General features: G+C 43.8%; 1 protein-coding gene across 1 annotated transcript; it reads left to right on the forward strand.

Moving 5' to 3' along the window:
* Positions 1 to 6,709: 6,709 nt before the first annotated feature.
* On the forward strand, positions 6,710 to 12,835 carry DMRTA1 (DMRT like family A1). Its single transcript, XM_081845314.1, has 2 exons — positions 6,710 to 7,698; positions 9,695 to 12,835. The coding sequence occupies exons 1-2, from the start codon at positions 7,095 to 7,097 to the stop codon at positions 10,549 to 10,551; spliced, it is 1,461 nt and encodes a 486-aa protein (XP_081701440.1). The 5' UTR covers positions 6,710 to 7,094; the 3' UTR covers positions 10,552 to 12,835.
* The last annotated feature ends 59,254 nt before the right edge of the window (positions 12,836 to 72,089 follow it).

The raw sequence follows: 72,089 nt of genomic DNA on the forward strand, positions 1-72,089 counted from the left end.
TTAGACCACAGTGCCACCCATGTACACCGCCTCCTCTCCGTGAGCAGCACCAGCACCTTCAATGGGCAAGTGTTAAACGGACTAATGTAAAAACTGGTAATGTAAATGCCACTAAAATACTGTATGGTGAATCACTGGGAAAGAATTCATTCTTTACAACACAAGGGACTCAGGTACTGCTGCCTGCGGAATGGGCCGGGTTGTAGCAAATGTTGGTGCTCATGTGTTTATCAGGCTCCATCTATTCAAACTTCAACAGGCTCATCTTTCAGTCATGCGCCCATCAGTTGCACTGAGGCGATGATGCCTGGAAGGGGACCGTCTTATTCTGAAAGGTGAGCAAACAGCAGAGGCGCCTCTCATTCTCGTGTCTCCTGTGACTTGATATTGATGCCCAGGCGAAGATTTCACTTACCATTTTGGTTAAAAAGAGCTTTCAACTCCTCATTGGAGGCACCCAAAAGTCCTAGCCTGTGTGTGCACCTCCTTGCAGCCCCGTCAACTTTCACGTCAAGATGTTTAAGGGTGTGGCTTTGCAATAATGAGTTTCTTTTTCCTTCTGTGGGTTTGCAAACTTCTATGAGAGTAAATGGACATTTTCCCTAATTGGGGAAATGGCAGCTTGAGGGAAAGTGGTGGTTGTGGTGATGATATCAGGAAAATAGTAAAAGGTAAAAGGTAAAGGTAAAGGACCCTTGTACTCTTTAAGTCCAGTCAAAGGTGACTATGGGGTTGTGGCGCTCATCTCGCTTTCAGGCTGAGGGAGCCGGAGTTTGTCCACAGACAGCTTTCCGGGTCGTGGCCAGCAGGACTAAACCACTTCTGGTGCACAGAGGACCGTGACAAGTGCTAGAGTGCACAGAAATGCTGTTTAGCTTCCTGCCACAGTGGTACCTATTTATCTACTTGCATTGGCATGCTTTCGAACTGCTAGGTTGGCAGGAGCAGGGACAGAGCAACGGGAGCTCACTCCGTTGTGGGGATTCGAACTGCCAACCATCCGATCGGCAAGCCCAAGGGGCTCAGAGATTTAGACCACAGTGCCACCTGTGTCCCTAGGAAAATAGTATAAGGGGTTGGGTTAAACCCCTCTCTTCAAGCACTATAATCCTTATTCAAATCCTCCTTCTCTCTTTATTTTTATTTATTAAATTTGTATACCACCCTATACTGGCAGCTCTCTCTCTCTCTCTCATATCAACCCCCCCCCCCCAATTCTGTCTGAGCTCTGAACCTCACACCAGCAAAAAGTGGTGACAGAAACCTGAGTTTCTAGACTGTAACACTCCAATCTGCTATGGGTAAGTGTGGCATTCTGAATGCATTAAAAAAAATAAAATCATTCCTGCTAGTTGTTGTTTTTTTTATTAAAGATTTTCTTGTTTTATCATTCCTGCTAGTGAAAATATAATAAGCCTACTCAGCCTCTAGCAGATCAGGAAAAAAGTTTCCAACCTGGCCCACACCTTGACGGGCTAGTTTTCTGCTTATATGGTGGTTCTTAACAACAACAAAGATTTTGGGAAAGATTGAGTGCACAAGGAGAAGGGGACGACAGAGGACGAGATGGTTGGACAGTGTTCTCGCAGCTACCAACATGAGTTTGACCAAACTGCGGGAGGCAGTGGAAGACAGGAGTGCCTGGTGTGCTCTGGTCCATGGGGTCACGAAGAGTCGGAAACGACTAAACAACAACAACAAAACAAAAATCCATGGGAAGATTCAAAACCGATTTCCTTCCTGAAGTATGCAATCCATTCTACCATATTGTGTTGTATGTGTAGACCAAGCTGGGCATGAATACACACATTATGACTCTCAAGAAATCAGAACGCTTTCTCCCAACCATAGAAGAAAACTGGAGAGGCTTGTCTTGATAAAAAAGAGAGGCAGCTGAGCCTCTCTTAGCTTTCGATCTGTTTTCCCCTCTAACTAGCCCACTCAGCTAATCTCTCCTGCTTGTCAACTGTTAGGGGAGATTAGCTGCCTGATATAACTGGGGATAAAAGTCTGCTGTTAGCAGCATCCCTTTCCTGCTTAGTGTGACTTCAAAGCAAACAGCTCCAGTTCTCCTGCACCATCAACAAGTCAGGAGGGGTCCTCCAGTAACCTCAGTGATCAGATCTTGCTTCCTCACGAGAGGAAAATAATGAATAGCTATGCTATTAAGATACTGCACCCAAAATAGACTGGAGTTGTGTGGAGTGATTAAACAGGCTGGAGTGATCTGTTTCAGAGCTGTGACGGCGATTAACTCAGGTGGAACTTGCATACTTTAAATGCCAAAAAAATTATGTTGTGAGTGAGGAATGTGGTCCTCCAGCTCATCTGAGCTTGATGTCTCTGTTGCAGAGGTGTTTACATCAACCACAGTCTATATTTCACTGCACACACATACAAATTTGTATAGAGGGTGTTTTTGTTTTTTGTTTTTAAAAGGGCAAATCTACTGCCAGCTTTCATGTTCTTCTGTACCAAGCGGTGATTTGTGCCTCTTCCAAAGGATTTACAAGGCACTATCATTAAAAGATGCCTGCTTCTTGGGAGAAAAGCAATGACAAACCTAGATAGCATCCTAAAAAAGACATCACCTTGCCAACAAAGGCCCGTATAGTTAAAGCTATGGTTTTCCCAGTAGTGATGTATGGAAGTGAGAGCTGGAACATAAAGAAGGCAGATCACTGAAGAATTGATGCTTTTGAATTATGGTCTGGAGGAGACTTTTGAGAGCCCCATGGACTGCAAGAAGATCAAACCAATCCATTCTTAAGGAAATCAGCCCTGAGTGCTCACTGGAAGCTGAGGCTCCAAGACTTTGGCCACCTCATGAGAAGAGAAGACTCCCTGGGAAAGACCCTGATGTTGGGAAAGATGGAGGGCACAAGGAGAAGGGGACGACACAGGATGAGATGGTTGGACAGTGTTCTCGAAGCTACCAGCATGAGTTTGACCAAACTGCAGGAGGCAGTGGAAGACAGGAGTGCCTGGCATGCTCTGGTCCATGGGGTCACGAAGAGTCGGACACGACTAAACCACAACAACAACATCCTTCTAGCATTAGGACAATGTTGTACCAAATAAGAGGGAGTTAGAGGTCTTTGAGCGGATCCTGTTCGCATCTAAAGGTACCACTGTAGTTATATTGGTACTCTCTTTCTTCAGGGACCTCTGGGAAGTGCGGCCCAGGACGCCGATTAAATACCTTGACGCTGAAGAGAATTCTCAGCATTATTAGGTTGTTTTTGTTTTGATTTTGATTACGTATTTTGTGTTTTTAAATTGTGGTTTTGTGTTGTAACCGCCCTGAAACCTGTGAGTATAGAGTAGTATAATACTACTACTACTACTAATAAACGCAAATGACAGTTTCCAGGAGTCTGCTTTGGGGTGTGGTAGACGGGTATAAAACTATCTCTCTCTCTCTCTATATATATATGATATGCCTCCTCTAAGCTTAATGGAAACTAATTTTCATGAAAGTGTGTTTAGGGCTGTAGCCTAAATATTGAAGTAGTGGTAATAAAAACTAGGACATGCTTCTGAATCTGAACTTTGTAACTCCATTCTTTCCCCCCTTTTCTTAATCTGCCTTTAAGCAAGAAATGCCCTTTTTTCAACCCATTTCCCCTCAGCCATCAGACAGGGGAATCTGTCTTGTAAGTATATATTGGATGTTTGAAGAAAGCTAAACCACCAGCACTCAACTGCCGGTGATGTTTTGAGATTGGTGTGCAAACATCCAAGGTGGTCTTCTGAGAAAGTAAGAGGAATGTGTCAAGTTCCCTTTCTGGTCCTGCAAGCTCTCCCATCAGGCATCTCTGAACGCTTGAGTGAAAAGTTACAAAGAAGCTGAGAGTGGATGGAGCAGTCACTGGAAATGAAGCTGATGTTTACTCAAGGTGTGCTTTTATGTTGCCTGTTGATCTGTCACGTTGTGAGAAGCTGGGATGGAATCATGCCAGAACTAAAATGTTACGGAGCAGAAACAGTGACAATGGCCTTAAAGTGATTATTCTGTAGCCTATTTCAATGCAACAAGGAAGCAACACTTTTTGATCTCCATCAGATAAGCAGAGAGGACTGCAGAAGAAAGTTCAGTGAGAGTTTTAGGTACAGTGGTACCTTGGGTTAAGTACTTAATTCATTCTGGAGGTCCGTACTTAACCTGAAACTGTTCTTAAGCTGAAGCACCACTTTAGCTAATGGGGCCTCCTGCTGCCGCCGCGCCGCCAGAGCACGATTTCTGTTCTCATCCTGAAGCAAAGTTCTTAACCTGAAGAACTATTTCTGGGTTAGCGGAGTCTGTATCCTGGGGTGCATTTTGTGTACCATCTATTTTGGCTCTGAGATTACAAATTTAGGGCTTAACACACTGAAATGACCAAGCCGTTTAAAGAGACACGCAACATCTTAGATAATGTTATCCTTTACTCACCTATGCTTATAGATTTTAAAGAAACTTATTTCAGGAACCACGTAGATTTAAGCATATTAATTATGAAATATATTAAAATTGCCCATTTCCTGCCACATGCAGCTATACTATACGATTTAGATGTACAGGCTTTGCTTTATTTAGCTTTCTAAAATGCTTTGCTTGGTGCTATAACCCAACCCTTGACTTTGAAGTCATTCATCAAAAAAACCTGCCGTCATTCATCATGTACAATAAATCTGCCAGAGGTCTGGCAACCCGCTCTTGAAAACGATCTTATACTCACAAAAGAACAAGTTAAAAGGGGGACATGAAACCAAAAGATGTGTCCCATCAGGTAACTATGGAGCAAGTGGCTTTGCCTTTTCATCAAAGCCCTCCTTATGAAAGGCTAACCGCTTTTCCAATCAAGCAGATCCTTTAATTGGGGGGGGGGAACAGCTAATGAAGACACCCTAAGCGTCTCCCACAGAAGGAATACTGGCCAATTCCTGAAGACAAAGCGACAGGGACACTCTGTTTTCCACAGCAGATGTGGAACAGCCCATGGATGCTTAACAAGGAGTACGAAAGGAAGCCAAATTCCGAAGTTATTCTCCTGCGATTTCACTTATGGAAGCCTTCCAAAATAACAGAAGTTGGTTGGCTTCAGATTTGCACGGCCTGCTGACTTTCTTCTTCTTCACTAAGATCTCTGTCCTCAATTAACACAACTTTGAATTAAGACAACAGCCAACTTACACATCCAGGATCTTTTCGCAGTAACCAACCTGCATTTGCAAAGGGAAGCTGTCCAGCTTGTGGCAGCAAAGCCAACATTTGTGGTGGCCCTTTGTGGAGAACGTCCCACTGAAGTAAGACATGCTTCTGAGTAGATATGCACAGAGTTGTTTTCTTAAAGATTAACATTTATTATTATAGCAATAGTTTTTTTTAACGGACTAAAGTCAATTTGACAGACTTGGATCAAGTTCACTCATTACGTTGAATTAAATAGATGAGTTTTGAATAAACGTGCAATTAATTGCTACTGCTTTGGATTTTATTGTTGTTGCCTTCCCCACTGGGTCCTGCAAACCGCTATTCTGAATATTGTTTTTTTAATAGTGTGACCACTTTATGGAACCAACGGGGAACTGGCCCAAAAAAGTTGGAGAACCACTGGTCTATAGGTTCAAGAAACATTAGTAGTGATTTCAGGGAAGAGCTTTGCTTGCTTTTCCACACACCAGCCCTGACCATTTGGCTCTACTGCCCTGGGGCTGAGGAGAGTAATAACGGGAGCTGGGGCACGTCCAACGAAGCGCTGTGATTGCGCCTGCAAATCACAGGTACTCATTTGGCGCTGGACAAGGGGTAAGCCCAAGATAAACAGAGAACCTCAGAAAGTGTTCAACAGAGCTTTGCAAACTTTTCATGGTGGTGACACACTTTTTAGACACGCGTCCTTTCGTGACACAGTAATTCAGTTTTAATAGGAAACTGGAGGTCAAGCTAAGCCCTTTCCAATCCCGGGAGGAGTGCGGGGAGCAGCGGTGTAGTTAGTCACTTGGGCACCTGAGGCGGCTGGGGCAGGGCAAGCCGGGGCAAAGGTTAAAAAAGGTAAAGGACCCCAGTCAAAAGCGACTATGGGGTTGTGGTGGTCATCTCACTTCAAGCCAAGGGAGCTGGCATTTGTCCACAGACAGCTTTCCAGGTCATGTGGTCAGCATGACTCAACTGCTTCTGGCACAACGGGACACAATGACAGAAACCAGAGTGCACGGAAACACCGTTTACCTTCCTGTAACAGTGGTACCTATTTATCTACTTGCACTGGCATGCTTTCGAACTGCTAGGTTGGCAGGAGCTGGGACTGAGCAACAGGAGCTCACTCCGTCGCAGGGATTCGAACCGCCAACCTTCTGTTCAGCAAGCCCAAGCGGCTCGTTGGTTTAGACCACCACGCCACCTGCGTCCCAGCAAGCCAGGACAGGGCAAGCTGTAGGGTGGTATCCTGAGAGGGAGGCGGTGGGCCGATGCAAGCAGCACACTGTCCTTTTGGGCAGGTGCCTCAGCCACAGCATCACTCCCAGGAGAGATGTGTGGCTCGGGCATGCTGCAGGCCCCGGGGTAAGTGCCACCCCCCCGCAGTGTGGTGCCCAGTGTCCCTCGTCCCCTTAGCTATGCCTCTGGTGAGGAGTGTTTGCGCAACACACCTACACACTGCAGCCGACACACAAAGTCGTGGGCGGCACACAGTTTGGAAAGCTCTGGTCTATAAGTTGAAGAAACATTCCTAGCATGGGCATAGCCATGTTGGGAGGCAGGGAGCGGCTGCTGCCCCCCAAAATCAATAAAAATACATAGCAAACTGAGGTTCTGCCCCCATCCCTATCAAGAGACCTTCCCATCCCCAACAAAAATCCTGATTCCTAGTCATTTCTGCTAAAGGCTTCCCTTGCCTTTCAATCCGCCCGCCCGCCCGTCGAGGGCGTCTCTTTCTCTCTCGTCTCGGGGGCGTTTCCCCGCGCGCCAATGGGCGTGGCAACTAGAAGGCGACGCCCACACGGTGTAGACCCCGCACGACGGGCACAGGAGAGGTTTCGACTCTGGCCGTCGGGTCCCTCCAGTCTCAGACGTGCGCCTGGCGCGCAAGGACACGCGTCTCGCCTGCTCCATGGCGACGGGCAACTCTCCCCTGCTGCCTCAGCCGGCGCTGTCTGCCTCGTCGCCCAGGGCGCCCCCTTCTTCTCCGGCGCTGCCCGTGCCGTCGGGGGTGCCCATGCCGCCTTCTTTCCTCCGCCCGCCGAGCCTCTTCGTGCGCGCGGCGGCGGCTGCCGTGGCGGCGGCTGCCGCTGCTGCTGCCAGCGCCGGCCCGTCGCCGTCGGGGGACAGCGGCGGCGGCGGCTGCCGCTCCTTCTCGCGGGCGTCGGGGCTGGAGCGCGGTGGCGGCTACCCTCGCACGCCCAAGTGCGCACGCTGCCGCAACCACGGCGTGGTGTCGGCGCTCAAGGGCCACAAGCGCTTCTGCCGCTGGCGGGACTGTGCGTGCGCCAAGTGCGCGCTCATCGCCGAGCGGCAGCGGGTCATGGCCGCGCAGGTGGCGCTGCGGAGGCAGCAGGCGCACGAGGAGAGCGAGGCCCGCGCCGGGAGCCAGACGTCGCCGCCGCTGCCGACGGCCGCTGCCCTTCGACGGAGCGCCGACAGACCGGGGAGCGCGAGCGCAGGAGGGGAGCCCGTGCGCCACGGCCACTGCCCGGAGGTACCGCGCGGAGGAAGAGGTGCGACTGCGGGGGTGATGGACGGCGACGGGGTCGGGTGGGGACAGGGATTGATGCTGGGCGGGGGGGGGGCAGGATTAATGTGGGTTGGGGGAGGCAGGGCACCATCCTGTCATCATCCTCTGGCTCTGTCTAGCAGATTCAGAACGAAATGTCTCAATAATAATACATCTACGGTGTTCCCATGACACTCCCAAATACATAGCATCATATGCATAGCATCATACTGTGGTAACCTCGGGTTACATACGCTTCAGGTTACAGACTCCGCTAATCCAGAAATAGTGCTTCAGGTTAAGAACTTTGCTTCAGGATGAGAACAGAAATCGTGCTCTGGCGGCGCGGTGGCAGCAGGAGGCCCCATTAGCTAAAGCGTTGCTTCAGGTTAAGAACAGTTTCGGGTTAAGAACGGACCTCCAGAACGAATTAAGTACTTAACTCGAGGTACCACTGTATATTGAAGTTGGATTCCTAAACATGTTGAAGTTTGGGCCATTAGCCTATCATTAGGAAAGCTATAATACCTAGCACAGTATGTAGTATTACTGAAAACAATGTGTAGTATATTCATTATGGCATGGTGCCAGAAGTTGCTATTCTCTATCAGTGATGTAAATTACTGACATTCAACTGAATATTGTTTAGGCCAAGTAAGTTGGATCTATAGGGTTGCCATATTTCAAGAAGTAAAAAATCCGGACCACAAAATTGTTGAGTTTTTATTTATTTATTACAAACCCTACTATATGTCCCTCGTACAGGAAATCGTAGCGGCTAAAGGTGCAAACCACCAGGAATTTCTCTAGTAGGAACTACATAAAAATAAAGTGGGAATGCTATTGTCTTCTTTTGCAGGCAATGGGGGCTGGTATTAATAATTTTTATTATTTGCAAGGCAGATTCTCTTCCTTGGTTTAGTTTTTTAAAACTGGCAAAACCACGAGTCGTTACTTGTGTAGATCTCAGTGGGTATTTCATGTTTCAGGTTTATACTTCCAGCTGCAGTAAGAACACAGGTTTCATGGCTGCACTTGTATGCGTGGGAAGCCCTGCTTGGGTGTCTTGCCATATGTGCAGAATAAATGGATACAGTGCTGGGCCAATAAATGGTAGTTGTGTAGAAAATCCAACATGTGTAAGTTCAGGGCAGATTTGAGGGTAAACCATACACAGCACGGGTCTGTCCTTGTGGCTCGTTGGAAGTTGAAACTGCTTCACCATGTATTATTACGTTGTCGTTTTTATGAGGATATACGTTTGACTTTTATTACACCTGTTTTGCAAAAGTCTAGGAAAGAATTGGAATATCATAGTTTAAAACTACTGCTAGAGGACAAGAATCCCAAGACTACATTAAATGTAGCTAAATTTTGTGCGTCTGCAATCAATCGCAGGAAGCAAGTGGTAGCCCGTAATGACCAAACCCCCAAATGTTAATTACAGGGGGAACGATAACAATTAATTTTTAATTTTTATATTTAAATCCTTGTTATATTCATATTGTCCCTTGTATATTTGATATTTTTTTATGATCTGTGATATTGTGTATGTTGACGCTGGTCTGTGACCGTATTAATAAATTCATTCATTCAACATGTGTAAGTGTGGCTGTGCTCCTAGTGCTATTAGCTTAATTCTTAAGTATGTTAACTCATGAATAGAATTTCCAAAGGGATTGCATTGCATATATAATGCCAGTAAAAAGAGAGAGAGATGTGTGTTCACTTTAATTCCTCTGTATCGGGGGTGCCCCAACTTTTTTTCAAAGGAACATGCATGAGGGCCAACTGAAGTTGTTGTCCTTTTTTTAGGATTTGAGTTGTTTTTCGGATTTTACCCCAGGAGATAAACTGCCGGATTAGGCCCCTGAGACAGGCTTGGGACATGCCTGTTCTATATGATGCACAGCTGTGAGAGAGAAGGAGGGAGACATGGATATTGGATGTGCCTTATAAGCTCATGAGTATTTGATTCCATGTCTAATTTTCTTTTGCAGAAGAGAAGATTCAGAAGTACGGCTTTTCCTACAGTGAACCAAGAAGCTCTGCAGCCTACTTGCATATACCTTCCTTGAAGTCTTCCCCTGAAGCTACTGGAGACCATAAAGAGAACTCTTCTGGTCCACAGATTTCAGGTAAAGAGATGACCATTTGTCCTTCAGGGGCCGACGACTCATTAAAAGGCACCGATAGTTCAGCATCTTTGTCTTCGTCAGACATGGAATCGGGGAATGAAAGCGAGCGTCTCAAGGACTTTGTTGCTTCCACTTCCAGCATCCCTTCTCCTCCTCCTCCTCCTCCTCCAACTTCTAGCACTTCAAGACGCAGAGACCCGCTTGATATCCTTACCAAGGTCTTTCCAGACCACAAGCAAAGCAGATTAGAGAGAGTCCTGCATTTCTGCAGAGGAGACATAGTCCAAGCTATAGAGCAGATACTGAACGTGAATGAACAGAAGCAAGAACTTGCAACCTCACCATTGCCAGGATGCAGCGTCCTCCAGCGAGCCTCTGATTTTAGCCTCCTAGGAATCGATGTCAGGGCACTTGGCAATAAATCAGCCTTTTCTCCTCTACAAAGCAGTCCAGCTTCCTTTGGGAATGAGGCGAATCTTTATGGTCTAAGCCCTAGACTGGGGATTGGACCTTTGAGAGTGGCATATTCCCCACCTGGGAGAGCCTTACCTGGAATGATGCCATCCTACCTTAGGACAGGACTGTTTCCTGCCTTGCCTTTCCACCCAGCAATGGACTATTCCTTTTCAGGAATGATCAAAGATGCATCTTACTTCCCCAATAAAGACACAGTTGTCAGTAGCAAGATCTACACTAGACTGAATGAAGAACACAAATAGTGTATGCATTAAGTCTTGATTTTTTTTTTTTGGTAGTACTTATTTAAGTGGGTTGTCATTGCTTTTGGACCTTGTGGCTTGTATCCACTGCAGCTCTCAAGTAGCTGCCGCATCGGCACAAGGTTTTCAAGGGATGCAGGTGGCGCTGTGGTCTAAACCACCAAGCCTCTTGGGCTTGCCGATCAGAAGGTTGGCAGTTCGAATCCGCACAATGGGGTGAGCTCCTGTTGCTCTGTCCCAGCTCCTGCCTACCTAGCAGTTTGAAAGCACATCAGTGCAAGTAGATAAATAGGTACCGCTCCGGCAGGAAGGTAAACACTGTTTCCATGCACTCTGGTTTCCGTCACGGTGTTCTGTTGCACCAGAAGCAGTTTAGTTCTGCTGGCCACATGACCTGGAAAGCTGTCTGTGGTCAAATGCTGGCTCCTTCGGCCTGAAAGCGAGATGAGTGCCGTAACCCCATAGTCGCCTTTGACTGGACTTAACCGTGCGGGGTCCTTTACCTTTACCTTTTTACAAGGTTTTCACTCCCCCGCCCCTTCTACTCCTTCCCAGCACACCATTTAAATCTATTCTGGGTTTCCCCGCAACACTCCAGAGCAGATTTGGGGATGGCACAGGGGGAGCAGAAAGGAAGAAAGTCCCGTTGCACAAATGGAAATCCTTTTGCTATTTGATGGTTATTTAGTGCTGCTCTGGATACAAGCCCAAGTTCCAAGAAGTGCCTTCTGTTAATGAAGAGCGAATAAACAAAAAAGAACAAAGAATCTTGTGGCAACTTAAACTAGCAAAGTCCCTTTAGTCTTTTTTGCTGCAACAGACTAACACTGTTACCCCTCTAGCTAATCAGTAGTTTCTAATGCTTTATTATTATTTTTTTTAAGAAGGATTTAATGGGATTCGTTATTTTGACACAAAACAGATTGAAAGCTGAGAAAAATCCAGAATACCAGCTGTTAAGAGATAATTTAAAATCAGCACTGATTTTAAAGATGAGCTTTTGTATACATATTTTCCATGTTTATACTTTTGGGGAAGAAAAAAAATAAATAAAGTGACATTTAAGAGGTTGTGAGTGAAGATCCAAGTTGAAATGTGGAAGAAATCCAATGCATATTTGCTGTTGAACTCCCTGTTGTCCTTTCCCTAGATATTTGATGTGTTCAGTGTTTTTAAATTGGAATATTTCCCCCCAAATACAGACACTTGATTCAAAAAAAGGATCTTAAATGTATGGTTATTGGGAGCAGTGCATAAGCACTCTTTTACGTTGTGGGTTTTGGTTCCCCAACATGAAAAAAAATACAAGAATGGCCTGGTTTGGATGCAATGCTCAGTTTAGGTTTAGCATTGTGTGAATCAGCCTCATGTTTTGGTCCTCTTTCACTTCAGTTTTAACTAACTTCAGTTTAGGTATGAGACTGAACCCTCAGCTGGTTAATCTTCCAGTTGGTTTCTTCAAACAAGACAACATCATAGACCATGGTCTGCATTTGACATGTTTTAGCAAACCATTGTTAGGACTAACCATCATTTGTTTAGGTGTGTACATAACACTAAACTGCATCTAGTTAAAAACAAAACTTAAGTCTTCCGATCTCCTTTTCTCAGTTGTGCCAGAGGAGAGAGGGTAGGAGAGAACTAATGAGGCCATATCATATTTCATCCAAATGCAGCAAGTGTGCTAAGCACTATTTATACATTGTCAGAACAGGATCTGAAGGTACATGAAGAATTTCTGCTTCCGAAGCTTAGCATGTGTAGCCCAGTAAGCTGCCTGGATAGAAACCATGTCTGCTCAGAGTTGCTTTCAGATAAGTGTGCCATGCCTTAAATGGTTGATGAACGCAATGATAGGGGGATTTGAAATGGGTAAAAGTGACTGCTCTGATTGTGCGGGATAGGGTGCAGTTAAAAAAAATGGTTTCTGCTTGCATAATTGTGTAGGGTGGGGAGTTATTTGAGCATTTGGCAGAAACGTCTATATACCGTAAATGCCTAGGTCCAAAATTATGACTTTACAGAAGTGAATATTGTCAATGACTGTTGACTATACAGAGAATATACTGTACTTGCAGAGTATTCATGTTCAGGGCTGGATTTCAGTTTGATGAGGCCCTAAGCTACTGAAGGTAATGGGGACCTTTATATGTCCAGCTGTCCTTTGCCAACAACAAATTGTCACTGGTTTTTGTGTTGAATATATGCTATATGGTAATTTATGGACCTCATAGGTATCTAAAACCATTTGCACATAACAAAATAGGACCCTACACAACACAAAACACTGTGCTGTATGTTTTATTTGTTTTTTATCTTATATTTTGGAAATGTACATCCAGGTTTTTTCCTTTAAATATTTTGGGGCCCCCCAAGGGAGTAGGGCCCTAAGCTATAGCTTGTTTAATTTATACATAAATCCAGCACTGTTCATGTTAAGGGATTGTCAGGACTCTTTGATGAAAGCAATCAGTTTTCTGCATTTTTGGCGTTCACTCTGTCATCCATACAGAGAGATAAAGAGATAGCAAGGCCTGCAAAAGTTACCTGAAAGTAAAATATATGCACATAAGGAATTTAACCCATCTCCAGAGTAGGATGAAAGCCATCTCTCCATCTATGGTGATTTCCCAGGGTGTGATGAAAAAAAGAGGTTTTATGAAACAGACTAAGCATTTTTGTTTACAATGCGTTTTGAAAAAACAAATCTCTTTATCGTGTTACGTGTACCACATCTTACATAAGCTTTTGAGACAAAGATTAGGGATACATCTTATATGTTCTGTGTCTCTTAAAGAGCTTGAAAAAGTCAGTGGAATAGTTTGTGCAGGGGTATTCATGAAGCTTGCTTATTTCCCCATCTTTTCTGTCTATTGAAAAACTAAAATAAAAATAAAAATAAAAATAGCCCACTGGTGATCTACAGGCTAGAGCTTTCTTATGTTTGAGCAGAACGTGGTTTTGGAAACTTTCACTTAGTGGTGGTGATGTATTAGCAATATTTTGTTCATCTGTCTCTCCCTCCCTTATAAAATCATTTGCAGACAAACTGCTTCTGGGACTGAATTTCATGTGGAGCAGAATAGCTACCATGCTGTCATCTTAAAGTCAGGCCTCCTGGGGGGGTGGTAAACAAATCCAGAATATGGTGTTTCTCTTACCCACAGGGCACTTCATGTTTACGGAGAACCCAGGGTTAAATCTGTTTATATTCCTACGTTTATATCCCTATTCACAAGTTTTGCTCTGACTTTTTGGGCCAGTTGAAAAATGTGGGTTATTAACCTGAATATTCGTTCCTGGTGTACAGCTGTTGTGATACATTTATTAAACTTCCTCATGAATGTCCAGATTCGCCCTTACACTGTGGACTTCTTCATTTCATAGCTCTGTGGAAATCTTTCTTTAACCGAATTAGCTTCTAAAGCCAGCGATCTCCATCTTGTGGCTGCTCACGTTCATTGCAATTTAAGAAACCAATGAAAGGAGGTGTGTGTTTTTTGTTTGACAAGCAAACCCAAACCAATAAGAGCTGGGATTATATTTTTTGATCCAGTTAAAATTAACCACAGACAAGAGTTGCCAGCCATTAGTTCAGCATTTTATCCAGAAGGGTAAACCTTAGCCTGGTTGAATATTACATGCAAAGGGTTGGAACGAGAGTCCATTAAATGCAAAGCTCTTTGAGAAATTATAGCAACCTTTATTCTCACAAAACTATCTTAGGCTGCTGATTAGTGGTGAATTTTGTAAATATTAGGAAAAATAACTTGGTGAACTCCAACAGGATCGATCCATCTATATTATGAACATATTTAGACAATGGCTTATCCTGAAAAAATAGTCTGAAAGCATTCTTAGGAAGGGAAAATCCCAAATTGAATGAGTTTGATAAAAAGAAAAAGCACATAATTGAAGGCCTCTTCCTTCTCCCCACATTGCTGTCGCTTTCGGTTAAAACTGAGAGTTTATAAACAGTACCATGGTCAGCGCCATCGTCTGGCTGAAACCTGCCTCTTATTTCTCTGCAAGCGCTTTCTGCTAACATAAGTGGGAGAAGGAAGTGAGCAGAGAGTTGCAGTGAGGATAGTTTAAGTCTCTGCATGTATGAAACAAATGCAACACAACAGTCTCCGCTCTCTTAAATTGCTTAAACGTGAACCAACATTTCAGGCATTGACTGTTATATATAGCATAAGCCCTCTTTTACAGATGAAGCAGAGAAATCTGCAGAGGAATCCAAGAGCAGGGTCCCGAAAAACCCAATTGGGTGTCCCACGTGTTAGGTTTTGTGTTTGATTTCCAGATCAAGTAAGAGATGGCCTTGCTGTCTACTGTGAGGAAAGGGGTCGTTTTCCTCCATGGCACAGTCTACCTTTGAACAGCTCTCTTCCAACTGGTTCTAACTATTGTGTTCTTAAAAAGTATAGACATCACCTTGCCAACAAAGGTCCGTACAGTAAAAGCTATGGTTTTCCCATAGTGATGTATGGAAGTGAAAGCTGGACCATAATGAAGGCTGATCGCCGAAGAATTGATGCTTTTGAATTATGGTGCTGGAGGAGACTCTTGAGAGTCCCATGGACTGCAAGAAGATCAAACCTATCCATTCTTAAGGAAATCAACCCTGAGTGCTCACTGGAAGGACAGATCGTGAAGCTGAGGCTCCAATACTTTGGCCACCTCATGAGAAGAGAAGACTCCCTGGAAAAGACCCTGATGTTGGGAAAGATGGAGGGCACAAGGAGAAGGAGACGACAGAGGATGAGATGGCTGGACAGTGTTCTCGAAGCTACCAGCATAAGTTTGACCAAACTGTGGGAGGCAGTGGAAGACAGGAGTGCCTAGTGTGCTCTGGTCTATGGGGTCCCGAAACTTGGACATGACTAAACGACTAAACAACAGCAACATAGTGTTCAAAACTGGAGCAATGGTTCACACCAAGCTGGTGCAGGAAATGCTACAGCCTGCTTCATTTATTCTTCATTTGTCTGCACAGTTAATTTTTTCCAGGAGGTGTGAGTTGGCTGAGTTGAAGCCAAGACAAGCTGCCAGTCAGCTCACACTGCCAACTTCTCCTTCCCCGGGGAGAAAGAGTATGATGTATGCAGTTGCTCTTTTAGAAGAGCTGGAGTTTTGTCTCGCCATTTTATTAGAAGCCCTGTCTTTTCTTTGCAATGTGCCACACATTATCTGTACCTGACTGTCAGCCCCACACTGCTCACTTTGATACTGAAATGTGTGTCGGTTTCATTCATAATTTTCTTCCCTAGCTACATCAGATTAACGAATTGCTTAAGATAGATAGGAAAAATGGCTTTGCGGAACAAAAGTATCAGCTTACCAAAGACCTATTATATACAAATGTAAAGGTATTATCAAAAATGTACAAACTGCTCTTGGAATGGGAAACTAAACAGGAATTTGTGAAATCAGGCACAAGATGTGGGTCACAAGATTGATTATGAATTATGGGGAAAGTTGTGGAAGATGAATATGAATTTCATGGCATGTTTTGCGATGAAAGAAAATGGCCCACAGATGGTATTTAACAACCCAACAGATTGGTGAAAATGTCCAAAAAAGAAAAAGGCAAATGTTGGAAGTTTAATGAAAATGATCCCCCCGCCCCTTCATGTGGTGGTCCTGTAAAATAATTAAGGAATGTTGGGAAACTATATACAATGAATTAAAAAAAAAATACTTAAAAATACTTTCCCCCAAACACCTGAGTTTTTCATTTTGGGGATGATAACAACGGAGGTCCCCCCAAAACAAGAGTTTATTACTGTATGCCACCACTGCAGCAATAATCTTATTGGAGAACAAGTCTAGTACCTACTAAGGAAGAACGGCATTGTAAAATATTCGAGTTTTCTGAACTGACTGGTCTGATGAACAGGATAAGAGAAAACGAAGATAAGGAATATAAGGCGGGGTGGACAATGTTTATTGAATATTTTAAGAACCAGTATAGACAAACACATAGCTTAGCAGGTCTCAAGTGAATCCGGCAGAGTTGAAATAGATAAGAGTTTTTAATAGATAACAAATTGGAGGATTAAAAAGATGTGGATTACGTGGAGTAGAAGAAAAGCAAAGGAACCAGGAAAAGGGTGGAAGGGAAGAGATATAACAACAACAACAACAACAACAACAACAACAACAACAACAACAATTTTTATTTATACCCCGCCCTCCCCAGCCAAGGCCGGGCTCAGGGGGGCTAACAAGAAATAATAAAAACAAGTTGAATGAATACAACTTAAAAACAAGATTAAAATACAATATTAAAATATTGAAACATTAAAATATTAAAATGCAGCCTCATCACAGGAGGAGAAAGGAAAAAGAAAAAAGAAAGAGGGGGAGGGAATGAAATTGGCTCCAAGCCAAAGGCCAGGCGGAACAACTCTGTCTTACAGGCCCTGCGGAAAGAAATCAGATCCTGCAGGGCCCTGGTCTCATGAGGCAGAGTGTTCCATCAGGCCGGAGCCAGTGTTGAAAAGGCCCTGGCTCTGGCTGAAGCCAATCTAACTAGGGTGTTGCTATTTATGGACCTTGAGGCTCTCCGTGGGGCATACCGGGAGAGGCGGTCCCATAGGTACGAGGGTCCTAGACTGTGAAGGGCTTTAAAGGTCAAAACCAGCACCTTAAATCTGACCCTGTACTCCACCGGGAGCCAGTGCAGCTGGAAAAGCACTGGGTGAATATGCTCCCATGGCAGAGACCCCGTGAGGAGCCTCGCTGCAGCATTCTGTACCCGCTGGAGTTTCTGGGATAGCTTCAAGGGCTGGTATATGTATACACGCTGCATTTGGTACGAAGTTGCAAGTGAGGGAGGGGGAGGGGGTTAAAGATGCTCTCTGTTCCTGTTCTTGAAAATGCAAATAAAAAAATAAATGAATAATAATAATAATAGTTTTCTTCCACAAGCTGCCCGTCACTGCTGTAGCACATGGACAACCTTAACAGACTGCAGTGCCCGGGATTCTTTGGAAGAAGCCGTGACTGTTTAAAGTCGCATGAATCCTCTTTGAGTGCATAGCGCAGAAAGGTCGTCATGATGGCTGTTAGCCACGACACCTGGATGGAAACCAGGGGCAGAAATGCCTCTGAATACCAGGTGCAAACAAGAAGGGCTGTTGCTTACACACCCTGCTTGTGAATATTGCAGAAGTTACTTGGCTGGCCACCACGGGAAGCAGTGGATCGGGGAAGATGGAACCTTTATCTCATGCAGGGAGGCTCTTCCTGCAATCTTAAGCCAATCAGGTTTCAGGAGTGGGAGATTCTTCAACGCTCCACACAACCTGCCCACTGGCATCTTAAATATGCAGCAAAAGTCCTGTGTTCAGAATCACGGTTGTAAGCAAGAACACACAATATTCAGTAGTGGCGCCCGCCTTGTGGAACGCTCTCCCGCCAGATGTCAAGGAAATAAACAACTGCCTGACTTTTAGAAGACACCTGAAGGCAGCCCTGTTTAGGGAAGTTTTTAATGTTTGATGTTTTATTTTGTTTTTAATTTTCTGTCGGGAGCTGCCCAGAGTGGCTGGGGAAACTCACTCAGATGGGCGGGGTATAAATATTAAATAACAATAGTTGTTGTTGTTATTATTATTATTATTATTATTATTATTATTATTATTATTATGGCTGATGTGTTTGATGTTTCACACTGTATCACGGTGTGGTATGCTGGTTTGACATCATCTGATAGGAAGTGCCTACAGAGGGTGGTGAATACAGCACAAGATATTATGGGTTGTCCCGTGAATCTGCTGGATGAAATAGTGGAAGAACGTTGCCTCAGGAGAGTGAGGAAAATTCTCAGGAATGATTCACACCCTGGCTGGCACTTTCTTGATCTCCTGCCCCAGTGTGGGGGGTTCAGGGGGGGCCGGCCGCACCGGGCGCAACATCTGGGGGTGGGGCACTGAGGGTAAGGGTTTCTTTAACTAATCTAGTGGAAGAGACTCGAGTGCTAAAATCCACGGGTTAGGGGGCGCAAATTACTTGCCTTGCCCCGGGTGCTGACAACCCACGCTACGCCTCTGTCCTGCCCTCGGGCAGAAGATATAGAAGCATGATTAGTCACACCAACAGGGTAAAGAACAGCTTCTATCCGTGGGCTGTTAGGCTGCTGAATGAAAAGAAAACAACAGGGCAACTGACTTTTGGGTTTGGTGGGGGTGTGCATCAGTAAACGAGGGGAATTAAGACTAAGAGAGCTGAGTGGGGGGTGCTCGTGTTATCTCACTGTATACAAGTTGTACAAGTGGCAATAAAGTATTTCAATTTCAATTAAGGACAAGAGGACTAAGAGGACTTGAACTTCCTTCCAGAAAGGGCCAATGCAAGGCCTCTTGTACTACTTTATCCCCCCCATTTTTTTTATTGGTTTTCACAATATTATAAACAAACAAACAAACAAACAAACAAACAAACACACAAGACAAACAAACATAACAAACATAAATCATAGCCTTATTGAAAATTACAGTTATTAACTTTGTTAAGTGACTTCCTCGCTTCCACTTGGTTGAATTTCATTGCATGTCCTTTTAGCGGTTTTCCAAATCCAATTTTTTATGAAATTTAACTTAAACGTTAACATCCTTAAATCTTCACCTTATATAATTAAACATATTTATTCATCACTTAACATACATAAAATCCTAAGCCTATTAAGTATCTGCAAGCTATTTTCGGTTAATTTAACTTAACAAATTTAACTAAATAATCATTAAATTTATTCCATTCTTCCTGATATTCCTCCTCCTTCTGGTCGCGGACTCTTCCGGTTAGGTCGGCTAGCTCCGAAAACTCCATCATCTTCATCTGCCATTCTTCTACTGTTGGTAATTCTTGGGTTTTCCACTTTTTAGCTAACAAAATACGAGCAGCAGTTGTGGCATACAAAAATAATTTAACATCTTTCTTGGGCAATTCCAAACCTGTTATTCTAAGAAGAAAGGCCTCTGGTTTCTTTATAAATGTATATTTCAACATTTTTTTTTCAATTCATTATAAATCTTTTCCCAGAAGTCTTTCACCTTGGGACAGGTCCACCACATATGATAAAAAGTTCCTTCCTTTTCTTTACATTTCCAACACATATTGTCACAATTATGATATATCTTTGCTAATTTCACAGGAGTCAAATACCATCTATACATCATTTTCATTATATTTTCCTTTAGCAAAGTACATGCAGTGAACTTGACCCCTCTTGTACTACTTTAAACAGTCATGGAGAATTCTAAGAAATGTCGTTCGTCCAGGTCACTGGGAATTGTACCTCTGTGAGGTCAGCACCCACCCTGAGCAAACTACAGTTCTCAGAATTCTTGGGTTGCACACTAATGCTTTTGACATAATGGTGTGGGCGCACTTGAAAATGCAATTATGTATATACAGATGATAAGGTTGCTGAAGGGTTTAGCATTTTCCCAATTAAACCATTAGCACTTATCAACTATAGTTTTCCCTGTGGCTGTGAGCTAAAGGGAATACTGGAAAGTTCTTAAGAGTACGCTTGCTTTGCTAAAACTGCAGGAACGTTTAAAAAAAAAAAAAGTTTTCCAATGGGGCATTTTGCTTGGTTTTAAATTATTGCTTGAGTGTTGATTATTTTAATTGCTCATTAGGAGGCTTATCTGCTAAACAAACTAAATGATTGTCTTTGAGGCTGGTATCCTGGGTCCCCCAATTAAAAGTAATCAGAGCGGAGGACCCCTGCTGAGGCAGAACAAATGGGGAGGGACAGCAGCGTCTTCACAAGCGTACTGCGTAATGAAACCTAACCAGCTGTTTTCACTGCTCTTGGACATCAACATTTTAACAGTGTCTGGAAAAAAAATATATCATTCAGTCAAGAAAACAGGTGACTGCTACATTTTTCTTATTTCTTTACAATATCTCTATTCATTAGGCTAAAGTTTTCATAAGGTATCTCACAGATAGATTAAAAAACGTAACAAGAAAACAACATGTGACTCCAGGAAAATGCTTCTGAAGAAAACATCTTACGCCATAAATGTTCAGCCTGGTGTAAAGCACAATCCCGGAGAATTTAGGCTGCAATCTTTTACCTGCTTGTTGTTGTTTAGTTGTTTAGTCATGTCTGACTCTTCGTGACCCCACTGACCAGAGCACGCCAGGCACTCCTGTCTTCCACTGCCTCCCGCAGTTTGGTCAAACTCATGCTGGTAGCTTCGAGAACACTGTCCAACCATCTCGTCCTCTGCAGTCCACTTCTCTTGTGCCCTCCATCTTTCCCAACATCAGGGTCTTTTCCGGGGAGTCTTCTCTTCTCCTGAGGTGGCCAAAGTATTGGAGCCTCAGCTTCAGGATCTGTCCTTCCAGTGAGCACTCAGGGCTGATTTCCTTAAGAATGGATAGGTTTGATCTTCTTGCAGTCCATGGGACTCTCAAGAGTCTCCTCCAGCTTTACCTGCTTACCCAAGAGTAAGCCTGCTTCTGAGTAGTCATGCCCTCTTGAGAATTTTCAAGCCCCACTGAAGCTATAGGAGATATTTAGGCAAGGGGTTTAGGGTGCAATCTTGTACACACTGGGAGTAAGTCTAGGGTCATTTTGGACTCACAGCTGTCCATGGAGGCGCAGGTCAGTTCTGTGTCCAGGGCAGCTGTTTACCAGCTCCATCTGGTACGCAAGCTGAGACCCTGCCTGCCTGCAGACTGTCTCGCCAGAGTGGTGCATGCTCTAGTTAACTCCCACTTGGACTACTGCAATGCGCTGTATGTGGGGCTACCTTTGAAGGTAACCTGCACCCCCTTTCCTCCGCCTCTGGCAGAGGGTCCCCACCTCCTGTGTTCTAAAAGCAATGGAGCAAATAACAATGTTTTTTTCTTTTTCAAATGATGCACCTTTAAAAAAATGTGATTTGCTGATGGTTTTTGAAAGCTATATAGTCGCCGAAACTTCCAGCCTTAGCATGGGATGCCTGACTAGATAGAGGACCTCCAATTCAGAGATTTGTCATGGAGATCTAGCGAGGTAAGTAACCTGACTTCTTTCCTTGATTCAGAAAATCCTCGAATCGATAAATCCAATTGTCACAGGCCATCAATTATTGGCTTCTGCCCCAACAGTAGCAACAGGGATAGGGATACCTGTGTGCCAGGAAGGGCCTGAGACCATCAAGTCATTTCACAGGTATTAGCTGGCATTTGATTCCAAAATTTTCTCAATCGCTACCAAACAGGATTAAATTAGAAACAGGGAGCTGGATGTAAAACCCACAGCCCATTGCGAATCCTTTACGTCAGCTACCCATTTACTTCCCAAGGCACTTGAATGTAATTTAATTTGCAACATCTTTGGCCTCGCCTTTCTGACAAAACTAATATCGTCCCCGTGTTTCTGGGCTTCCCTTGCAAAGCTTTCATGGAGAAAATAGCCACTTGCCTATTCAGTTACCCTGAATAACACATTGATTTTTTTTATTTTTTAAAAAAGGACAGAAAGCACTCTGTATTGTTAAAAGGACTTCGAACCAAAAGTTCATTTTCTGAGGACACTGAAGCCAACAAGATTATATAGATAGAGGAGGAATTCACTCAGATGATTTATGCACTGAATTCAGCAGTGCTGATCCAATTAAAACCCATTTTGATGTTTCCCCCCTACAATCAAGCAGTATATTTATGACATAAATATATTAAGCTTCGACTTAATCTTAAGACTGCCTCTTAAGTCTGAGTTGCTTGTGCATAGTGAGTGTTTATTTTTTAAAAAGCCTAGCTAATTATATGCAAAATTATTTGCAAAACATTGCATTTATTATATATGTAATGCCATAGAATCATAGAACCATGCAGTACTTTATTTCTGCTGCATAATATTGTAAGTATTTATTTTTATTTTTATTTTTATTTTTATTTTATTTATTTATTGAATTTACATGCCACCCTATAACCATAGATCTCAGGGCAGTTCAGAGAATAAAATCAGAATATAAAACCACAAATGTGCTCGTTTCTTAAGGAAATCTGGAGCATTTATATTTATTCATTTATTAAATTTGTGTAGCACCCTTCATCCAAAGGTCTTGGGGCAGTTCACAGCATAAAAATACAAAACAAAAACACAAAATACATAATAAAATGTTGATGCATACAGTACTATGTGTGCAATGTGTGATGATTGTATTTTTTAACGGAGCTGGAAAAAATAATCATAACTTGCTTCTCTTCATGATCAAGAAGTGAGACAGAGATTAAAAGAAAAGAAAATCATCATCATCATCAAATCTTTATTGGCATCACTTACAAACATTCAGAATAAATAGGCATGGTGCGATCTCATCGCCATTTCAACAGTACAGTCATTTGCATGGCAAGACTCTCAAGCCGACCCTTAATTAGGGTAAATAAATTCACACAGACACAGATATTTTGTTTAAGGTTTGGGGGCAAAAATTTGGCCACAACTTTATTGATTACAGGAATGAGAGCGGTATTGGCTTAGGCATTGGCAAGACTATATCTGACTTCTGCCCCCTTTGCAGGAAGTCTGTAAGGGTAAACCACCCAAAGGGAAATTGCTTTGGAGGAACCCGCCTGCATCTCCCCTGGTGTTCCCAGAGGCCTGGCATGGCCCTCACCCTTCAAGTGGACTTCGGACAGGAACCAGGCCCTGGATTCCTTTAACAGAATACCCTTGAAACTGAAGGAGCAGGTGATGGCCGACCTCCCCTCCCCCATTCATCATAAGCCAATGCCTAACTGCCAAACCTTACAAAGTTGTAACGATTGCTAAGAGGTAGGCAAAAACCAAGTGGCCTGTGCCAATTTCCCAAATGGAAAAAATTCCTACCTGGCCCCTGACTCAAGCTGGGCAACCAAACAAAGTCCAAAGCAAGGCCAAAGGATCTAAATTAAAGTGAGGGTGGGCGGGTGTTCAGCAGCGCGAAGCAGGGGCCAAGCACACGCCAAACTGCCGCTTTCCCCCACTATCACCCAATGACATGATTGGGCAATAGCCCTGGGTGATTGTGGTGCCACCAAGGCGTGAGGGTGATAGCTCCACCCGTGCCAGGGTGGGAGGAACCAGGTTGAGAGGCTGCCTGCGACCAGGACCATCTATTAAGATGATTCATTTGCCAAAGGGAGGAAGAGGTGAGCAATCTCTTTCACCTCTGTGGGTCTCCAGCAAGGGCAGGATCCCATAGCGTACTTTGGAGACAAAAAAAATCAAATAGAGACACTTAGCTACTGTCTTGGTGATCTCCTGGTCTCTCCCCTGTAATAAGAAGCGTATAACCTCCATCTCTGGTTTCCATATTGGGATACATAGTTGGTCTAAGAATTGTTGGCGGAGATCATCATACATTATACATTTAAGGACCATGTGAGCTAGAGTTTCTACCAGGTGGGCATCACATGGGCAGATCCTATCTCCTTCTGCCATCCCCGCGAACCTACCCCAAAGGAGGTTAGAAGGATTAGAATTGAACCTAGCCAGCGAAAAAGCCCTTGTTTCCTGCGGGTTAAACAAAAATTGTAGATAATTGAGGTTAAATTCCTGCGCCCAAGAGAGTCATAAATAAAGAGGGGAACATGTTTTTTCTGCAGCTGAAATTAGTTCCTGGCGATCTATGTCCCACAGCCTAGTTTTTAACATGGCCTTGGCTACTGGAAAAGCCACAGCATCCAGGAAATCCACTGAAAGCCCAAGTTGCTGTATCTTTGTGTAAAACAGTTGTAGCTCTGGGGAAGGGAAGGAGTCTGATAGATCTTCGCTAAGTAAAGTAAAGTAATCAGATGCTGATCCTGATTAGTGATTTCCAAGATAATTTTCTGCATTTCCCAGGATTTTAGGGGGCAGTGAAGCCATGATAGTTGGTATAAAACCAATATGTTTATAGTGCAAATATTTCTTCAATCCTTCTTCTAGAATTTCAGCCTGCTAGCCTCCTTGTTCACCCTAGAAAAAGTGAAATGATAGCCAAGTACTAATTAAATAGATATTCTATTTACCAAGTGCTTTCAGACATCTAAATAAAGGTCAAGAATAGCCCCTGTTAAGCAACGGATTTGGGTGTGTTTTAATGGTTCTGAGGCCATAGCATAAATGACTGCTATAGATTGTCTGTCTGGTGCTGTTTTTCTGATTTGTGCTGTCTGGTGCTGTTTTTCTGATAGGGTTCCAGACCTATTCATTGATACGTTGATGATTATTAATGATCTAAAAGTTATTGGCTGGTATTCAATCAAGCATGGCTCTTATTTAATTTAAGTAGCATAAAGATGAAAGATTTATTTATACTAATCTTTTCGCATGTCAATAATCATGTGTCTATCTGAGAAGGATCTATCATGTAACTTAGTTCAACCAACTGCTTTTCTTAATTAATAGATCTGAATATAAATTAATCCGAGTAGACAGAACCTATGATTGATTCACATCTTTACTTTGTGAATGCGAAGTCTCCATCGGTTAATTGCACAACTGGTCAGCTGCATTTAAAACCCAGTTCTTGTTTATTTTGCCAAAAATACTTGCTGTCAGGAGTGTGTGCAGGAGCCGGGCCCTGTGACCAGTAGGACTTTGCAGGACTGGGGCCTTCCTAAGTTTGTTCTGAGGAGGCAAGGCGCAGCCACACAGGTGAGGCCGATTGGTAACTCACAGCGCCTGGTGGCAAGAGCCGGGAAGGGATATAAGGTCAGCATTTCCCTTCGGCTCTTTGCCACAGCAACATGTTTCCTGCCTTGCTGTGTTTTGTTCCTTGACTCCTTGCTTCTTGATCCTCAGACCCTTGACTTCATGGTTCCTTGCTTCCTGACCCTCGGACTCTTGGCTTCCTGACTCTTGGCTTCTGGACTCCCGTTCCTGCTCCCACCCCGCCATCTTGCCCCCAGTCCCGACATCCCGTGAAACTTGCCCAGGAGGTGGGTGTGTTTGTGTGTAGCAAGAGATAAGGAGAGAGAAGAAACAACAACAACAACAATGTGTGTGTGTGTGTGTATGTCTAGAAAAAAGAGAGAATAATAATGAGCCTCTTCTGGAAATATTTAGAGTGTGGAATTGCCTTCCACTAGCTATGCCTGGTTAATGGCCACCCTAGCAAGCCACAGGATAGATCTGGTTCCTGAAAACCGGGCTAAAACATACAAGCCATGGTTCCGAAAGATCCTTTGGGTTCAGAATCGGGGTCAGTAAGATTCAGGTAGGTAGCCGTATTGGTCTGACTCAGTTGAAATAAATAAAAATAAAAAATTGTCCAGCAGCACCTTAGAGACCAACGAAGTTTGTTTTGGGTATAAGCTTTACCAGTAAGGTAAAATAAAGGTAAAAGGTAAAGGACCCCTGGACTGTTAAGTCCATTCATTTTTTTTTTTATAAATATTTATTAAGGTTTTTAAATATAAATGCACACATAATAAACAATCTTATTTCTGTCATAACAATTTCATCACTTCTTTGGACTCCCTCACGTCTCCTGTTAAGTCCATTCAAAGGCGACTATGGGGCTGTGGCGCTCATCTCGCTTTCAGGCCAAGGGAGCCAGCATTTGTCCACAGACAGCTTTTCCAGGTCATGTGGCCAGCATGGTTAAACTGCTTCTGGTGCAATGGAACACCGTGATGGAAACCAGAGCACACGGAAACGCCGTCTACCTTCCCGCCGCAGTGGTGCCTATTTATCTACTTGCACTGGTGTGCTTTCAAACTGCTAGGTTGGCAGGAGCTGGGACTGAGCAACGGGAGCTCACCATAGCAGCTGGCAAGGTAGGGGTGCTCACCTAACCTCCTGTCAGCAGCAGCGTAGTGGCGAATGGGGAGGGGGAGGAGGACCCCCTCCTTCCTGGTATGCCACAGCCCTGTCAACTGCTACTTTTTGGGATCACTTCATTATGTTTGTAGGCATATACTAAGATAGAATCACAGGGCAGGAAGGGACTCGAATGTCAACTAGTCCAACCTTCTGCCAATGCTCACTGCTGCACCAGCATTCCTGATAGATGGCCAACCAGCCTCTAATTAAAAACCTCCCACAAGAGTCAGCCTTCCACTTCCTGAGGCAGTCTGTTCCACTGGTGAACAGCTTGTACCACCAGAAGTTTTGAAGTATGCACTTAAAAGTGTAGGTTATGATGATGATACTTTTATTATTTATAACCCAACCATCTGACTGGGTTGCCCCAGTTACTCTGGGTGGCTCCCAACATCTATAAAAACATAATAAAACATCAAACATTAAAAACTTCCCAGTACAGGGCTGCCTTCACTTTTCTTCTAAAAGTTGTGTAGTTCCTTATGTCCTTGGCATCTGATGGGAGAGCATTGCACAGGGCGGGCGCCACCAATGAGAAGGCCCTCTGTCTGGTTCCCTGTAGCTTCACTTCCTGCAGGTAGGGAACAGCCTTATTATTATTATTATTATTATTATTATTATTAATAATAATTAATTTACTACTTATACCCCACCCATCTGGCTGGGTTTCCCCAACCACTCTTGGCGGCTTCCAACAAGAGATTAAAAATACATTAAAACATCAGTCATTAAAAACTTCCCTAAACAGGGCTGCCTTCAGATGTCTTCTAAACGTCAGATAGTTGTTTATTTCTTTGACATCTGATGTAAAAATGGCGTCCTTCCCCCAGTCTGCTGACTTGCCTACAAAGTTAAATACACACAGGCCTGGCTGTTATTAATTTCTGAAGCAATTTCAAGAACTGCTGATTTTAATGTCAGAGTTAATCACACAAATCTCTCCCCTTGGAATCAAGGGAATCGGAAAGGACTAGATTTTGGGAGGATTATAGCCAAGCCTTGCGTACGTGTGCCCAAGGTGGATTACAAATGCAAAGATCCATGCCTACTATGGCATAATGCTCACCCATTTCAATATTGTGACACTTGATCACAGGGATGGCTAACATGTGACCATCTGTTGCTGAACTCCAGCTCCCATCTGTTTCAACCAGGGAAGATAGTAAAAGTCCTGGTCCAGCAACTTCGGGGCCAAAGGTTAGCTGCTCCTTTTAAAAATTACTTTATTTATGACCACAAGCTTTATGTGGCTTTTATTTTTATTTTACTATGATATTGTTGTACCATTGCCATATTGCAATTGTTATTATTGCTTTAAAACAAAAGATGCTTTGATTTTATCTGTACAGTGGTACCTCGGGTTAAGTACTTAATTCGTTCCAGAGGTCCGTACTTAGCCTGAAACTGTTCTTAACCTAAAGCACCACTTTAGCTAATGGGCCCTCCTGCTGCTGCCGTGCCGCCGGAGCCCGATTTCTGTTCTCATCCTGAAGCAAAGTTCTTAACCTGAAGCACTATTTCTGGGTTAGCGGAGTCTGTAACCTGAAGCGTATGTAACCTGAAGCGTATGTAACTCAAGGTACCACTGTATGTTAAATATGTATAAAAGTTGAATTTCAACAATAAAAATGCTGATCCAGTGACCGAAAAGCCATTTAATTAAAAAGGTTTTATTTAGGGCACTTCTGGCAGTGTCTTTACAGGATGCTTTGAGATGGTTTTTCCATAAAAATTCCCAAGGTGGCCCAAAATTGGTAAAATTCAGAATAAAAAGGTAACATCACGAACAGTACAAAGCCATCTTAAAATCAAATAAGAGGATCTAAAAATAGCATGGTAGGATCCTGCCACACAGATGCTATTCCAGGAATTCAGTTAGCTGTATGTAAATCTTGAAGCCTGGGATGCTCAAATTTATCCTGCTACCCTCTTTGCGGGCTGATAGCTCAGAAGGTGCTACAAAAATTATTTCTTTTAGAACATGCATTCTTTGTCCATTGGACTCAGCTTTACATTAGTATTATAAGCCTAATTGCCCCTCTCCTAACGATTTTCCTCTTCCCCTCTTCTTCTGTTTGCACCCATGAGAATTGATGCCAATTCAGATTTGACTCCAAGCAAGTTCCTCCAGCTGAGGTTTTTGCTGTAACATGCTTTTTCCACAGAGAGGCATTGGTGCATCTTTGTTTCCTTGTCTGTCAGCCACCAGTGCACAAAAGAGGGAAGAAAGAATAATAATAAAAAATCTGTTAGAAATTAATTTCTCCTGTAAAACTGTGGCATGCCATGGCCTCTGTCTAATAAGATATGAAGGTAGGATTTTCTTAAAAACAAACCAACCCACCCTTCACAGGAATTACTTTTTAGAACAGTAATTTTAATAGCCATTGCCAGTTGCACTTTGAGCATTATCTTTAATACCATACCCTCCAACACTTCTCTGATGAAAATATCCCATTCCATAATAATTTTACTATTTATACCCCACACATCTTACTGGATTGCCCCAGCCACTTCAACATGTATAAAAACATAATAAAACACTAAATATCTTTTTAAAAAGCCTTCCCTATGGTTGCCTTCAGACGGCTCGGGGGTTGGATAACTCCAAACCCTCCAACATTTCTCCAATGAAAATAGGGACGTCCTGAGGAAAAGGGGGGCATTCTGTGATCAAATCAGAAACCGGGAAACCGGAACAGAGACTTTGCAATGGACATGCGCTATATGCTGACATTGGAACCAAGGAAGGGACTAGGGGGAAGTCAATTTGTTTTGTTTTGATTCTATATTGTTTTACTTTTGTTTCTGTTGGAAAATTAATAAAATGTTATATTAAAAAAGACAAAAGAAAAGCATAAAACCAGTTGTAGAATAGCAATATTCTAAAAACAGGCATAGGTCCTACCCTTCATAGAATTAAATATAATGCTTCAGATATTTTCCTGTTATCTGTAGATACTGGTGGAGCGAGGAGATGGAGGGAGAAATAGTATCCTGAGCAGTGCTGTTTTTCTAAAATAAAAGAGTTGCTGGAACTCACAATGAACACCTCCCTTGTTCTCTTGTAATGGCAGTTATAATGGAGTTCTGGTGAGTTTGGGCTAAAAAAAGCCCTGGTTGGTCTGAGACAGAGGCAGATTTAGGGCAGAATGGCTGGTTCTGCTGTACTGGGTGCTGAGCCTAGTGGTGCTACAGGGCGCCACAACTATGACATAGTGAATTGAGCAGAACAGAAGGAGAGAGGCAAGGGAGGCGCCAAATTTTTGCCTCGCAAAGGGCGGCACAGGAATTTGAAAGGCTAAAGTCTACCCCTGCCTGAGTTATAACACAAAAATAAAACAGAGTGGGTTTACCTTGACGGAAATTCAAGTCCAAAGCGTATAGCTAACACACACACACACACACACACACACACACACACACTGCATGCATAAAAAGAGGATGCTGCAATATTTCTAGCGCAAGGCGTCCAAGGATATATTTTCCTTGTGAAGCTACGTGACGCTATTAAGAAGCTGAACTCCAGATCTTCATTCTTGGCTCCAGCAAAATGTCAGTCTCTTGCCCGTTTCGACCTTATTCATCAAATCCAAGTAATGATCCCATTTGAAAAATAAACCCAATCTTTGTAGATTCAATATTACCTTAACTAAATATCCTCTTGGGTCAGAAAGCATTTTTCTCCCTAGCAAGCAGTTTTCCATAGATGGGAAGTTGCTGCTGCTGCTGCTGCCTTTAAAAAAAGTAAAATAAAAAATACAGGGAGCATTCAGTCATGCAATCGGGTGCTTGCAGTCTCCAATATTGCCATCTAGGAAATTACTACATGGTCAACTGTTTATCCAGAGAGCTTCTCACTTGTCCATCATATATAGCCTATGCATCTGAATTCAGTGCACGGGTGTCAACGGGATTATTATTTTTGGGGGAGGGCGATTGCAAAGCATAGACTCCAAATAAAGAGGTTTGCAGTGGCAAAGTGGCAATGGGCACACAAATGAGGTGAAGGCTATAGATTTTATGAAATGGCCAAAGAAAGATACAAAGCATTTTCCTTGTCTAATGCCTATTTGGTCTTTGACTGCAATGGGCATGACCCCAGGAAATGGAGCTATGACCAGCACACAGCACATTTCTGAGTGCCTTTGTGGGAGAACTACCGATTCCTGTCCCTGCCCTGTGCTGGGACATCTGCCAGTTTCTGCCTCTTCACTATCCCTCAAACTCCCTTCCTCCAGTAGTTCCTAGCTTGTCTGCCGTCTCTGGGGTGCAGGGGCAAAGGAAGGCGTTGTGACACCCAGGACGTTTCCTGGAAAAAGAGGACACATGGCAATCCTACAGAGTCCCTGTAAGCTTTTCATATCAGCATCCATCACTAGCTGAACACAGTGGAACCTCGGATAATGTACCGTCCTCCTTATAAACACTTCTGTTTATGAGCTCCACTAACCCGGAAGTACAGTGGTACCTCTGGTTACGAACTTAATTCCTTCCAGAGGTCCATTTTTATCCTGTAACTTCTTAACATGAGGCGCCATTAGCGAAAGAGCGCCTCCCGCGTGCGATTTCCGCTCACATCCTGGGGCAAGCAAAGTTCGAATCTGGGAGCAACTACTTCCGGGTTAGCGCAGCTCGTAACCCGGCGCATGAGCAACCAGAAGCGTTCGTATCCAGAGGACCACTGTAGATGTTCCTGGTTGCGAACTTTGCCCTGGGATGCGAGCGGAAGTTGTGCGGCGACGGCACAGTGGCAGTGGGAGGCCCCATTAGCGAAAGCACGCCTCATGTTAAGAACGGTTTCGGGTTAAGAACGGACCTCCAGAACGAATTAAGTTTGTAACCGGAGGTACCACTGTATATGGTATTACTGAATGACCACATTTCTGCTTTTGTTACTCTGTTTACTTTTTAAAATTACAGTGATCTCCCCCCCCCCCCACCCCAGTGGAGTACACTAAAGTTCATGAGCAGCTTGTTCCCAATTGGGAGGAAATTCAGAAGCAATGCTACAAGGTGCTTTTTCCATTAGAAAGGGAAGTCCGGGGGTTCAGGGAACCCCATAAATGGATTACGGTTTTAATGTAAACGTGTGTGTGTAAAAAATAGTTTTGTTTGAAAATTTGAAAATAAAAACGTAAAAAAAAGGAAGGAAAGGAAAGCCACAGACCCTTTGAGGGAGCTGGGTAATATACATATATTTTTGGTTAATTATTGTATATAAGAAGTGGCACATGGCCTAAGTTCTTTTTCTACATAGTGTCTGAAATTCAGCAAAACCACAGCACTTTCTCTTGTTGTCTTCTCCTGACATGGATTCAGCTCACTTTAAGCTCTTTCTTTGTCCCCACCCATCAGCTACTGGGTGCTGTCCTTTCAAGCACCGCTGGGTATTGTATTTCAAAAGCTGGTGAGCGATTCACAATCATCAGGGGGACATTTGTCATCACCTCCTATTGGGGGAAAAAATCTTCAATCCTGGACTATTAGCAACCAATATCCCTAACAGTGGACATGCTGGTATGTGTCTAGAGTTGTTATTTTGCTTTGTGGTGTTCATACTGGCTCCTAGGAAACCATTTTGTTGTTGCAAGTGCTGCTATTGTTTTTACATTGGTACCATCATTAGCTGTTGCCCGTGGTTACTTATATCTTCGAGCAGAGATTTGCTTGCTTCTGAAAAGGCATTTCTGGATTTCCTGAAACGAATTGTCACCAGGGCCCAGTAGCCGCCGCAAAAGAATGAGGCATTCTATTTTTGACCATGCACTGCTTCCATAGTTCCCTTAATGAGACAGAAGTCTCCGAAAAATATTTTTTGAACCAACTTTTGGTTCTTCATCTTGGCTGTGGACTTTCTGCCTTTGTGAATTGTGGTTCTGTGCATTAAAAAAAACCCCCAAACCCATGAGTTCATAAGATGGTGACTTTACAGCACAATCCTATACAGTGGTACCTCAAAAGTCGAACAAAATCCATTCCGGGAGTCTGTTTGACTTCCAAAATGTTTGGAAACTAAGGCGTGGCTTCTGATTGGCTGCAGGAAGCTCCTGCAGCCAATCAGAAGCCACAGAAGCCATGTTGGATGTTTGGGTCCCAAAGAATGTTCAAAAACAGGAACAATCACTTCCGGTTTTTGATCGTTCAGGAGCCAAAACGTTCGACTCCCAAGACGTTTGAAAACCAAGGTACGACTGTATATATGTCTACTCTGAGGTATCTCCTATTGATTTCAGTTGAACTCTCCAACCTGCCATTCACATTGTTGGTTCTCCTTGCCTTGAACACAATCAGCATCCGTTCTACACACTACAGAGAAGGGCTTCTGTAGATGTTGGTCCCTGAGAAAAAGAACAAGGAAAGAGGATGAAACACATTGATTTTGTAAAGGAGTCCCCACGATCAGTCACTTGGACGTCCTAAACATTTTAGCAGAGTTTAATTAAATGAGACACCCATAATTAAGTTATATCTCTGTATGCATAAATTATGCCCGATAAAAGCTTGAGTGGCAGCATGTTCTGATTGAAAATGAGCAAAAGCAGAGGTGGCTTGACTTGCAAGGATCAATAGTCAGGAAGCTATTTTTATCTTAATTGATTTTTTTAAAAAGAAAAAAAAGAAAAAAAGCTTACTGAGTGAGTTAAAAGGAAGGCAGTTGAGGCAGATGCTGGATTAAATTATTTCTGGAGAAAGACATACTCAAAGAGATGGAAGGAAAGAAAGAGGTTTCATAAAAGGAGCACTCCAGCGCCAGGACTTGTGGCTAGGCTCTTTTTGTTGTGCGTGGATCTTAGCTTCAGAAATCCCTTTAGATGCAGCCTAGGTTGTGTGTGATAGATCAAATCCTTCCCTCCTTGTGTGTTTTGCAAAGTCAACTGGGTCAGGCTGAATCTGCAGTGTTGTACAGCAACGCGATGGGTAGCTGTGCCGTTAAAAATGGATTTTTGTTAATTTATGCTAGAATTCTGTTCAGCGTCGGGATTAGACATCCACAACTGGGACATGCAACAAAATGTTTCAGTGTGGCGTTCCCAGGGTTCTGGCCAACCAGCCAGCTGTCCCCTTTTCTGGATACTCCATTCCCTTATACGTCTTGCCTGAGTTCCCACTCCCTCAACAGATTCTAAGAATTCCACACCGATGGAATAGGCTGGTCTGTTTTAGAGTTTCCCCCTAAAGAGTCTCTATGTATTACTGCAAGTTCTTGTGTTCCTCTAAGGCTCCAGAAGTCTCCCTCTCATGTGTTTATGGTGTTTTGGCCTATATAAGGATGAGGACTTGGAGAATGAGTTTGCCGTTAGCCAATGCAGCAGAAGACAGAATCAGAACTCAAAAAGACCTTAACAGATTGGAGAACTGGGCCCGGACTAACAAAATGAATTCCAATAGGGGCAAATGTCAGGTTCTGCACTTACAGTAGACAGGAGGAACCAGATGCACAAATATAGGATGGGGAAACACTGGGCTTACTAGCAGTACATGCGAAAAGGACCTAGGGGTCTTGGTGCTTTAAAAGGTGAGATCTGTGCTTTAAGATGTGTGCTGAGTACACAGCCTTTCTCACAATGCAAATACAGTGGTAAAGGTAAAGGGACCCCTGATCATTAGGTCCAGTCGTGACTGACTCTGGGGTTGCAGCGCTCATCTTGCTTTATTGGCCGAGGGAGCCGGTGTACAGCTTCCGGGTTATGTGGCCAGCATGACTAAGCTGCTTCTGGTGAACCAGAGCAGTGCACGGAAACGCCGTTTACTTCCCGCCGGAACGGTACCTATTCATCTACTTGCACTTTGACGTGCTTTCGAACTTCTAGGTGGGCAGGAGCTAGGACCGAGCAACGGGAGCTCACCCCTTCGTGGGGATTCGAACCACCGACCTTCTGATCAGCAAATCCTAGGCTCTGTGGTTTAACCCACAGCGCTCAGGTTAAATACTTAATTCGTTTCGGAGGTCCGTACTTAACCTGAAGCACCACTTTAGCTAATGGGGCCTCCTGCTGCTGCCGCCGTGCCGCCGGAGCACAATTTCTGTTATCATCGTGAAGCAAAGTTCTTAACCTGAAGCACTATTTCTGGGTTAGCGGAGTCTGTAACCTGAAGTGTATGTAACCTGAAGTGTATGTAACCCGAGGTACCACTGTATCAGCTTTGGAGGGGTGGTTTTTCCTCTGGCAGGCAGGTGGAAATGGTACAAGTTCCGCCCCCCCCCCCGCCTTTTGTGATCCTGGTAATTATCTGCCTGTTTGGTTGCTATGAAAAACCTGCATAATAAATGCAAAGACATGTTTGCTATCATGGCTGGTTTGGCCCCTTAGCTGGTTGAAATGGATTCTTCATCATTCATAACTTCCCTCAGAAGTACAAAATGCTCTGGGTTTTTCCTCTCTCTCTCTCTTTAAAAAATTCTGCTTCTAATTAGCTGCATGACAAAACAGTCGAGTCTGCAAAGTTCTCTTTGTCAGCTGCGTTTGGTGCCAAGCTGAAAACAGCCTATCGCTATCTGAATGAGCTCTCCAGCTCCCATCTCAGGAGCTGGTTTTGTCAGTACAGGGATGCAAGGGCACAGGCAGAATCGCCACTGAAAGAAGAACAGAGGCATTTGTGTGAGGGAGCGCCGGGGTGGAGGAGCACTCACTTGTTGCTTTAAATTTGCGATCTGAACATTATGATGACTAAACTGGCCCATACTTGCAAAGCTCTTGCATGATCACGATGGGAGCTGCAGTCCGGGGTCTGGAGGGTCACAGGTTAAAAAGATTATCTGGTATCACACCAGTAGGAAAGCTCTCTCTCTCTCTCTCTCTGACAAGGTGGAGTGTTGCTGCCCGAATGAGAAGACAATAAGGTGCTGGATAGACAAATAGTTTGACAGCCTTCTGGGTTTTTTTTGGGGGGGGGTTATTAGATTTTCCACAATGATAACAAAAACCACAAAGCAGAATGATAACAAAAACAGAAAAAAAGAAGAGTACATCAATGAACGGAAAAAGAAAAAAAGAACAATAAACAAATAAACAATAACAACAAACTTAATTCTTTACAAATCCAACCTTTTAAACATCTTGGTTGACTTCCTCTAGTCCCTCCCTTCTGAGTTTCCTTGTAGTTGAAGGCAACAGCTTTCCAATATCATTATTAAACAATTTCCAGTTATAGTCCATCTTATTAACATTTCTTAATATTCTAAATCCCATTTATTTAATTATAACTTAGTTTAATCCTAGGCCTATTTGTTTCTTTCAAGTAATTTGTAATTTTTTATATTACAATATTTGTTCAAATAGTCCTTGAATTTCCTCCAGTCCTCTTGAAACTCCTCTTCTTTCTGGTCACGGATTCTTCCAGTCAGGTCAACTAGCTCCGAAAAGTCCATCATCTTCATCTGCCAATCTTTCACTGTTGGTAGTTCTTGTGTTTTCCAAATTTTAGCAAGTAATATTCGGGCGGCCGTTGTGGCATACAAAAATAATTCAACATCTTTCTTGGGCAGTTCCAAACCTGTTATTCCAAGCAGAAAGGCTTCTGGTTTCTTAATAAATGTATATTTCAACATTTTTTTCAGTTCATTATAAATCTTCTCCCAAAAGTCTTTCACCTTGGGACAAGTCCACCACATATGGAAAAAAGTACCTTCTTTTTCTTTACATTTCCAACAAAGGTTATCACTATTGTGATAAATCTTTGCTAGTTTTACAGGGTTTAAGTACCATCTATACATCATCTTCATAATATTTTCCTTTAACATCGTACATGCAGTGAACTTAACCCTTTTCTTCCATAGCTTCTCCCAATCCTCCATCATTATATTATGTCCCACATCTCTTGCCCAATCAATCATATCCGATTTAACTTGTTCATCCTTTGTATGCCACTCCAACAACAAATTATACATTTTAGACATATTCTTAACTTTAGTATCTAACAACTCCGTTTCCAATTTGGTTTTTTCTGTTGCAAAACCATTTCTCCTATCCATCTTATATAATTCATTAATTTGATAATATTGCAACCAATTCACTTTATCTTTAATTTGTTCAAATGGTTTTAATTTACAGCCTTCCTGATCCTTTAACAACAGATCTGAGTACCTCAACCATTGGGCACTGGAATTGCCCAAGAAAGATCTTAGATTGTTTTTGTATGCCACAACTGCTGCTAGGATTTTGCTGGCCAAAAATTGGAAAACACAAGAAGTACCAACAGTGGAGGAATGGCAGATGAAGATGATGGACTTTTGGGAGCTAGCTGACCTTACCGGAAGAGTCCACGACCAGAAGGAGGAGGAGTACCAGGAGGAATGGATGAAATTTAAAGACTATTTAGCTAAATATGCTAAGATAACTTAAATAGAAATACTTGCAAATACCAGATTGGCTTAGGATTTAAATATGTGATGTTATAGAATCATAAGTCCAAAGTTAATATGAAAAGAAAGAAAGATGTTAATTGACTAAGTAAATTTTATGAGACATTAGTTTTGGAAAACTGTTACAATGATATACATTGAAACTCAGCCAGGGGGATTTGAGGAAGTCACCTAACAATGTTAACAAAAGTGGAACTATTATAATTAGGATTTATGTTTGTTTGTTTGTTTATGTTTGTTATAAATTTGGAAAATCAAAAAAAGAAAAGAAAAAAAAGAAAATAAATTAGTTCTCTATATTCCTCGCCTGCCCATTTTTCCCTTTTAGCTATTTAAAAAAGGCTCACTATCTTTTCAAAAACCCTTTTGCCGTGGGTGAGGATTTTCATGCAAACCAGGTCCCTTGTTGACAAACTCACTTCCAAATTGTGAATGAGAACTTGACAGATCAGCCTTTAATTTTTCTGCACTTTCAATTCCCAACGGAGGAGGTAATTTTTCTCGTGATGAAGCAAATACTCAGAGTAAAGTTCAAGTTGTTTGTGCTCAACTGTACTGACCCAAAGCAAAAGCTGCCTGGATTTGAAATGTTTGTTTATTAAAGTTCACAGAAGCAGATGTTCAGTGCGTTTTGGGTTCGTGATTCATTTAATATTATTTTATGTCATTTCTTTCATCCCATTTGATTGTACACTTCATTATTTGGTGGACCTCTCGGAATCCCATTAAAAAGAGTTAGGCCTCACCATATGATGATAGTTTAATTAAATGATAAATAACATTTTTAAAAATGGTGACGAGCTCAGTTGTCAAATGTAACCAAGATGATGCCAGAAAGAACATTTCGGCTACAATCCTGTTACTTGGGAGTAAGCCCCATTGACCTCAACAGAGTTTACTTCTGAGTTAACATGCCTGAGCTGTTTGTCCAACATAGGGCTGTCATTCAGTTAAAAAAATGTTAGGTGATTGGTTGCAAGAGTTCTGATTGATGAATCAATTGATTAAGGCTGCAGTCCAAAATGAGCCCCATCGAACACTGCTGCATAAACATGCATAGGATTGTGCTGCAAATTTGCATGCAAAGGAAGCAACTGTGATGGAGGGAATTATTTATTTGCATTTATATCACACACACACACTTCATAGCAGGCAAAAGGGTTGGCCGAAGTCATTTTGCTGCCGGAAGTGAGGTACAAAAGTTTCCAGACGTTTTGTTCATGCACTGAATTTGTTAGATCCACCCACCTTTTGGAGCAAAGCATCCTGAGGTGCTTCCTAATAAAGCATTTTTTTTAAAAAATGTTTCAATATGTTGCATCAGAAGTGGGCAACCTAGAGCCCAAGGCCCACAGGCACCTTTTGGCCTGATTTCTTTTCTTTATTTGTGGAAAGGAGGAGAAATAAGTGAGGGGAATAACACATGCAGAGAGAAGGGCTTTCACCTTTCCCTCTGACTCCGTTCCCTCAACTTAAATCCCCCTCCTCCTGGAGCTGCTACCAATAACAACAACAACAACAACAACAACAACAACAACAACAACAACAACAACAACTTATTATTTCTACCCCGCCCATCTGGCTGGGTTTCCCCAGCCACTCTGGGCGGCTTCCACAGAGACCAAAAATACACTAAAATGTCACACATTAAAAACTTCCCTGAACAGGGCTGCCTTCAGATGTCTTCTGAATGTCAGGTAGTTGTTTATTTCCTTGACATCTGATGGGAGGGTGTTCCACAGGGCGGGCGCCACTACCGAAAAGGCCCTCTGCCTGGTTCCAGTGAGGGAACCGCCAGAAGGCCCTCGGTACTGGACCTCAGCATCCGGGCAGAACGATGGAGGTGGAGACACTCTTTCAAGTATACTGGGCCAAGGCCGTTTAGGGCTTTAAAGGTCAGCAGCAACACTTTGAATTGTGAACAATGGTGCTGTAGGAGGAAAAAAGAGACAAGGATTTGTATTTCACCAGTGGTTCCCCCCCCTTCTTGTTAGAATGCTCTGGAGCGCAGTTCCGACACCTCTCAGGTGAGCGCCATTGTGGGCCAGCGCTCTCCCTGCCCACTTCTTGCCTTCTGAGATGCCCAAAATGAACATTTCAAGTCAAAATGGAAGCTGGCCAGTGTGTGCAGGTCTACGCTTTTCTTTTAGATCTATGACTCCATCTAGTTTAGGGGTTGGCAACGTGTGGCCCATGGGCTGGATGCGGCCCACGAAGACTGTTTTACCGGCCCACGAGCCGCCCCTGAATCAAGTTGCCCACTTGGCGAGTCCTTCACATGCTGCGCTAAACTGGCACAGCGCGGCACAGGGACTTGCTGAGCGGCGCCGAAAATTGCGTCTGTGCACGCACAGATACTGGAAACTGCACCTGCGCATGTCCAGATGCCGAAAATTGCTTCTGCGCAGGCACAATTTTTGGCGTCTGGGCATGCGCAGAAGCAATTTCCGGCGCTGCAGACATGCGCAGATGTGATTTCCGGCGTCGCGCTGCACCAGTCCAGCCCACGGATGATCTCTGTGGGAGTGATCCGGCCCAAATCTTGCCGACTCCTGATCTAGCTCTTAGCCACTCCTAGCCATGATCGGTCAAGCTAGGGGATGGGGCCAGTTCATATTTCCTTTTCTCCAATCTGTCTCCCCTGTAGCGATGGTGGGCTTTAAGCTTTCAGTAATAATAATAATAATAATTAATAATAATTTATACCCTGCCCATCTGGCTGGGTTTCCCCAGCCACTCTGGGCAGCTCCCAACAGAATATTAAAACCCGATAAAACATCAAACATTAAAAACTTCCCTAAACAGGGCTGCCTTCAGATGTCTTCTAAAAGTCAGATTGTTGTTTATTTCCTTGACATCTGATGGGAGGGCGTTCCACAGGGCAGGCGCCACTACCGAGAAGGCCCTACTGTTGAACATGTGCACATTTGCGTGAGGGCCCTTCTGAGCTGCCTTAGCCAACCACCTGAATCTAAGGGAGGCAGGGGTGCATTTAATCGATGCGCACCAGAACCAGAGGTCTGTTCAGGACTGCCCTGAGTTGCCCGGCGACTTACTGTAACAATTTCATGGTGAGTTCCGGCAGCTATTCTTCTTGGGGAAAAAGCACCATGAAAAAGCACTGGTTAAATTTTCTTCTAGCACACAGCTAGCATCTCCTATTCTGGTCAGTGTAGCTAGATATGGTTCATGCATTACCTAATCTAGCACCGTTTTAGCAGATACTATTTAAAAACTATGCTTTAAAGAAGTCGTCATATGATAAGAATTTATTATGGGACGTTTCTCCCATAATTTAAGTCGAGACTAATGATATGGACCTACTTTTTGTTTATTTATCTAGCACAAATATTAGCTTCTGTAAATTGCTACATTCATCTGGGTGTAGAAACGCACATTTCATTTCCTTGTTTGTGTGTGTGTGGGTTTTTTAAAAAAATAGATATATATATATAAATGGATTCAGCTTTAAACCCACAAGATTCATGTACAACACAATGGAAGCAACTGGATGTATTTCCTAATTATGCGCTGCTCGGAGATGTGGCGCTGGATGCAAAATGGGGGAGAAAAACTCACAGATGCGAAACTTTGGTTCAGCTCCTAGCTCAGACAGAAAAGCAGATGGGAGGTCAAGGATTTTAATGCAGAGTATCTCCAAACCCAAGACTCTGGTGGAGTGTAGAGTGACAGGCAGCACTAGAGAAATGGCTAGATTGATAGGCTGAAAGCTTACAACAGCATAAGAGTTGACATGACAACACACACACACACACACACACACACACACACACACACACACACACAGAGCCGTCCATGACAGAGACCATGATAGATGGCTTCACTTCCCTCTTTAAATTATGTTACATCTCTTCAGACCCCCCACCCCCACCCTTGGGCACTCATATATGTCACTGAATGGTCTGCAAATTGTTTCCCATCTGTTGTGCTCCAAATGTGCACAGATAGGCCTAAATCAGTTGTAGAGGAACCCACAAACTGTAGCTCTTAGGAAGGAACAGGAAACAGAAAAGCAATTTGCTGGTCTGCATTTCCTGGGCAGCATGACCATGGAGAGATCTTTCATAGCAACCAGTGTCCCTCTTGTGCCCACCCGCTTTTGTGCGAAGATCAACAGAGCAGGCTCTCTTGACTGAGCTGCAGCTCTTTCGAGACTGGCTATCTTGTCACATGGGGGAGGGCCTTCTCCGTGGTGGCACCCCGCTTGTGAAATGCCTCTGGTCTTCTGAGACATGGCTGGTGTTGACCAAACAGCTGATGGCCTGTTCAGTCACACAGGCATTTTTCAAGATATACGGTAAGTGCAGACCCTCCCAGTGTACCTATTTTCCAGGGACAGCCCTGGATTTACAGAAGCTGACCCAGTGCTGGATTTACATATAAGCTAAACAAACTATAGCTTAGGGCCTCACTCTCTTAGCCCCCCCCCCCCAAATTTAAAGGAAAAGAAAACTGGAAGTATATTTCCAATTGTATTTCAGTTCAACAATTACTTTGATAAAATACACATTTTTTATGTGCAAATGGCTTAAGATACCTATTAGGTCCATAAATTACCATATAGCATGTATTCAACACAAAAAAGTGACAATTTGTTGTTGACAAAGGACAGCTGGACATATAAAGGGTCCCATTACCTTAGCTTAGGGCCTCATCAAACCTAAATCAGGCCCTGAGCTGATCTCATCCCGGAATGCCCCGCTTTTCCTTAGGATGTCTCTATTTTCATCAGAGAAATGTTGGAGGGTATAGAGTTATGCGACCCCTGAGCCAAGGAGGTAAGTAACTCTACAACTCTACAACAGGAAGACACCTGAAGGCATCCCTGTATAGGGTAGTATTTTTTAAAAATGTTTGTGGCACTCACACAGGGTCCCCGGACGTTTAACGGTCTATTGATCCCTGTGCCACCACTGTGCTCGCTTCCCCGCTGCCGCCAACCAATTACTCTCTGGTAAAACACTGAGTCCAGACAGTTGTTAAAAGTGAACCACAAAAACCAAGTTTATTTTACAAACATTAACAAGTTTATGGTTCCTCTGATAATATTCCTGTCAGTACCTTAACTTTAGTTTCTTTACCAGCCCATACCTTCCTAATACCTTCTGACTGATTATCTCACTGTTTGACTGACTCCTCTTAACAAATTCTCTCACATCAGACTAGCCCAACCCACAGACTTATCTTCTCTGTCTAACTCCAGACTGTCTTCTCCACCCTAACTCTAACTCCCCCCCAAAACCCTCTGTGCTTAAGCCTTATACTCAGTTAACTCTGCCTCCTGGGTTCCCATTGGTTAGTCATTTTACAATTAGTTAACCCTTTCCCTATGAACCCAGTATGATGTCACACACCTAGGACAGCAAACGCCACAATGTTCAATGTTTTATTATGTTTTTATATATGTTGGAAGCTGCCCAGAGTGTCTGGGGCTACCCAGTCAGATGGACAGGGCATAAATAAAACAACAACAATGTCATCAACATTATCATTAAATAGGATGTCTCTAATTTCTTGGGAGAAATGTTGGAGGGTATGATGCTAACCCTACCTCTGTATGGACTAGTGCTTGTGACAGAACCCAAGCTATGTGGCATGGGTGGCTGAGGCTACCCAGTCAGGTGGCTGGGGTATAAATAATGACATCATCATCATCAAATAGGATGTCTCTATTATAGAAGTTATGACGCTGGAAGATGAGCCCCTCAGGTAGGAAGGTGTCCAAACCTGGAATGTAAGAACCATGAACCTGGGTAAGTTGGATGTGGTCAAAAATGAGATGGCAAGTGAATTATGGTGCTGGAGGAGACTCTTGAGAGTCCCATGGACTGCAAGAAGATCAAAGCTATCAATTCTTAAGGAAATCAGCCCTGAGAGCTCACTGGAAGGACAGATCGTGAAGCTGAGGCTCCACTATTTTGGCCACCTCATGAGAAGAGAAGACTCCCCGGAAAAGACCTGATGTTGGGAAAGATGGAGGGCACAAGGAGAAGGGGACGACAGAGGACGAGATGGTTGGATAGTGTTCTTGAAGCTACCAGCATGAGTCTGACCAAACTGCGGGAGGCAGTGGAAGACAGGAGTGCCTGGCGTGCTCTGGTCCATGGGGTCACGAAGAGTTGGACACGACTAAATGACTAAACAACAACAACAACAATGTGTAAGTGCTAAGGACGGCTTATTATATGTGGGTAGCATCAGGTTTGACAAACTACAAGGCAAAAAAAAAAAAAAATTGTATCAGAGGGATTTGGGGCTTATCAGTGGCAAATTTGAGATCTTTGTATGCGAAAACTAATGTTCCCACACCTGTTGATACCACACTGCGGAGTAAATTCATGGAGGATAAGGCTTTCAGTGGCTACTAGTCATGGTAGCTATATATTACTTCCAGGAGCAAGGGAAGTTGCAGGAGAATACAAGCAGGAGAGGGCTATGGACCCATGCCCAACTTGTGTGCTTTCCAAATGCTGGACTAGATGAGACTTTGGTTTGTTCCAGCAGGACTCTTCTAATGCTGAAGAAGGAAGTGAGCAAAGCCTTGTTAAGAAAGAGGTTCCAAGGCTTGTCCCAACTCAGTGCTTTGAGTGTCACCTGGAATGACTTACTTTTTTGTTTATTTATCTACTCTACCTTTTGAGCCCCATATTTTGATCTTGATGGGTTTATTTGATAGAACATAAGACCAATAAAACAGCTAGTTAAGAACATCAAAATGTTAAGCAAAATTGTTAAGCAATAGGTTGAAATTTATGGAATTTGGGAATACAACTCTCCCATTGATTTCAAGGTGGGGTTCCTTAAAGAACATCGCTTTTGATGCAGACGACAATAATCTATCCTGGGATCAATATGATGAAGACTCCTGGAAAGCACTCAGGATCTTAAAATAGCTGCTGCACATCTAACATGTCCCTCCCCATCTGAATAATTACTAAAGAACCAAGGCATACAGGTTGCAGGTTAATTGCCAATTAGCGCTCAATTAAGGTAATTATGGAAGACCAGGCCTTTGACCTGTGGAGCCCTAAGGTGGAATCCCCAAGTGATGACATCTGCCACTCACTAACTTCCATTCTTGTGTGGGCTGGGTTGACTCACACACGTTGCAGTTCTCTGCAGATAGCCCAGCGATCGCTTCTGCTGTTTTCGTTTACAAAGACAGAGACTGTGCGAGAAGATATTTGTCTGGCTCATAACAGTAGCCTTCCATAGGCTTATAAAGTGCCAGGCACAATTTGTTTGCTGCTTCTTAGCAGCTGCCACAAATAGGAAGCGATAAACATGGGCATATTGAAATGGTCACTGTCCCTTAAGAACCTTCACTTAGGGTTTGGCATACTTAGATACAGTAGATTCCTTGGTTTGGGTACAGAGATGCTTCTCATGGTTTTAGAGAACGTCTTTGTGGTGCATCGTCCAGAATGTGGTTTTATACTCTGCAGGTGCAGAACTCTTTCGCTCTCGAAAGCAGCATGGGCCTCATAAACAGAGGGAAATAAAATTACCATTCATCACTTCCACTTTGCAAGATCCAAACTGTCTGCGGCGTTTTGCCGTTTACCAGGACTTAGTCAGGTTTCGCAGCGACAAATGGCATCTTTCTACTCCCCCTAACGCAGGCCAAATGCACTGAATAAGATTGCCAGGAATTCCAGGAGGCTGGATAAGGTTGCCGGGAGGTTATTGCAAACATCTGTAGCTCTGAGGAGTCTGCAGCCAAAACTGATGTCTGAGAATGGCTGTGCTACTGGATTTGAACAAGAGCAATACATTCCTCCCCCTGCCCTCCATTGCTTTGTGTTTATAATCAAAGCAACTAAAACTAAAGACAAAGACTGGGGGAAAGGTAATAAAGGGCCACAGGTGGGAGGGTTTGTGAGAAAGCCATAGGGTGGCAGAATTAACATTGCACCTCAGTGAAGGGGAATGAAGTGGGCATGAACTGGGTAGAAGACAATGATCCACCAGCAATCCTATTATCAGTTTACTGTCTCATTCATTCGTTCATCATTCGTTTTTCAAAGTTGCAACTGCACACACCATGCTATACTTGATTTCTTCTGCAATGTCTGGTACCATACAGGGATGTACTCTGGGATGGGGGAATCTGTCACTTTGGGTCCTCTCTGTTTCTCATTTTTTCAACCTTAAATTTAGTTCTCCAAATTTTGGCTTGAAAATTTGCCGGCATTTTTGTAAGTTACTTTCACAAATATATTTATTGTTAATGCAAACTTTTACCCAGTATATGCATTTTGATAAGCATTAGTTGTTTATGACGTTAAAAAGCACAGGTCCCAATACCGATCCTTCAGGGACTCAACTTTCCTATTTCCATTTATTCCTGCTCTCTATTTCCTGTTACTCAACTATACCCTGATCCACAAGAGGACCTCGCCTCTTCTTCCAAGCTTTTTTTTTAATTACTTTTTTATTCAAAATTAAAATAAAACATATTATCCAGAAACATATCAGCCTTATTTTCCCCCTTGATTCTTTAGTTGGGGTTTCTTCAGTCTTCCAACCTTGTGCTATTAAAACTCTCGCGGCTGTTGTCGCATACATGAAGATGTTTTTCAGCTTTTTTGGCAGATCTTTCCCTACAATCCCTAATAAAAATGCTTCAGGTTTTTAAACAAATGTTAAATGGAACATTTTCTTCAATTCGTTATATATAATTTCCCAGATTTTTTAAATTACCTTACAATCCCACCACATATGATAAAATGTCCCCTCTTTTTCTTTACACTTCCAACATATATTTGAACTAGTTTTGTACATTTTCCCTAACTGCACTGGTGTTATATACCATCTGTACATCATCTTCATGTAATTCTCCTTCAATAGGGAACAATCTGTAAATTTTAAATCAGTTTTCCATAATTTTTCCCAATCTTCCATCATAATGTTGTGACCTACATCTTGTGTCCATTTAATCATAACTGATTTTACCTCTTCATCTTTTGCCTCCCATTCTAATAGTATGCTGTATGCGGCCTTCAGTAATTTGTTCCAAGCTTACTCATGAATCTTTGGGGAGTACTTTGTGTATATTTTGAAAGTCTAAGTACAGTATGTCATGTGGATCACCTCTATCTACATGCTTGTTGACATTCTCAATGTACTCTAGTAGCTTAGTGGGCCCTAGCAGAAACCATGCTTATTCTGCTTCAGCTAGGCTTGTTCTTTGATACGCTTGGTTCTTCTATCTTCAGCAATAGATTCCAGCAATTTTCTTGGGGGCAGACATTAAACTAAGTGGCCTGTGATTTCCAGGACCACCACATATCTGGTACTGCTTATACCTACAGGAATATTTTCAGAAAATAGTATTGAGGGGGTTTCTGCTCCATCCAATGGCACCTGTGCTGTGAGGCCCCACAAAATTGCATCTCCCCCCCCCCCATGGTGTGAAGCTACTGGATGTACTCTTTGGAGGTCAGTATGAAGGTGACACTCAACTCTAGTTCTCTTTCTCAACAGAAAGCAGGTGAGTCAATGAATGTGCTGAGTCAATCTCCAAACCTGGTAATGGCCTGGATAAGGGCCAATAAACTGTAGCTGGAGGTATCCACAGTGGGTAGGTAGGTCTGGGAAACTGAAGTCCAACCATTTTTGGTTAGGTTTGCATTTCCCCTGAAAGAACAGGGACACACTTACAAGTAAACCCCACTCTGTGCATGGTTAGAAATACATCTGAACAGGCCTTTTCTCTTTTTAGATATCAAAAGTGAGGAGACAAAGAGGATCTCTTTGGCAAGATCTGTAAAAGGAAAATAGCTTATACAGTGATACCTTGGTTCTCAAGCTTAATCCGTTCCGGAAGTCTGTTCCAAAACCAAAGCGTTCCAAAACCAAGGCATGCTTTCCCATAGAAAGTAATGCAAAATGGATTAATCGGTTCCGGACTTTTAAAAACAACCCTTAAAACAGCAATTTAACATGAATTTTACTATCTAACGAGACCATTGGTCCATAAAATGAAAGCAATAATCAATGTACTGTACTATAAAATAAATATGACAGTATTGTAGATGATAAAAATTAAAATGATTTTTTTTTCTTTCCTGCACTGATGATCCATTTTATCCATTTCCGCAGTCACAGAATCCATCAATCAGTAGCTGAACTGGGTTCCACACAGTCACAAAAACAAATTAACCGAAAAAGCCTCGAAAACAAAAATGCAAAATAAATAGCAAAAACAAAAGTGCCAAACTTAATCCGTTCCAGAAGTCCGTTTGACTTCCGAAATGTTCGAAAACCAAGGCGCAGCTTCTGATTGGTGCAAGCACCCCGAAATCAATAGCTGACAGCTGCATCAGACGTTCGGCTTCCGAAAAACGTTTGAAAACCAGAACACTTACTTCCGGGTTTTCGGCGTTTGAGAACCAAGGTACCACAGTAAATAAAATAGCAAAGGCAAAATATCCTTGCAAAAGCAGCTAGTCAGCTCAAAATGTATCAGGCTGTTTTCTAAAAACAAAAGCCAGCCTTCTACAGTGACTTTGGATATGCTTTTGCCCTGCTTTTAGTTGGTGCCAGCATGCTGGAACCTTTTTTTTTTTTTTTAAATGTCCCAGATCTTACTAGTAGCAGATTTTGGAAATGGAATTCTCTTCCACCCCACGTCAATCGTGATTGTGTGTGTCAGTGTTTGCATATATATTATATATACTTGGTTAGATTATACTTTAAAATTCCCTCTGTTTTCTCTTTCTTTCAGCTATTGAGTCAGTTCTATTGCATTTACACCCCTGGATTTTTGAAGCAGATTGAAACAGTGGTCAAGTGTCATCTATTTCTGCCTTACATTGATGTTTTGGTTGTCCATCTCCCCCCCCCCCCATTTCCCTACTTGCGAGAAGACCTGAAACTGGAGGTAGAGGAGGAAGGAACTTGGATGAGCCTGGCGTCTTTTAAGATTAATGAACTCCTAAATTTAGAAATGCCATTTTGTTATTGCCAGCGTAAATTGTGGGTTTCTGTGCATGAGTCACTATTGGAGGGGGGGGGAATGGCAGCCTCCACCTTTTCTGAGAGCTCATATGAGTAACATGAAATGGGTTCAATTAATCATTTTAACCACTGAATTTGCTCTGGATAAATAAAGTGTGTATCAGATTATATGCCCTAGAAAAAGTAGTCATCTTCCAATACGCCTCTCCCTCAACACCGGCTCTGCGGTGTCACTTCTCTCATTATCATATCCCAAAGAGTTTTCTGAAAGGGAAAAAACTGTTCAAGCAAAATATTAAACAGCATTCATTTGTCACTTCCCTGCCGGGACCAGGCAGCAACCTGCTGGGGCTGGAAATATATGGTCATTACGGAGCTTGTATTGAATTGTTTGTTTATCTCACCCCCTTTCTTCTCCTTCGGAGCCGCTCCTTTGTGAGTGGTAATTTCAAGCACTTCTCCTCGAAGACAGCTTCCCCACTATTCTTGAACTGAAACCAATAGATGCTTGAGAGTTCATCTTATGAATACCCACTCCTAGCTCTGTATGCACAGGCACACGAACCACGACACTTTTGCTTCTATCTCTGGGCGTTCAATTATAACATCTTCTGAAATCTCTCAAAAGCCGGAGTTAGTCAAGTTTCTTAATGCAGGTCTTGCTCATTTAAAAATGCTCAGACGGCTATCAGGGCAGTCAAGGGGTTGGTTACAGACTTACCGTATTTCTCCGATGGCTTGACACCCAGTTTACAGGTGGTATGGATGAAACAGTTGTGTCCACCAATGACACGCTTCAGACCATCCATGTGTCCCTGTTTTCCAGGGACAGTCCTGGATTTACAGAAGCTGTCCAGGTTTCTGACCTCATTCCAGAAAGTCTCTTTTTCATTGGAGAAATGTTAGAGGGTATAGAGTTATGCAACCTCTGAGCCAAGAATATAAGTAACTCTACAACTCTACATCTGGTATGCAGGCTGAGACCCTATCTGCCAGCGGACTGTCTTGCCAGAGTAGTGCATGCTCTAGTTATCTCTCTCTTGGATTACTGCAATGTGCTCTATGTGGGGCTACCTTTGAAGGTAACCCGGAAACTACAACTAATCCAGAATGCGGCAGCTAGACTGGTGACTGGGGGCGGTCGCCGAGACCACATAACACTGGTCTTGAAAGATCTACATTGGCTCCCAGTATGCTTCCGAGCACAATTCAAAGTGTTGGTGCTGACCTTAATAGCCCTAAATGGCCTCGGCCCAGTATACCTGAAGGAGCATCTCCACCCCCATCATTCTGCCCAGACACTGAGGTCCAGTGCCGAGGGCCTTCTGGCGGTTCCCTCACTGCAAGAATCTAAGTTACAGGGAACCAGGCAGAGGGCCTTCTCCGTAGTGGCACCCGCCCTGTGGAACACCCTACCACCAGATGTCAAAGAAAACAACTACTACCAGACTTTTAAAAGACATCTGAAGGCAGCCCTGTTTGGGGATTCTTTTAATGTTTAATAGACCACTGTATTTTAATACTTTGTTGGAAGCCGCCCAGGGTGACTGGGGAGACCCAGCCAGATGGGCAGGGTATGTATGTATGTATAAATGTATAAATAATATAATTATTATTATTACAACAAGAAGATATCTGAAGGCAGCCCTGTACAGTATAGGGAAGTGGTTTTTTATGTTTAATGTTTTATTATGTTTTTATATATGTTGGAAGCTGCCCAGAGTGGCTGAGGCTACTCAGTCAGATGGGTGGGGTATAAATAAAACATCATCACCATCACCACCATCATCATCATTAAATAGGACGTCCTTATTTTCTTCGCCAAAATGTTGGAGGATATGTTGACCTCTATGGCAAGGGTCAGCAACCTTTTTCAGCTGTGGGCCGGTCCACCATCCCTCAGACCCTGTGGTGGGCTGGACTATATTTAGGGGGGTGGGGATGAATGAATTCCTATGCCCCACAAATAACCCAGAGATGCATTTTAAATAAAAGCACACATTCTACTCATGTAAAAACACCAGGCAGGCCCCACAAATAATCCAGAGATGCATTTTAAATAAAAGGACATTCTACTCATGTAAAAACATGTAGATTCCCAGATGATATGTGGGCCGGCTTGAGAAAGCAATAGGGCCGCATCCAGCCCATGGGCCTTAGGTTGCCTACCCCTGCTCTATGGACTAGTACTTGTGACAGAACCCAACCTATGTGGCATGATTCAGGCCTCATCCACATTTTTGCTTGACCTGCACTTTGTTCGTATTGTGTATCCTGGCACAGGGTACAGAAATAGGGGGTGCCTAAGGTTTGTTTTGATTGGAGATGTCACTCTAAATTTAATCCTTGTGGTCTGCCTCCTTACAGGCTGAGCCTCACCCAGTCTTTTGTTGTTTTCCATACTTTGGCCCATGACCAATATGCCAGATATTTATTTATTTACTTGCCTTCTCTTGCTGAATACAAAACTCACCCAAACACCACTGATTATTATCATCTTCCAAAGCAACTACTCTATTCTGAACTTAAAAATGGAAAGCGTAATGCTGGTGGTCAACAAAAGTGGTTTAAAAACTCTCTCAAGGCAAATCTAAAAAAAAAAAAAAAAATAGTATAAACACCGACAACTGGGAAACACTGGCCTGCAAGCGCTCCAGTTGGAGAACAGCCTTTACCAAAGGTGTCATGGGCTTTGAAGACACTCTAACTCAGGACAAAAGGGAGAAACGTGCTAAGAGGAAGGCACGCTTGGCAAATCCACACAGTGATCAACTCCCGCCCAGAAACCTATGTCCCCATTGTAGAAGGATGTGTGGATTCGGAATTGGCCTCCACAGTCACTTAGTGACTTACTCGGCTACGAGTGATCAGAGCTGTAGCTAGGTGATCTTGCACCCCTGGCAGAACCATCTAGATTGCGCCCCCTAGCCACAGACAAATCAACTCTTCTTTCTGTCTCTTCTCCAACCGCCCTCCTCCACCCACTGAATTCACCCTCTATTTATAACCTTTTCTTATGTGGCAATAATCATTATTTTTATTTATAGATATATTTACGGACATATTTTTAGCCGATTTTGTGCCCCCCCTTCGCCTGTGCCCTGGTGGCGGCCCACCTCACCACGCCCTGCGAGTGATCGCCGAAGATGAAGAAGAATAGTGTGGATCTCTCTCTCTCTCTCTGGGCAAGAATAAAAGCATCTTGCAGTCTCAGTGTGATTTTTTTTTTAAGGGGGTAGGGTGGGCATTTGCAGCTGCTGTTAGTTTTTAAAAGAGCAGGAGAAACCCTGAGTGTGAGATTCAAAGCCACGGTTAACATCACATTTAGTTTGGCCCTTAGGATGCGATTCAAAGAAAGAAAGATTAAATGGAATTTCAGCAGCAAAAAAAAAAGTTGCCGTCATCATCGCTTGGCTGGAAAGCAAAAGCTCTGTCATCTTAGGAAACATTTCAAGACTCTCTCTTCTATTTTCCCTGCTGTTTGTTGCTTTCTGCGTTCTTTAATATTCACCAGCTAGAGTTACCCCCGATGTATCTTATTGTGCTTAATGGTTGGATAAGCCAGATCGGGGTGATTACCCCTAAGGGACTGTTAGTAAGCCTTGTTTTAACAAGCTTAAATTTATACTACTGTCAAAAGCTAATTGCCCTGTTATGCTCACTTTGCATGGCTGCTGATTACTAAGGGGGCAGTAGCAGGAAACAACTGCAGACGGAAGAAAACGGTAGGCACAGAAGCAGGCGTCAGAAGAGGCTACCAGCTGGCAAAAGTATCACAATCACCAAAGTACAATTCAGCAGCAGAACACTGAACAGTGTTGCATAAATAGAAACAGGACTTCAGCTGCTATGGCCACCAGAATATAAGCATTCAGGTAGCAATGATATGCTGTACCACAGTTAGCTACAAAGAGCTTCTCATTTTACCATTGTTCTGTTGAAAGTGTATTACCCTATGGTCTGTGTGTGTGGTTTGGGAGCTGCACGGTCAGGGGAAAAACAATGCTGTCCAGGGTTGTAAAGACTGCGGAGAGAATAATTGGGTGAACTCTTCCCACCTTGGATCAAATCTACACTTCCTGGTGTCATAAGAAAGCTGCAGAGATAGCGCAGGATAGTGCGGACCCTGGAAATGACCTCTTTCAGCTTCTGGCTTCTGGAAGAAGGTACAGGGCTATAAAGACTAGGACTAGCCGCCTGAGAAACAGTATCCATCCAAATGCGATTTTGGTTTTAAATGCAGTGTAAGGAGTCTCTGGGACGTGGGTGGCACTGTGGGTTAAACCACAGAGCCTAGGACTTGCCGATCAGAAGGTTGGCAGTTTGAATCCCTGTGACGGGGTGAGCTCCCATTGCTCGGTCCCTGCTCCTGCCAACCTAGAAGTTCAAAAGCACATCAAAGTGCAAGTAGATAAATAGGTACCACTCTGGTGGGAAGGTAAACAGTGTTTCCGTGAGCTGCTCTGGTTCGCCAGAAGCGGCTTGGTCATGCTGGCCACATGACCCAGAAGCTGTACACCGGCTCCCTCTGCCAATAAAGCAAGATGAGCGCCGCAACCCCAGAGTCGGTCATGACTGGACCTAATGGTCAGGGGTCCCTTTACCTTTAAGAAGTCTCTATGGGAGTATATTTTATTTAAAAATGGGGTATCAGAGTTTTTAGTGGGCTAACCAGGTTGGGATAGCTGGGATAGCAGGCTTGTTGGTTTTTGAATGTCTTATGTAGATTTTTCAATTTCGTTGTTCTGTATTGGACAATGACAATAAAGATTATCGTATTAGAAGGCAATTCCTAATACAGCATCAGACTTCCCACAAATGTCAGTTATTAAGGGGCCTAGTCATAGGTGCCAACTCCCAGGCCCTCCAAGTGCCCCTATTCTCCAGCGACAGTCCCGGATTTACAGGAGTCGTCCCGGTTTCTGATTTGACCCCAGAATGTCCCGCTTTTCCTTGGGATGTCCCTATTTTCATCAGAGAAATGTTGGAGGGTATGGAGTTATGCAACCCCTGAGCAGAAAGTCTTGGGGCCTCTCAGACAGGAGGTGTGCCAAAGTTCTCATTCTTCATCAGTTCTCAGTTGAGGCCTGGGGTAGGTCAGTCATAGCAAATTATCCTCAAGATAACCAGGCAGGCAAAATACACAATCCCATATAAAACACTAGTGCCTATAAAAACAGAGCCCATGCAAACAGTCTATTGCATCTGTTTTTCCTTCACAGTGGAATAGGCTGTTTGGCCCCTAATCTGTGTTGCATCTATGCAACATGATTATCCTCCCATTGAGCCTCTTGGGCTTGCTGATCAGAAGGTCAACAGTTCAAATCCCCGCGACGGGGTGAGCTCCCATTGCTCTGTCCCAACTCCTGCCAACCTAGCAGTTTGAAAGCACACCAGTGCAAGTAAGATAAATAGGTACCACTGCAGTGAGAAGGTAAACAGCATTTCTGTGCGCTCTGGTTTCTGTCACGGTGTCCCATTGAGCTGGAAAGTGGTTTATTCCTGCTGGCCACATGACCCGGAAAGCTGTCTGTGACAAAAGCCGGCTCCCTGGGCCTGAAAGCGAGATGTGCACCGCAACCCCATAGTTGCCTTTGACTGGACTTAACCACCCAGGGGTCCTTTACCTTTACCTATGGGCTGCATTCCCCATTCCTACTCTGAAGTAGCATCAGCAAGTATGCCAGCAGGAATAAAGTAGCCTGCCATCATTGCTCAGGGAATTGTTTACCAAAATGTTCTTAGATGTCTCTATTTTTTTTTTTCCTTCAGTGAGAGTCAACAACTTCCTAGCATTTAAAGATGGGTGCTTCAGATAAGATTAACACAAAGGCATAGCAATATTTGGGCAGAATACGTTCCTGCGATTACAAGTTTATACATGACTATACACAAAAATAATATTTAGCTTCCATCTCTGGGGTTGGTGAAGTGGAAACCATGCAATTTTCTCTGTTACTGCTTTGCAGCTTCTTCGACTCTTAGGACAGCTCTTGTGGAAAATGGACCTACATAACTGCAGAGGGATTTCTTTTTTTAATGGCTAGAAGAGTTGATAATCACATAGGACCTGGCTTATTCAAGCAGCTGTATAATTTTGAGACCACTTTCATCAAAATCATTACAGAGCTCCATCTCTGTTTTAAGACTTCATTGAAATAATTCTTACAAATAGCAGTTTGGTATGTGAGAATATATGAACTCAACTTTGCTAACAGGCAATTATGGGCACAACCTTTTTTCTACCCACACTAATAATCCTGACCATCCCTGACTATGATGTGGCTGAATGCATGTCTGCATTTCCCATGTTCCAACATGGTTTCTCTGTCTTCTGTGATGATTAAATTCATGATTCAGTTTCATATCTTCATGGACTGACCTGTACGTGAATGTGCTTCACTTATTTTCTCCTCACGTGGGTGGCGCTGTGGTCTAAACCACTGAGCCTCTTGGGCTTGCCGATCAGAAAGTCGGTACTGCTGCAGCGGGAAGGTAAACAGTGTTTCTGAGCGCTCTGGTTTCCGTCACTGTGTCCCATTGCGCCAGAAGCAGTTTAGTCCTGCTGGCCACATGACCCGGAAAGATGTCTGTGGACAAACACTGGCTCCCTCAGCCTGAAAGCAAGATGAGCGAGACTGCAACCCCATAGTCGCCTTTGACTGGACTTAACCGTCCAGGGGTCCTTTACCTTTATAGTATCTGGGAGGAGGCTACAACTGGCTGAACAGGGTCTTTCCTGTTAGATGGTTAGGATAGAGTGCAACATTTTGCTGACAGTCTTCCTTTGGATGCTTTTGACACTAGAGATGTATATTTTTTAAAGACCCACCTGATTTTTGCCTACTGAAGTTGTTTTAGACTGCTTTTAATACTGTGCAATATTGTACTGATATATATTCTTTGAATGTGCTATTGGAATCCATTCCCGGGAATTTTTGCCTGGTTATTACTTGGAGCCAAGCGCAAAGTTTCTGAGTACAGTGTGCTTGTGTGTTGCCTGCAGGAGACCACCGGCACCTCTTCAATGCGTTTAGTGGCCTTGGCAGTGTGGTCATGCTTGTGTTCTCATCAGGACTTAAACTAAGACTTTGTAATTAACCACTTCCTCCCTGCTGAGGGACACGGGTGGCGCTGTGGTCTAAACCACTGAGCCTCTTTTTTTTTTTTTAAGTAATTTTTATTAAGTTTCCAATTACCAAATTAAACATATCATACCAATTAGTCCAAATTATATCAATAAACATCATAAAGTCCAAATGTTTTCCAAATTATAAATTTTTTGTGGGCCTCTTGTGCTTGCCGAGTGGAAGACCGCGGTTCGAATTCCCATGACGGGGTGAGCTCCTGTTGCTCTGTCCCAGCTCCTGCCAACCTAGCAGTTCGAAAGCACACCAGCGCAAGTAGATAAATAGGTACTGCTGCGGCAGGAAGGTAAACTGCAGCCAATCCAAAGTGACGGACGCCTCTGGGCGACGCCCCTTCCCACTGAGGCAGCCGCATATGGCCAAGAGCCGAGTGGAGGGAAGCAACGGTGGCAGGGAGGCTGCCTCCACTGCCCAGGCCAACGGCTTGGGCTCTGCGCCCCACGGACCCCTGGTTGAGGCAGAGGACGATGACGTTGCCGAAGACGAGGCGGCGTTGGTGGCGGCAGCGTGAGTGGCAGCGGCGGCGGTGTCCGGGGGGGGGGGTCCTTTCAGGAGAGGGAGTGCTTTTGGGAGGGGGTGGGTCCGGCCCCTCACAAGGTCTGAGGGACAGTGGACCGGCCTCCTCCTGAAAAAGTTTTCTGACCCCTTTTTAAAAGTCTTACTTAAACTGAATTTACTTGGAATCTGGGTTTGATTGGCCCCAGACTGTGCCCAGATAGGAACAGGGCTTATTCAATGTTCCTCATCGATCCCTGGATTGGATTGGAGGTTGTTGGGTCATGCACAGACCTATTAAGTTCCTAATGCTATCAAGAAACTTTGTGTTGTTTTATTTGGTAACACACTTAATCTTGTCTTTCTTCCTAATTTGTTAGCATCAGAATGTGTTGCTGCCATTTCTTCTCCCCATATAGCAACGCTTTGGCCATTTGTCACACTAAAACTCCCAAATACAAGCAACTCATTATTTCTTGGTAGTGAATGGGATTCTGTTGTCTTGTTTGATTGATACAATGAGGGCAGGGAATCATGTCTTTGCTACCTATTTTGAACAATCACCAAACGTTCAGAAACGTATTCAATTACTTGGAGAGGGGTTGAAGTCTTCTGCCCATTAACAGCTTCACTACCCTTTGGTTAATTTCTGATGAGCTCAGACAAATGCCTAGATCAATTGCCCTGATCACTTTTTAAGCTGGTTTTAACCCAAGTGTCCATGAAATCAGTGGACCACTAAATCTAGAAATGGATCCAGATTAGCCTTGGGGAAGGCTTCAGTCAATAGCTGTGCAGCTTGGCTAAACCTGACAAAATGCACAATGCACTTGACTAACATAGGACTTTGCCATCTGTGAAACTGCTTATGCTCAATAAAATCTGCTTATTATTTGCTGTACCTGTCAGTGACCAAGGGTGCTATTTTAAACTCCAACCTCCTCAATGGAACCATGTGAAATTGCACCACAGAATCCCCCTCCTGGAAGAACACTCCTGGGACTCAACTACATTAGTCAAAAAACATCATTTTGATTGTGTTATAAACATGCAACAGTAGATGGCGCCGGAGAGCAAAGAAAAATTCTATGTGATTTTTACAAAGCGTTTTTTTCTTTTGTTATAACGATTTAATTTCTGACTTACTTATGGTGGTTTTTTCCCCTTTCTGTAGATCCAGCCCTGGATAATGGTTTTCCCCAGGGTTTTTTTTCAGCCGGAACTCACCAGAACTCAGTTCCAGCACCTCTCAGGTGGAATCCATTGCTACTAGAGAACAAGGGAGGTGTTAATGGTGAATTCCATCACCTCTTTTTCTAGAGAAATAGCCATGTAAGGTAAAGGGACCCCTGACTGTTAGGTCCAATCATGGATGACTCTGGGGTTGCAGTGCTCATCTCCCTTTAGTGGCCAAGGGAGCCAGCGTAAAGCTTCTGGGTCATGTGGCCAGCAATGACTAAGCTGCTTCTGGTGAACCAGAGCAGCCCATGGAAACGCCGTTTACATTCCTGCCAGAGTGGTACCTATTTATATACCTGCACTTTGATGTGCTTTCGAACTGTTAGGTTGGCAGGAGCAGGGACTGAGCAACGGGAGCTCACCCCGTTGCGGGGATTCAAACCGCCGACCTTTTGATTGGCAAGCCCTAGGCTCTGTGGTTTAGAACACAGCGCCACCCACGTCCCGTATATAGCCATAGTTTTGCCTTTTTACGACTGCAAGCTTGTACCCACATATCCAGGACTGAGTCCAATTGAACTCAATGTGTCTGACGTCCGATTGACATGCCTAGGATTGTACTGTTCCCTTCCTCAGACATTTAAAACAAGTATTCTTTATTCATATTACTGTTGCTAGCCACCTTGGGTGCTCTTTGTAGAAAGGAAGGGTAAAAAAAGGGAAAGCCTATATAAATGTTGCTGTGCTCAGCAGAAAGCAACACAAACTAAAAGGAGATGACTACTGAGCATTGCAGAGGTACTTGCTGAACTGGATTTGCTTCTGAGCAAACATTCTACAAGGATCGTGAAGGGAATCACCATTTCTGGATAACGTGGGGTTTTGTTTTCCTTTTTCCTTTTACCATATACAGTGGTACCTCTGGTTAAGTACTTAATTCATTCCGGAGGTACGTTCTTAACCTGAAACTTTTCTTAACCTGAAGCAACTCTTTAGTTAATGGGGCCTCCTGCTGCTCGATTTCTGTTCTCATCCTGAAGCAAACTTCTTAACCCGAGGTACTATTTCTGGGTTAGCGGAGTCTGTAACCTGAAGCGTATGTAACCTGAAGCGTATGTAACCCGAGGTACCACTGTAAAATAATATACAAACATAAAACACAAATATAGGGCTATGCAAGTGGAACAAGTGCTTTAATCTTGCTTCTAGTTGACTGCAGAAAGACAATGCTTCTGTAGCACCAGAAGAATCTAGTGCAGGGGTCAGCAAACTTTTTCAGCAGGGGGCCAGTCTACTGTCCCTCAGAGCTTGTGAGGGCCAGACTATATTTTTTTGGGGGGGGAGAATGAATGAATTCCTATGCCCCACAAATAACCCAGAGATGCATTTTAAATAAAAGGGCACATTCTACTCATGTAAAAACATGCTGATTCCCGGACTGTCCGTGGGCCAGACTTAGATGGCAATTGGGCCGGGGCCGGCCCCTGGGCCTTAGTTTGCCTACCCATGTCCTAGTGTGTAAACAACCCTCCTGATTATAACTGGAATGTTATGGGAACTTGAGTCTCTCAGAGGATGATATATTTTTTCCAGAATTTTTTAGGTATATAAACAAGAACTCTCTCTTTTTCAGTTATTGAGTTTGCAATCCTATTCCCACTTACTTCACTAAACCCAATGGGATCTTTATAGTGTTAGAAAAGTTGGGTGCCACAAAAAGAAAAATACACATGAATCACTTAATTTTAGGAAGGGGCAAGATTAGACGCGGACGCACAAAGCATTAAAAAAAAAACAAAAGTCAAGTCACCTTGCGCTCCTCTCTGCTCCTTCTTTCTTTCTGTCTAGGGCAACGCTGCCCTCAGCCTGCCCCTCAGAGCTGGCGTGTCCTCCAGGGCTGGGCCTCGGCCTCTCCTCTTGGTCGCCCACTCTCCAGTAGCCACTATGAGCTGCCCAAGGGAGGAGGCCATCAACGGTGGCCATGGAGAGGCTGCAGTGAGGCCATGGGATGCTCCTTCACAGCTGCCACTGCCGCCACTGCTCGGGAAAAGTGCTTGCTCATCTTCCTCCCAGAGCTCAGTAGCGGCAGCACTGGCAGGGGAAATAGGGGCATTTGGGGTTCAAATCAGAAGCCGAGGCAGCTTTCACAATTCCAGGACTGTCCCTGGAAAATCAGGACACTTGGAGGGTCTGCAGTTGCAGGAGTGTCCTTTGCCTTCCCTATAGTTTTATGGGCACTTGTGTCATCATAACCATTTCAGTGGCCTCAGCCCAGTATACCTGAAGGAGTGTCTCCACCCCCGTTGTTCAGCTGGACACTGAGGTCCTCCTCCCAGGGCCTTCTGGCAGTTCCCTCACTGCGAGAAGTGAGGTTACAGGGAACCAGGCAGAGGGCCTTCTCGGTGGTGGCGCCCGTCCTGTGGAATGCCCTCCCATCAGATGTCAAGGAAATGCAGTGGTACCTCTACTTACGGACTCGATCTGTTCCAGGGTGCCATTCGCACCCCGAAAAGTCTGCAACTAGAGTTTCGCTTCTGTGCACATGCGCGGTGCGATAGAGCGCTTCTGCACATGCGCAAAGCACACAGAATGCTTCTGCGCACACACACACGGTGAAACCTGGAAGTATACACTTCCGGGTTTGCTGCATTTGCAAGCCGAAAAGACGCAATATGAACCTAATGCAACACAAAGTATGACTGTAAACAACTATCTGACTTTTAGAAGACATCTGAAGGCAGCCCTGTTTAGGGAAGTTTTTAATTTTTGATGTTTTATCACTTTTTTGTTATTGTTATTAATATTCTGTTGGGAGCCGCCCAGAGTGGCTGGGGAAACCCAGTCAGATGGGCGGGGTATAAATAAATAAATAAATTATTATTATTATTATTATTATTATTATTATTATTATTATTATTACACTGTTCCCCTTTATACATCTGCCAGCTGTTCTCAGTTGAAGCACCTGTTGTCACTTTATCTTGCGATCATTGCTCACCCCCTGGTGCTTTGAACAACAAAATCTCAGAGTAATGAAAGATACTTCAGCCTTCTCAAACGCCGGCCTTGTGTTGTTATTTTTTTGCATCCTGAGGTTGAACACGAGATGGGAATGCAAACTCAGAAATTTATGCCGCTAATTACTTAACCACAAATGCAAATCAAGTAATTAGTTGCAACTGTGATTCATGTTTATCTGCAGGAATGGGAGACTGGGCTTTGGAAAAAACGTTTCCTTAATTCTTCATCTTAGGTTTTCTGAGAGGTGCATGATATAGAGCTCTGGCGCACGGAGGATCAAACCCCAGGTGATGGTGGAAGACTCAAATACTTTATTTTCAAAGGATGTGCCAAATTCTGTGGAAAATATATGGTGGAAGGTCTGATTTTAACAGCAAAAGGGAAGCCAGAAGGTTTTGTGGTTAGAATGTCAGACAATGACCTGGGAGACCAGGGTACCAATCCATACTTGGTCAAAAAAACTCAACAGGCAACCTTGTGCCAGTCACTTTCTCTCAGCCTGACCTACCTCACAGAGTTGTTGGGAGGGTAAAATGGGGAGGGGAAGAGCCAAATATTCCCCCCACCCAAGCTCCATGAAGGAAAAGTGAGGTAAGAAATGTGAAGAGAAAGCCGGCAATTTCTCATAACTGTGATATAATCAGATACATTTTTTTAAGCAATAATATTTAGTAAGTGGACAGGTGCCTATGTTTCTGAGGAGAACCCCCCAGAAACAGTATCAAGCTGGCACTCCACAAGACACTGCCCATTTACCAAAACTGAGAGTGCCCTGGCATTTACGGATTAATAGCTTCCTAACTTTGGGATTTGTCAGATGAGGTACTGACAGGAGATTGTTATAGTCTGAGTACACTGGCAGGGGAATGGGGGTGGGTGGGTGGAGCACACCACCCCCGGCACCATCAGAGAGAGGGTTACCATCGCGGCCGGCCCCCGACGTGCGCCGAGCGCCCCCAACTGTGCCAGGTGCCTCTCTTGGGGGCCCCCCAAAAAATTAAAGGAAAGAACAACAACTGGATGTACATTTCCAAAAGATAAGATAAAATACAAATAAAATAAAACCTACATACAGTACTAGTGTTTTGTATTGTGTAGGCTCCTATGCTGTAAGTCATGGGCCCCCTCTGCTAGCCTGCTCCCTAAAACAGTGTTTCCCAACCGGTGTTCCGCGGCACACTAGTGTGCCGCGGGACGTCGGCTGGTGTGCCGTGGGAGGGAGGCGGGCGAGTCGGGCGGTGAGAGGCGGGGCGGCGGCGGCGAGCACGCGCGGGGCGGGGAGCGAGCTCCCTCCCACATCCCATCGCCCCGTGCTCCGCGCTGGTGTCCGCAAGCCTTGCGCACCCGGGGGATCTCCCCCCGGGAGCGCAAGGCTTGCGGGCAGCAGCCTGCAGCGCGGAGCACGGGGCGCCCTCCGGAGGACGCCCCGTGCTCCACGCAGGTGTCCGCAAGCCTTGCGCACCCGGGGGATCTCCCCCCGGGAGCGCAAGGCTTGCGGGCAGCAGCCTGCAGCGCGGAGCACGGGGCGCCCTCCGGAGGACGCCCCGTGCTCCACGCTGGTGTCCGCAAGCCTTGCGCACCCGGGGGATCTCCCCCCAGGAGCGCAAGGCTTGCGGGCAGCAGCCTGCAGCGCGGAGCACGGGGCGCCCTCCAGAGGATGCCCCATGCTCCGCGCTGGTGTTGGCCAGCCTTGCGCACCCGGGGGATCTCCCCCCAGGAGCGCAAGGCTTGCGGGCGGCAGCTGGCAGCGCGGAGCACGGGGCGCCCTTCGGAGGACGCCCCGTGCTCTGCGCTCGTGTTGGCAAGCCTTGCTCACCCGGGGGGCGCATGGGGCGCCCTGAAACAGAGGGTTCCCCATGCTGCGGACTGTAGCCTGCCACCGGACGCGCCGGGCGCCCTGAAGCAGAGTGCCCCTCGCGCCAGGCAGACATGGGCCAGCCCCACAAGCTCGGGGGACAGCGGGGAGGCGCAGCACCGCCATCCCACTGTTCCCCGACCTGGTTTTTTTTGGGGGAAATAAAGGAAAAAAAATTTTCCTTTATTTCCCCCCTCAAAAAAGTAGGTGCGTCCTATGGGACGGAGCATCCTATGGGACGAAAAATACGGTACTTACTATTTCATAATAAAGTAATTATAAAATACTTTCTTTGTGTTTATTTGATTCCTATTAAAGAGAGTTACTTTATATATAGTCAATATAGGCACAGAGTTAATTTTTTAAACATTTTCTAATGGTGGTGTGCCTCGAGATTTTTTTCATGAAACAAGTGTGCCTTTGCCCAAAAAAGGTTGGGAAACACTGCCCTAAAATATCATTGGTTTGCTCATTTCTATGTATAGGGTGCCTACATTCTGCATGGACAAATGGCTTTAGATACCTATTCAGTCCATAATTTACCATATAGCATAAATTCAACACCAAAAACAGTGCCAGTAAATTACCATATAGTATATATTCAACACCAAATTTGTAGTTGACAAAGGACAGCTAGACATATAGAGGGCCCCATTACCTTCAGTAGCTTAGGGCCTCACCAAACCTAAATCCAGCCCTGCCCACACCTGACACTGTTCAGGGCTCAGCCTCTTCACTCTCAGCCTCAATTCTGTTTCCCTCTCTTTCCCCAAACATTAGCTCTCAGTTTGGCTCCCCTGGCCACAGCAAAGCTCTGCCGGGGGGCGGGGGGCAGAGCAAACAAGATGCTTCAATCGGTTGCTGAGCTCTAGAAAACTGCTGCACCTCTCCAGGTTAGCAGGAAAAAGGAAGTCTGGGGAGAGCATTCAGGATGTAAAGCGAGAAAACATGAGCACGCAGTTCTCTGTTTCTCCCCCAACTTATATCCCACGCCTTAGTGGGAAAGCTACTGCAGACTAATCAGTCAGAAATGCTGATCTAGTGAACTCCACAGACTTCAAAAGAGCTACGCTGATTTTAGGGCTTGCATGCATTAGGGAAGAAGGAGCTCGTCAGAGCAATTCGGCTTTAAACTTCATTATCTTGTCAATGTTATGGCAAAGGGCATGTTGCGGACTTCAATATAACGAAGCTCTCTCTTTTGAAAAAAAAAGGGGGGGGAGGAAACTCAGAGGGCCTTCCTTGGCCTAGATATCGCTTTATAAGATCCTTGTGTGGCTATTGAAGCCAAAAATTCCATTAGATTAGCTGATATGATTCAGTACAATTGACCTTGTCCGGCATTCAGCCCAGTCCTGGCGAATTGCTGGCATGCAGGTGGTCAATGACAAAGAGATGGTATCATTGTATTAAGTGTAATCATTAATGGAGCTAATTTGTTTTCCCCCCCCGAAAATAATTAATTAAAGCTAATTTAATCCTAATTAGTTTGAACTAGAAATTAATCAGCCCCACCCTGCCCTATCCCAGCGAATTCGATTCTTTTAAAGCAGTCTTGTTGTTAACGCAGAAGTGTGTTGCCTCCCTTATAGGAGAGCCCAACCTATGTGTCATATTGCCAGACAAATCTTCTTTAAACCAAATGTGCCCCATTGTACCTAAAGCAGTGGGTAGAGAGGGATGGATGCAGGGCTGGTTCAGGTGGAAAGATTTGTTTGGTTTGCATTTTAATGAGAATGTATCAAATTCGCCTGTTGTTTTTGTCCATGGAGTTTTCTAGGCATGGATACTGGAGTGGCTTGCCGGTTCCTGCTCCAAGTGGATCACGATCTCCACTATGACCTGTCCATCTTGGGTGGCCCTGCACGGCATAGCTCATAGCTTCTCTCAGTTATTCCAGCCCCTTCGCCACAACAAGGCAGTGATCCATAAAGGAGCACAAGGAGAAGTGGACGACAGAGGATGAGATGGTTGGACAGTGTTCTCGAAGCTACAAACATGAGTTTGACCAAACTGCGGGAGGCGGTGGAAGACAGTGGAAGACAGAAGTGTCTGGTGTGCTCTGGTCCATGGGGTCACGAAGAGTCGGACACGACTAAACAACAATCAAATTCGCACCTTCAGAAGTAATATGCAATCCAAAACTCGCCTCAAAATTTGCAGTTCTCCCAGTTTTGTGGTGCAGTTCTTCAACCCAAGAGTGGATGCTAAAAATGTGTATATTAGTGAAAAGGGCACAACAGCTTTTATTAGTGAAAATGTGTTATATAAAGGGGAAATGGCTTGTGTCAATGAACATACACAATGCCTTCTGCAGAGCATCACTCAAGGGCATTGTGAGAAATTCAAACAGTAGCTGAACTCAGTTGCTCAGCACTATTTGGAGGGCAGCTAATGATCACCAGGAAAGCCTGTCATGTCTACCAATGGAAAGGACCAATCAAGGAGCACTTTGCCCTGGGCCAGCTCAACCATGGATACAGCAAAATGGGTATGTGGACAAGGATGACTGCTTTCTCCAAAGGTAAATTCATGGCTTCTGTGGGAAACAAGCAATGTCCAGGAATCAATTTGGAAAAAAGGGTTACCTTCCACGAAGTATGTCGTGTACTCAAAGCACAGACTGAACTGCATCTGTAAATCACATTTTCCTAGCATTTTGTGTGTGGCTTCCCTCTGTTTGGGCAGGAGTTAAATCCAAGTCACTTTTGCAAGTGTTCATCCATAAGGCCCTTCCATCCCATTTCTGCATTAATCTTAAAATAACAACAACAACTGCAGTAACAAAGTATATACATATATGTGTGCGTTTGTGTGTGCATGTTTAATGTGGCCTTTATTGCAAATAGGTTCCCCTTTATTTGAACTGAGAACTGCATCTGAGCATTCAGGAAGGACCAAAAATGGTAGATTACTAAATTCTAATTTGCACATTGGGCATAGTTCAGAAGACAAAAGTTGGGAAGAACTGGGTGGTGAACAGCTAGGAGAAGAAGAACCGGGAGAGACTTAACATACTCCGTTTTGCTAGAAAGAGCCAAGCCGATCAGTCCAAGGTCACAGAGATTAGGTAAGGTAGCTGCACAGAAGGCACAGGGGTTGTGAGATCAGGCTGCAAGATGAGGAAGTGATTCGGGGGGAAGTAGGTGGAAACCTTTACTCTGAGAATGGACTCTTTATTGTGATTATTAAAATCTCTTTAAATGGCAAGAGACATTTTTTGCTTTGTTCTGCTTATCCATGGACAAAGGGAGGGAGCACCCCCTGAAGTATGTGGGGAAGGGCCTGAGCCCCCGCCAATCTTGAGGGGCTGGGTCACACTGGGCCTCCATGAGGTGGTGGTGGCTCTGTTGGGCCTCCCTGCAGTGGCAGAGTGCCCTGCCGGCCTTGCAGCCTACCAATGCACATGACGGCACACGTGTGTTGGACATGTGACATCACATGCGCACAATGAGTATCTCCCCCCCCAATGTCGATCGGAACTCAGCACCTCTCTCTCCACATCCCTTTTCAATCTCAAAACTGAATCTCTCGCTCCCCACTCTTGCTTTACACAGTCCTGGGTTCGATCCAACGTCAGCACAGCTTCCCACCCCACCCTCCACCTCATTAATGAGCCCAGTCTGACTGAACACCATCAAAGGTGATGATAAGTTTATGATAGTTGAAAGCAGGCACTCGACAGCTAGAATTGTTGCCTGCGAATGCGGCTTGATCTACTACAGTTTGATTTGTTAGATGTGCAGCATCGGTCTTATGAGAGTTGTTCAGGGAGTAAATAACATCTGCTGTACGACAGGCTGGCAGAACCTATTTGTAGTATAATTAAACAGCAATCATTTTGTTGGAGAGTAAACAAGAAGATAAACAGTCCATGAATTAACAACTGCAGCATCAGGGTGTTGAAGGGGCTTGTTTTTGTTTCCTAGCTTCACTGTGACGAGTCCTTAAATATACTTGCAACAACCTCTTTCTGCAAAGGACTCTGTCCGGTGCTGAATCAGAAGAAATAGGCTTAGGTGCAGCAGGAATTAATGGTGCCACTTTCTCCTTGGACGTATCCTTGTTCCCTATAAATCCATTCCTTCCTTCCTTCCTTCCTTGCTTCCTTCCTTCCTTCCGTAAGATTTAATCCATTTTCTCATACCAAGCCCTTCTTGATCACCACAAGCTTTCGTAAGGCTAATGGTGTAATTCTATGTTCAGGAAAACGTCCGATTCTGTTTAACAGAGTTTGCTCCCTGGTCACTGCATTTAGAATCTTAGTTTCAAAATGTGCTGTGCACAGGGGCCTCTTTTATTGCTGTTCTGAAACTTTTATTATTATTTCCATTTGTTACCTGTCCTTCACCAGAAATCCCACTAAAAGCATAACCTCCAAATGTCCCTATTTTCCATGGGCAGTTCTGAATTTATATATATATATATATTTTTTTAATTATTGAAGATTTTCTTAATACAATAAAATAAAAACCAGAATAAACAGGAAAAAAAAGAAATACAGTTAACATCTTATAATAACCATATTTTCTTCACTTTTTGGGCTTCCTCACATCTCTCGCTCCTGCGTTCCAAAATTATACAATTTTAACCAGCAAATTATCACCTTGTTTCCATTCTTATTCTATAGATTGCCAATATTATGTCCCTAACTTTGAATACTTTTATCTAAATCTTGAATACCCAATTTAAACATGATAGTTATTCAAAGTTTATTTTTCTCTTAAATTCACTTATTCTCATATTCTTTTCAACTAGCTTAATGGAGCCGTGTTATTTTCAATCTCGCATCCTTCTTAGCACTCATATAATTTACAATGTTTTTGTAGATAGTCCTTAAATTTCTTCCAATCCTCTTCCACTGCTTCCTCTCCCAGGTCTGGCAGTTCTGAATTTATAGACGCCGTCTTGGTTTCTGATTTGGTCCCAGAATGTCCCACTTCTCCTTAGGATGTCCATATTTACACCACAGAAATGTTGGAGGGTATGGTAAAGGTAAAGGTAAGGTACCTCTGACCGTTAGGTCCAGTCTTGGCCGACTCTGGGGTTGCAGTGCTCATCTCGCTTTACTGGCTGAGGGAGCCGGTGTACAGCTTCCGGGTCATGTGGCCAGCATGACTAAGCCACTTCTGGTGAACCAGAGCAGCGCACAGAAATGCTGTTTACCTTCCCGCCGGAGCGGTACCTATTTATCTACTTGCACTTTGACATGCTTTTGAACTGCTAGGTTGGCAGGAGCAGGGACCGAGCAACAGGAGCTCACCCTGTAAGTACTAGGCTCTGTGGTTTAACCCACAGTGCCACCCGCGTCCCTAGTTATTATTGAATTGTTGTTGTTTAGTCGTTTAGTCGCGTCCGACTCTTCGTGACCCCAGGGACCAGAGCATGCCAGGCACTCCTGTCTTCCACTGCCTCCCACAGTTTGGTCAAACTCATGTTGGTAGCTTTGAGAACACTGTCCAACCATCTCGTCCTATGTCATCCCCTTCTTCCTGTGCCCTCAATCTTTCTCAACATCAGGGTCTTTTCCAGGGAGTCTTCTCTTCTCATGAGGTGGCCAAAATATTGGAGCCTCAGCTTCATGATCTGTCCTTCCAGTGAGCACTCAGGGCTGATTTCCTTAAGAATGGACATGTTTGATCTTCTTGCAGTCTATGGGACTCTCAAGAGTCTCCTCCAGCACCATAATTCAAAAGCATCAATTCTTCACCGATCAGCCTTCTTTATGGTCCAGCTATCACTTCCATACATCAACACTGGGAAAACCATATTATTGAATAGAACATCCCTATTTTCATCAGAGAAATGTTGGAGGGTATGCACTTGACCGTGAGGCTTCACAGCTTGGTATTTATAAGTTATAAAATGGTATTATGGGGACAGATTTATTGTCATAAGTTGTGGCAGAGGCTGACTTCCTTGTTTGCAATTCTCTTGCCTTCATGCGTGACTGAATTAAGTGGAAGCATTATTACGAGGAATGTTTTCCTTACTTAAAACGTCCTACTCCCATAGTGAAAGTGTAAGATACAGTTCTATTTGTAAACAACTGAAGCGTAATATCTGCAATACATCATGTAAAGGTATAATCACTGTCAAAATGACAAGGCAACATCAGAGGAACTGACTGCAGTAATTGACAGAAATGGTGATCAGGCTCCCAAACTGTTTTCTGATTGCATATTCATGATCTTTCCCTATAATACACTACAGTTACTGTGTGAGTTATTCTAAGTGGCTGTTTTAACATCACTAGACTGACACTTTGTACTCTGAGATTTGCAAGTCTAATCTCAAATACAGTTCACTCTCAAGATGTCAAACTCCTGAAATGTGGACTTCGCTATGAGACACATCAAAGAACTTCGTTCACAAGGCAGCCTTCAGAGCAGCTGCTGGGTTTCCTGTTTCAGGGGTCTTCGATGCTGCTTAAAGCCACGAATGTTTTCAACATTTCTCCCCAAAAGTCCGTTTGCCGCTCTGCTTTGCCCAGCCCCAGCCTCAGTTCTCCTGAGCAATCACAGACACTCAATTTGCAAGTCATAGATAAGGTATGGCTGGAACAACTCCTTCTAAACTCTAAAGTGGATTTTGAAATGAATGTCACTTTTAAGGGGAAGAAAAAACCTCACTTCCTCACCCTGCTGGAGGCCCCTGAGTGTTTTGAAACCAGTTGCACAACCTGCCACAAGGTGGGCACATTCTGAAACTTCGAACCCTCCAAGTGTCCCTGTTTTCCAGGGTCAGATCCTGGACATCCCTATTTTCCTTAGGACATCCCTATTTTCACTGGAGAAATGTTGGAGGGTATGGCATTATGCAAACCCCGAGCCAAGGAGATAAGGAACTGTACAACTTTCAGAAGGCATCTGAAGGCAGCCTTGGATAGGGAAGTTTATAATGTTTAATGTTTCATTATGTTTTTATATATGTTGGAAGCCACCTGGAGTGGCTGTTGGCAACCCAGTCAGATGGGTGGGGTAATAATAATAATAATAATAATAATAATAATAATAATAATAATGGAACAGGACATCCCTATTTTCTTCAGAGAAATGTTGGAGGCTATGAAATTCCTTCTACCCTATCAGCACCAGATGTTAAATTTTCTTTGATAGGCCCTCAACTTGTAGATAGAAGAACTGTCAGCTACTTGGCTGTAGGAAGCATGGCATAGCTGAATCCAGTTTTCACAATTAAAGGAAAGAAACAGTTTGCAAAATCAAACTGAACTTGAAATTCAGTCTCTCTTGCCTTCTTTTTATTAAAAGCGTATGTTGGCAAGACTGTACCTACCAGAGGTGTGCCACAAGATTCAGATGGAAGCAGCTCAATATACTTCAGAGCCTCTCTGTTGTCTTTGACTCATTATTCTGGATTGACTTAGACTTGCTAAAAATTAAGCTCTGTTTTCTCCCTTCCTCCCGATTCACAATAATGGGGAATCTGAAAACGGCTATACATTTTTCTAGCTCACAGAAATGGATGAAATTTGCAGGCATAGGTGTCCCCATGAAAGGCGTTTTGTAGGAAGTATTTCTGTTTTCTGCCAGAATTGAATACAATTTGCAGGCATGGTAATTCCACCTGAGGGAATGAAGCTTGACAATTTCTGAAGGATCCCTGCAGTGGTTCTCCTTAAAGGACAGACTTTATCATAGTGTGGTGGGTATTTTAGGAATGGACGGTATTGGTCGGAAAATAATATCGATCCACATAAAAGACTAGGTTGCAGGAAATTTCAGCGCCAGCAAGGCTGTTGTTAACCCAAGGGTGACTGACAGGGGGGATTTCAAAAAATTAACTTTGAAAACAGATATTATTTAATGCAATACAACACAACAAAATTTAAATGGACAAAAAAGCCTTGCTTAGCAAAAGCTGGAAATTGTTCCAAAGAAAAATATATGTGTGTAAACAAGCGCTAGTTATGAATTTTTCAAAAGCTGTATTCTATATGGTTGGTTGGGAATGTTGCTTTATTATACTTTTCATTTCCCAAAGTGAGGAGGCAGAATTGATAAAAGTGATAGGTAGGCTTAGGGGCCAGAGCTCACAGGAGCTCAGTTCCGGCACCTCTCAGGTGGGCGCCATTGCCATTCTAAGAGATCAAGGGAGAAGTTCATGGTGAGCTCCAGCACTTCTTTTTCTAGAAAAATTGCACTGGGTAGGCCTAGCCAGAAAAAGTATTGGTGAAAATGTGTGGTGAACCAAGCCGTGGGATGGGGTGGTAGCTCAGTGTTTGGGTATCTATTTTGCAGTCATGTTGGGCTGAAATCCTTGCACTGCTTTCCTGAAAATATAGCACAGGGCGCAGTGCTTTGGGGGTTTCTTGAGTGGGAAAGATTTTCCTTCAATAACTTTGTGAGGCTGGGGACTGCTGCTTAGCTTAACCATACGGGGTTGGTGAAGGTGTTCCACCCCACCCTCTCTAGTTTACTTTAAAAACAAGGGTGCCACAAGAGTGACGTGATGTAACATTACATCTTCTTCTTTGGCGATCCCTCGTAGCCGAGTAAGATTGTCTTCCATAAACACAGTTTTAACAATGAATCTATAAGTGACTGTGGAGGCCAATTCTGGAGCCACACATCCTTCCACAGTGGGGACGTTGGTTTCCGGGTGGGAGTTGACCACGGTGTGGATTTGCCAAGCGTGCCTTCCTCTTGAATTTTATGTTTTAATGTATTTATATTTTGATGTTAGCTGCTCTGAGCCCAGTTATGGCTGGGGAGGGCGGGATATAAATAAAATTTATTATTATTACCATTACTGTTATTATTATTAGCATGTTTCTTCCTTGTGTTTTGAGTATGAGTGTCTTCAAAGCCCATGACACCTTTGGTAAAGGCTGTTCTCCAACTGGAGCGCTCGCAGGCAAGTGTTTTCCAATTGTTGGTGTTTATACTACATTTTTAAATATTTGCCTTGAGACAGTCTTTAAACCCCTTCTGCTGACCACCAACACTAAGCTTTCCATTTTAAAGTTTGGAGTAGAGTAGTTGCTTTGGAAGACAATAATCAGGCATCCGCACAACATGACCAGTCCAACAAAGTTGATGTTGAAGAATCATTGCTTCAACACTGGTGATCTTTGCTTCTTCCAGTACACTGACATTAGTTCGCCTGTCTTCCCAAGTGATGTGTAAATTTTTTCAGAGACACCGTTGATGGAATCTTTCGAGGAGTTGGAGATGGCGTTTATAAGTGGTCCATGTTTTACAAGCACACAGTAAAGTTGGTAGTAGAATAGCTTTGTAAACAAGCATTTTGGTTTCCCTGCAAATGTCCTGTTCCTCAAACACTCTGCACTTCAATCGAGAGAAAGCTGTACTCGCAGAGTTCAGGCAATGCTGGATTTTGACATCAATGTCAGCCTTTGTGGAAAGATAGCTGCCTATGTTGGAGAAGTGATCAACATTTTCCAACGTTACACCATTGAGTCCAATACGTGTGGGTGGTGGGAAGTGGCACAGAGTTCACTGCTGTGAGCTTTAACAGCCCCCAAGCCCACAGAGATTTTGGTGAAAATCAGAATAAATTATATCCCCCTCCTGTGACTTCAGAAGGACTTCATTTCACCTCAGGCAACCATATAACTGGCTGAGAACAAACTGGCCAAAATGTTTGATCTCACTTGACTTTGCATGCACAGTGCTCCATGTTCAATCCCTGGAAACCACAGGTTGTTTTTTTTTTAGAAGGGGGGAATCAGGTAGCACCATCTTTCCCAATCCAGTGTCCCCCAGATGTTGTAGGACTGCAATTCTGTGAGCATTGGTCGTTCTCATTTGGGTTGATGGGAGCTGAGGCTGAAAACACCCAGCATTCACCACAAGGGCCAACATTTATGCCGAAATCCAGCATTGCCTGAGCCCTGCAAGTGCAGCTTTCTTCCAATTGCAGTGCAGAGTGTTTGAGGACCAGGACATTTGCAGCGAAACCAAAATGCTTGTTTACTACCAACCTTGCTGTATATCTGTGAAACATGGACCACTTATAAACGCCATCTCCAACTCCTCGAAAGATCCCATCAACGGTGTCTCCAAAATGTTTTACACATCACGGTTGGCAAATCCACACTGTGACCAACTCCCACCCAGAAACCAATGTCCCCACTGTGAAAGGACGTGTGGTTCCAGAATTGGCATCCACAGTCACTTACGGACCCACTGTGAAAACTGTGTTTATGGAAGACAATCTTACTCAGCTACGAGTGATAGCCAAAGAATAAGAAGAGGTCCACATTACAGTTTCATCTGGCCTACATAATTATACTACTCTGTGAGGCTGCTGGTATTGTGAGATGAGGTTCACCAGGGTGATTTGTCTTCCTTCTTTTTACTGAGCATGGGAAAAAAGAGGCTACTTGAATCTAACGGAAGTTTACGGTAAGCTCAGTGCTGACTTTTACCAGTTCACAAAGCTTATGCCAAGCCATCATCCATACTAGAATTTGTCTCGCACAGTTGTCACCAGAACAAGGAAAAGACGAGTGTGATTTGTCAAATGCCACTTTGATGAAAAAGTATTCCACCTCTGTTATGCCTCCACTCAAGGGAGCTCTGTTATTTTTAGCTGTCTATACATTCTTCTCACCATCTGTCTTGTACTTTCTATGTATCCGAGATGTGCCATTTCTTTCTCGAGCTCCTAAAGGATCGATACAAAGTTCAAAGCAGTCAG

The sequence above is a fragment of the Podarcis erhardii genome, assembly GCF_964252035.2.
Source record: "Podarcis erhardii genome assembly, chromosome: 17".
NCBI classification, from domain to species: domain Eukaryota; kingdom Metazoa; phylum Chordata; class Lepidosauria; order Squamata; family Lacertidae; genus Podarcis; species Podarcis erhardii.

Bases quoted from the DNA above. Each gene is read 5' to 3' on its own strand.
- DMRTA1 (XM_081845314.1), top strand. From the start codon at position 7,095: ATGGCGACGGGCAACTCTCCCCTGCTGCCTCAGCCGGCGCTGTCTGCC. The intron at 7,699-9,694 runs GTGCGACTGCGG...TTTCTTTTGCAG, and splicing joins GGTACCGCGCGGAGGAAGAG to AAGAGAAGATTCAGAAGTAC.